Genomic DNA, 72089 nt, shown 5'->3' with positions numbered 1-72089 from the left:
CTATACATTTTCATACTCCAGTGAATCTCTCCAGGATTTCACATGGATTTTTTTCATATTTGCAGATAAATATGCTAGATTTTGCAGCGACAATTATGACATTTTGCATTGCAATATGCAATTGTTTTGTCCAATTTGTTGCAAAAATGCACTGACAAGGGAAAAAACTGTGTTGATGTGTCGCTTGATTGAACCATATTATGCAGTAAATGTGCGGTGATTGGTTGAAATTGCGAGCCCTCTTTTTGTACTGTGGTAATTGTCAGTTCTATGCGATAATATTGTGATGTGACTATTTTATGTAGAAATCGTTTGGTGATTGGTCACATTTGTAAGCCCTCACATAATATGCAGGGAATTGTTGATTTTGCAACCAAAACAATGCGGTGGCAGAGTCCTGGAGTAACCTCCCAGTAATCCCTGTGACTGCGTGTAGGTTAAGATTGGGTTGTAACAGAGTATCAGAGCAAGACGTTCCTACCTGTCAGCTAGTAATTGTTCTGTATGGTGACATGAGCAGAGTGGCCTGACTTCTCCCACTTATTACAGATGTCCGACTTAGATATGTTGAGCATCCTGCTATGATGTCTAACACCAAGCCGGAACACTCCGATGCCAACCCTCAGTTCCAGACTGGCACCCGGCCGGTGGCTGAGCCCGAGACCCCTGCTGTTCACAATAACAGTGGAGGCTGGCTCAGCTGGGTCTTTGGGAGTGGAAGAGCTAATAAGAAGGAGGTTCATCTACCTGAGGACAAAGACAGATCTGTAAGGAACTGGTTATTAACACTATATTCTATGTAGAGACAATTGAGTGGATTTAAAAAATAAAAATAAATTGTGGCTTGCTTCACATTGCTAATCTCTTCTTCCTCAGATTGTCTGGGATCCAACTCTGCACATATGGGTTAACAAAACTGAGCCCAAGGCTGAAGTACACACTTAAATTAAATTAAAAACAGTGAACAACCATTGTATTTCAACTGTGCTAATATTACCAACAATTTGGAAAATGTGTTGATGTGTTTTACAGAACAAGTGTGTACCACCACCTCCACCGATGGGGACATATGGATATCAGGGGAACACTGGCAGTGTCCCCAAAGGAGTGAATCCCTACTCTATGAAAGCAGGTGAATATTGCTTTAGAATACATGTGGTCTAACCAAGACTGTGTCAGCCAATCATAGATGTCCCTGGTGGTCTCCTCGCTAACACCTTTCCCACTGCCAGCAGGTCTATGGGGCAGCAGATACCCCACAATGCATTACAATGATGGGACCAACTCAAAGCCTCCAAGCCATGGGGCTGAACTGCTTCCTAGACAGCTCTCTGGCTTGCTCCCTCCTTCACACTTTGACCTCATGGCACCAATGGTTGTGCCACCTGACACTCTACACTACTGAGGTATGACTCTGGAAAATCCTTCCAAATTGTATCCATTCATCATTAACTGTGATTTGACTTTAACATAGCAAATGGCTGAAGTAGCAAGGATGTTAACTATTTTTCATTTTTGTCCAACAGGCCATTTTCCCAAATTGGATTTGCCATACATAGTTTTTTTCAGCATTAAAAATGTATTAAAATATGATATTTTAATTAAATATCTCCTTTGTGTCCTCATGTTCACATGAATTTGATGTGTTCTATCATCATTTACAATTCTTATTGCTTCTGCATTTACGTTACTTACTGTACAGACAAATAAATATTATATGCATATATTTTATTTTAGACATTACAAAAACATTTTTTCATGCTTTCTGGATTTCTTACATTTACTTACTGTACAGGAAAGTATATTTTATACACATATTTAAACAAAACAAAAACATTTATTTATGTATTCCGTAGACGGCGGCAGGGTAGCTCTAGTGGTTAGAGCGTTGGACTAGTAACCTGAATGTTGCAAGTTCAAACCCCTGAGTTGTTGGTACAAATCTGTCGTTCTGCCCCTGAACAGGCAGTTAACCCATCATTGAAAATAAAGAATTTGTTCTTAATTAACTGACTTGCCTTGTTAAATAAAGGTTAAAAAAAGACACAACAGTTTGCATCCCAATATGACACTTTAAATATTTCACAGAAGACTGAAATGTAACAAAACACCTATTGTGTTTATTGAGATGTACACTGAGATGCTCAGTTGGTCAATATTTCCCTCCAGTGATTCCCCAACATCTTGTCAACATGGGACCCAAAAATGGAGCAGATATCTTATACCAACCTATCTAAATAGACATGTATCCATAACAAGGCCTAGGAGGCCCCTATACTGTCCAAAAATCTCTCCAAAATGTCACATATTTTAAAGCATCTTTATTTTCATGCATATAACTTGGCCAAAAAAAATTGGGGGGGACCAAATTCACATTCTTTTGTGTAGACAATCATTTTTATGATTTCATGACTGTTTGATAGTAGGTCCCTGAATGGTCAAAAACCTCTTCAAATTGAAGTATGTTTGTAGCACAAAATATCTTACAGGAAGGCCCTCTCACTCTCTCATCATGTCACAAGCAGACAGGCTCCCAGAGGCAGGGCCATAAAAGGCCCCATCTTACTCAGCTGCCGCTGTCCTCTCCAACAGCCATCAGCACAGAACAGCATGAATCAAATCAAAGTATATTTGTCACATGCGCCGAATACCGCAGTGAAATGCTTACTTACAGGCTCTAACCAATAGTGCAAAAAAAAGGTATTAGGTGAACAATAGGTAGGTTAAGAAATAAAAACAACAGTAAGAAGACAGTGAAAAATACAGTAGTGAGGCTATAAAACTAGCAAGGCTACATACAGACACCGGTTAGTCAGGCTGATTGAGGTAGAATGTACATGTAAATATGGTTAAAGTGACTATGCATATATGATGAACAGAGAGTAGCAGCAGTGTAAAGAGGGGTTGGCAGGTGGTGGGATTTCTAATCCCTTGATATTATTGTAGGATCGGATTTTAATAGCTAACTTTTCGATGGCCATAATAAATAGATATGCCGATAGTGGACAACCTTCTTTTATGAGAAGTAGCCATTATTTACTATTGTCACATGTGCTCCCTCTCCGGCCTCTAGGTCACCAGGCTGTTCGTTATGGCGCACACCTGTCACCAGCGTTACACGCATTATGACACTCACCTGGACTCCATCACCTCCTTGATTACCTGCCCTTTATATGTCCCTCCCTTTGGTTTCTACCCCCATTAGTCATTGTTGCTGTTTCATGCCAGTGCGCTGTTTGTGTTCCTTGTTTTGTTCATTTATATATTAATTAAATGTATTAATTCCCTGAACTTGCTTCCCGACTCTCAGCATACAACTATTTTTCACCTAGGGTTACTATACATGATTTTAACCCATTTTATAAGAGATTGTCCAAAATTGAAATGTTCCAGGCATTAATATATAAACTCCAGTCGTACTTTATGAAAAGCCTTTTAAAAGTCAGCTATGAATAGCAGGCCTGGTTTCCCTGATTTTTCATAGTGTTCTATTGGTTGCAGTACTTGCTTTATATGATCTCCAATATATTGTCCATGTAAAAAACCTGTCTGATTAGAATGAATAATGTCCGACAACACCTTTTTAATTCTATGCGCTATACATTTTGCTAGCATTTTTGCATCACAACACTGAAGTTTAAGGGGCCTCCAATTTTTTTATGGACTGGATCTTTATATTTACCACTTTGTTTCAGTAATAATGAAGGAGTGGTTAAAACATGATAATAACGGTCCTCTGAGGATATCAAAAAAGGTTTATCAGAGTTATTGACCTCACAAGAAGTCAGATTCAAGTAACTTACATTGTGGTGCTGAAACTTGAAGCAGCAGCCACGGCACAATCAATCGGAAATGGACAGCTCATGGTGCTGAAAGTAGGCAAATTGGAGTAAACATCATTCATTTTAAACGTCTTCATTTTAATTAGGGATATGTGTTGGAGCCTATTTCTTCCTATTTAAGAAATAAGAGGCAGGCCTACCGGTTTGACTGATGAAATTAGGCTATAGGCTGCTATATCCATAGATATGTTAGTCAATTCCTCCACCCGCCATGCACTCTTTAAATAGCCCACCTCTGTGTCTGTTAAGACTTGAAGTTAGTGTGTATGAGAGGGTATGCCATAGGCCTACCTTTTCTTAAAGAAAAGGGCAAAAAGTACAGGCCTACCCACTATTAGTTTAATATTTTGAGGAAAATGAAACAGATGTGATTATATACAGTTATCTATAACAACGCTTTGGTCCGCGATACTTAATGCTAGAAACAAGATGTAAAATAGGAATAACTGGGAAAGACGTGACTCTGATGCATATGGGGATATTGTTGTTTCAAACAGGGACAGTTTCGTTGCAAATAACACACACTGTTTTGGCATTGTAGAAATATAATAAGATGAAAACATAGGACTATCTCTCTGTCTATACTGTCATTTCAGTCATTTGTGATTTATTTAAAACGTTTCTACTAATACTGTATGGTAACTCTATTGAAGTCCACTCTGTACAGCACACTAAAGGTGTATCTCTTTCTCTACAATTTAGGAGATTTTAAGATATTTTGTTGTTTGTGATGGTACTCTAGGTGCGAGGGACATCCTGTGCCACCAGTCAATTGATGGTGGATCACCTTCTGACCCCGTGCTCGCCAGGTGACCCGGGTGCCATAGAATTGACCTGGATGGATGTGCCTAGCGACAAGCTGCTGGAGCCCATCATCTGCATGGTGAGAAACACACATTCACGGCACAGACACACTCACATTCACTGCTCACAAACATACTGGAACATGCTGTTTCAACATACATATCCAGGCATTTCAAACTGACTCTCACATTTGTGTAATTTCTGAACCATGCTCATGATTTTGTTTGTCTTCTGTGTGTGTCCCTCTGCCCTCCAGTCTGACATGCTGTGCTCACTATCCACCACGCAACCCACAGTCAACATAGAGGTCTTGTTCAAGGTCAGGAAGTTCACAGAGGATTTAGAACAGGAGGGTTGAGAGGTCCTGGTTGGCAGGGGCTTTACTACTCCTTACTCAGTCTCTCCTATCAAGACCCAACTCCAGTCAAATAGTAGCTACAGTATTACAACAGTATTACAACACTACGAACCTGCATTGACAAGAATGATGGAGCATTTTAACTTACACACAATTGTTTTTTTTTTTGCATATCCCAACTCCCTCTGAGACACCCACAAGTGCCTTATTTTCTCACTTTGTCGGCTCCGGTATTTGAGCCAGCAATCTTTCGGTAACTGGCCCAATGATCTAAACTTGAGGCCCCTTAGTGGGTCTGCAGGGTGACTCCCCTAGTGGGTCTGGAACCCAGGTCAGCAGCACTACATTGCTGTGTGTCTGTATAGTTGAGGGTATATTGGTTTAGTAATACTCAATTCAGTTCTGTTTCCAGAGGGGATCTCAATGCTGTTACACGTAGCCACGATCACCAAGCTACCCTGACTTAATAAAACCTGAATTGAAAAAGAACAAGATGTGCTTGTCATTATTTTATTTTTTACTTGTATTATAGTATACCCACATTTCTGTCCACAACTTTTGAATCAGGTAGTAATTCAACAGATACATGTGCTGCCTTTCCAACTGATGTCAAGTTCCAACACAAATATTCATTTGAAAAAGCAATAGACTTTCACATTGTAGGTCTGTTGTTTAAACAATGTAATCATAATATATGACATTTAGCAGATGCTTTCATTCAAAGCGACTTACAGTCATTTGCACATACATTTTACGTATGGGTTTCCCCGGGAATCGAACCCACAACCCTGGTGGTGGGATCGGCATGCTCTACACAGGATCATCATTTATACTGTAATATGTGTTTATAACAGGGAGTGACATTGATAATAAGTCTATAGCAGTGTAATAAGTGTTTATAACAATGTACAGCACATCTACCAACACACCGATGCGTTTCAAGAGCCTACAGTATTTTGTTTCAGAATCCTCAGACCCCTGACAGGGAGTAGCATAGGGGATAGTGCCATCTAGTGGAATGGAAATTAAACTATTATGACAGATATTATTTAATAAAGAATATTGAAAACCTAAATTACTTTTCAGAGATCAGAGAAACTTAACAGAACGCATCTTGAAACAGAAAATATGCCACAATTTGTGAACGATGGACTTTTAATTTGAAGCTTTTTGCTCGATTTGGAACCGTTAATGTCGCTGATTTCATGAAGCTCTCCTGCGCATCAATTACTTCACGAAATCCCGCAACGTGAAAGCGCCAGAAATAAACATCGCGAGATTGTAAATATGTGTGAGAGTCAGAGATTTGAAAGCAGACGCTTTCATCCAAAACGATTTACAGTAATGCGTACATACATTTTTTCTTTTGGGTGGCCCAGGGAAATTAGACTTTTTCGAGCCTTTCGAAGCTATTTTTGTATGTCTTTCTTTGTAATACTGTATGTATTCAATCATTTCGATTTGATCACTTCCCAATGGGCACATAAATCAATTCAATGTTTATTCCACGTTGGTTCAACGTAATTTAATTGAAATTACATGGATATTGTGTCACAGTGAATTGTATAATCTGCAGTCAATTTCATTATGTTTTCATGTGCCATGATTCTGACATTTGACATATGATCCTCAAAGGATTAGGCTAAATAGTTTCAGTGGTGCAGTCGGTGTAATCTCAATTCAATACGATGTGCATTTACTGTACATATAGCCAATATAGCTATTAAACCCATGTTCAGTGACTTTAATCTGTGACGCAAGTGGACAATTATGTTTGTGACGTTCCATGGAACCCACCGTGTAGTTTAAAACTCGATTCTGATTGGCTTGCAGGTCATTCTACAGTGTAAATCATAAATGAAAACGTGCTTTTATATCAGTGTGACAGATTCACAATACCGTGTCTCAAACCGTACCGCGCTTTTATCTGCCTAACGGTATCTTCACGCACGACTGGTTAGGCCTTTTGGATAGCTTGTCCAAGGTAAGAATATGCGTCAAGCTATAGCCTACTTTTAATGTTTTAGTTTCCCGAACTCAAGTTACTCCAGTCAAGTGATTAATCGTAAATTTGTTGTTTTGACTGAGCAGTCCAATGACCAATGCTGTTTTTGGACTATGAGACCCTCGGCTATATACTATGATGAGCCAATAACACGCATAGTTTATGCATTAGGCATTGCACAAGTCAGTGTCTGGTCAGAATATAAAGTAGCTATTTCCGTTAACTCAAATTACTCAAGTTAAGTGATTAATCGTAAGAGTTAGTTGTTTTGACTGTCAAAAAAATAACTTTGATGGAATATTCCAAATTACAATGGCAATTATGCATCACAAATTCACATTACTTGTATTTCAATGATTCATCCAGGCCCAAGACATAAAGTCGCCTGAAAGCTGTGTAGCAATAATTCCAGCTTCTGACCAAGAATCATGGATACCTTTCATGTGAGTACTCACACACCAGATTTTTTTTTACATACCTCAGAAGGAAGATACCTCAATATCTGGAAGCACTGTCTCATGTACAACTGTTAATGCTATCTCTGAAATGTCTAACAAAATGTTGACTTGATCGTTTCATCAAGACCTTCTCATCACAAGTTGGAACTAGTGGTCAACATTGGGACAATGCCGCCCAAAATAACAGGGACCAACATTTTCATGGAGGTAAGCACTACACTTCTGATGGGTTCAAAGATTGTATTACATGATCTAAAAGTGAGAAAGTAAACCCCAGCTGTTTTTATTCTTTTCACAGGGAAGAACAATCCCCATTATGCCATGAATGTTTCATTGCTGAACAACCATAGATATTTTTCCTCTAATTTGGCTCCCGTTCCTCCAACAGTGAGCAAGACCTGTCAGCAGAGCTCACTGGAGCAGGGAGACATGCCGTCACCCTTTTGGCACCTGACAAAGTACACTTTTTTTCTTCTAAATAACACTATAGTAACATCTTCTGCACAAAGTTACATTCCTAATAAGATTGGTGTTAAGTGAGAAAGAATCCTAAAGATGGTCCAATGGGCATGGTCTGAAGCCTCTCGTCATCTCAGTATGTTGAACCACCTGATTTCTTGCAGGCTTGAGATTCAGATCCTGCTGAACGATGTTAAGCATTCGATTAACCACATGCAGGGGACGCTGAACACCATGCAGGGGCAGTGTATTGAGTTGCAGACTGCCATATCTAAGGTAGTGTCAGATGAGTCTCAGATACAGAAGAATAAGTCTATGATGGTATGGTGATAATGATTGAGATGGTGATTATAATAGTGATGACTAGCGGTACCCCACCCTACGGGCGGTAAATCATTGGATCTGATTAATTCAATTCAATGCAATTCAATCTTTGAGGACTGCAACCATAGAAATACAGTTTATTTACACTAATAATAAGCTATTGTCAACTTCCTGTCTATGCTTATCTTGCTCATTGCTCACTGTTACCCTGTGTGTGCAACTATTATTGATTTCTCACACAAAAATAATTTGGTTGCAAATGTACCTGGGGCCACGTAAATAATTGTTAGGCTACTCATTTTGAATGAGTGGCAACTTGTGTGACCATAGAAGTCTGTGTGCGACTGGGGACAGTAAAATAATTTGGTTACTGACCTGCCCTACATCATAGAAGGCCCTTCAAGTCGGAACTAGAAAATTCGGACATTTCTGACTCTCTGACTCGCTAACTCATTATGGAATGAGGATTTCAGGTTTCCCACTTGTGAAGTATCAGAATCAACCAGTAGGAAGCTCTACGCTAATAACTTACATTCATTTTAACTCTGAGGTTCCAAGTTTCCGAAAGCATGTGAATGCGTCAATAATTGCCATGGTAATTTTGAATGTTCAGTCAGTGAGCATTATGGGTAATTGTCCTACATACTTACATCAAATGCTTTATGATAGCATCATCTCCTGTAGTAACAGTACCTTTCCAAACACATTGCAATTGCAATTAAAATTAACAAAGATACAAAATATTGCTAAAGTGAAGAAAATCAGCTCAAAATTGTAGGAGGAAATGCCCCTGCAGCAGGGAGACTTACGGTATTATAATATATTGTAGATAACATTAATATAATTTGTGTATTTACAGTATCAGTACACATGCAAATGGAAGTATATGTTAGGGATTGATCTACACTGAGTGAACAAAACATTAACAACACCTTCCTATTGAGTTTCCCCCCTTTGGTGGTGGACCATTGTTGATACTCAGGGAAAACTGTTGAGCTGAAAAACCCAACAGCATTGCAGTTCTTGACCCAAACCGGTGCACCTGGCACATACTACCATACTCTGTTCAAAGGGACTTAAATCTTTGGTCTTGCCCATTCACCCTCTGAATGACACACATACACAATCCATGTCTCAATTGTCTAAAAATCATTCTTTAACCTGCCCCCCCCCCCCCCCTTCATCTACACTGAGAAGAAGATTTAACAATTCACATCAATTAGGGATTATAGCTTTCACCTGATTTGTCTATGTCACTGAAAGAGAAGGTGTTCTTAATGTTTAATACACTCAGTGTAATGATGTTATAGATTCTAAGTGGTTGATTTTTTAGGGAATTAATTTATGCTCTATTTATACCTGCAGATCATCACAGCAGCCGAAGTTGCTGTGCAGAGGGAGGAGATCCTCCGAGCATCAGGCCTCATCCCGTCACAGAGGGAGGAAATGCTCCGAGCATCAGGCCTCATCCTGTCACAGAGGGAGGGTATCCTCCAAACAGCCAGTGTCCCTGCACAGAGGGAGGGGATTCTCCCAGCAGCTAACATCACTGTGCAGAGGGAGGAGATCTTCCGAGCATCAGGCCTCATCCCTGAAGAGAGGGAGGACATCCGCCTCACAGCCAGTGTCCCTGCACAGAGGGAGGGGATTCTTCCTGCAGCTACTGTCACTGTGCGAAAGGAGAAGATCCTCCGAGCATCAGGCCTCATTTCTGCACAAAAGGAGTTGATCCACCTGATGGCCAGTGTCACTGCGCAGAGGAAGGGAATCGTCCCAATGGTCAGCGTCCCTGCGCACAGGGAGGGGATCGTCCCAAAGGCTAGTGTCCCTGCTGAGAGGTTGGAGATCCTCCGAGCATCAGGCCTCATCCCGCCACAGAGGGAGGGGAATGTCCGAACAGCCAGTGTCCCAGCACAGAGGGATGGGATTCTCTCAGCAGCCAGCATCACTGAACAGAGGGAGGGGATTCTTCCAGCAGCTTCTATCACTGTGCCGAAGAAGAAGATCCTCAGAGCATCAGGCCTCATTCCTGCACAAAAGGAGTTGATCCACCTGATGGCCAGTGTCACTGCGCAGAGGAAGGGAATCGTCCCAATGGTCAGCGTCCCTGCGCACAGGGAGGGGATCGTCCCAAAGGCCAGTGTCCCTGCTGAGAGGGAGGAGATCCTCCGAGCATCAGTCCTCATCCCGCCACTGAGGGAGGGTATCCTCCAAACAGCCAGTGTCCCTGCACAGAGGGAGGGGATCTTCCGAGCATCAGGCCTCATCCCGCCACTGAGGGAGGGTATCCTCCAAACAGCCAGTGTCCCTGCACAGAGGGAGGAGATCCTCCTCACAGCCAGTGTCCCTGTGAAGAATGAAAACATTCATCCACAACCACCTTCCATCATCCCCATGTTGGCACCACTGCGGAAATGGGATGGTGGAGCGTGTACTCCACCTGTGGATTTCTATTCCAAGAGAAGAGGTCACTTAACCTTACCTAATTAGTAAAGAAATTACTATTGTGAGAATAAGTTGTGATAGATCAAATGTATGGCTCGTGTGAGTGTATAGCTGTAATACTTTCATGCATTTTCTACATAAAAATGTTTAGCTCCATTGTACTTTTACATTTGAGTCATTTAGCAGACACTGTTATCCAGAGCGACTTACAGTAGTAGGTCTATACATTTTCATACTCCAGTGAATCTCTTCAGGATTTCACATGGATTTTTTTCATATTTGCGGATAAATATGCTAGATTTTGCAGCGACAATTATGACATTTTGCATTGCAATATGCAATTGTTTTGTCCAATTTGTTGCAAAAATGCACTGACAAGTGAAAAAATGTGTCGCTTGATTGAACCATATTATGCAGTAAATGTGCGGTGATTGGTTGAAATTGCGAGCCCTCTTTTTGTACTGTGGTAATTGTCAGTTCTATGCGATAATATTGTGATGTGACTATTTTATGCAGAAATAGTTTGGTGATTGGTCACATTTGTAAGCCCTCACATAATATGCAGGGAATTGTTCATTTTGCAACCAAAACAATGCGGTGGCAGAGTCCTGGAGTAACCTCCCAGTAATCCCTGTGACTGGGTGTAGGTTAAGATTGGGTTGTAAACAGAGTATCAGAGCAAGACGTTCCTACCTGTCAGCTAGTAATTGTTCTGTATGGTGACATGAGCAGAGTGGCCTGACTTCTCCCACTTATTACAGATGTCCGACTTAGATATGTTGAGCATCCTGCTATGATGTCCAACACCAAGCCGGAACACTCCGATGCCAACCCTCAGTTCCAGACTGGCACCCGGCCGGGGGCTGAGCCCGAGACCCCTGCTGTTCACAATAACAGTGGAGGCTGGCTCAGCTGGGTCTTTGGGAGTGGAAGAGCTAATAAGAAGGAGGTTCATCTACCTGAGGACAAAGACAGATCTGTAAGGAACTGGTTATTAACACTATATTCTATGTAGAGACAATTGAGTGGATTTAAAAAATAAAAATAAATTGTGGCTTGCTTCACATTGCTAATCTCTTCTTCCTCAGATTGTCTGGGATCCAACTCTGCACAGATGGGTTAACAAAACTGAGCCCAAGGCTGAAGTACACACTTAATTTAAATTCAATTAAAAACAGTGAACAACCATTGTATTTCAACTGTGCTAATATTACCAACAATTTGGAAAATGTGTTGATGTGTTTTACAGAACAAGTGTGTACCACCACCTCCACCGATGGGGACATATGGATATCAGGGGAACACTGGCAGTGTCCCCAAAGGAGTGAATCCCTACTCTATGAAAGCAGGTGAATATTGCTTTAGAATACATGTGGTTTAACCAAGACTGTCAGCCAATCATAGATGTCCCTGCTAACACCTTTCCCACTGCCAGCAGGTCTATGGGGCAGCAGATACCCCACAATGCATTACAATGATGGGACCAACTCAAAGCCTCCAAGCCATGGGGCTGGACTGCTTCCTAGACAGCTCTCTGGCTTGCTCCCTCCTTCACACTTTGACCTCATGGCACCAATGGTTGTGCCACCTGACACTCTACACTACTGAGGTATGACTCTGGAAAATCCTTCCAAATTGTATCCATTCATCATTAACTGTGATTTGACTTTCACATCGCAAATGGCTGAAGTAGCAAGGATGTTAACTATTTTTTCATTTTTGTCCAACAGGCCATTTTCCCAAATTGGATTTGCCATACATAGATTTTTTCAGCATTAAAAATATATTAAAAGATTATCTTTTAATTAAATATCTCCTTTGTGTCCTCATGTTCACATGAATTTGATGTGTTCTATCATCATTTACAATTCTTATTGCTTCTGCATTTACGTTACTTGCTGTACAGACAAATACATATTATATGCATATATTTTATTTTAGACATTACAAAAACATTTTTTCATGCTTTCTGGATTTCTTACATTTACTTACTCTACAGGAAAGTATATTTTATACACATATTTAAACAAAACAAAAACATGTTATTTATGTATTCCGTAGACGGCGGCAGGGTAGCCTAGTGGTTACAGCGTTGGACTAGTAACCTGAATGTTGCAAGTTCAAACCCCCGAGTTGTTGTTCTGTCGTTCTGCCCCTGAACAGGCAGTTAACCCATCATTGAAAAAAATAATTTGTTCTTAATTAACTGACTTGCCTTGTTAAATAAAGGTTAAAAAAAGACACAACAAAATATATTTAGATGCATTTTCAATTCCTAAATGTCAATATTTTTATTTTCTGTGCCACGTGTTTATGCCCATTTATGTACATCCTGTATACACCTCACACACATGGTCAGGGGCTTAAAAAAATAAGAAAACAGTAACAGAGTTTACATTTTTGAGTTTGCATCCCAATATGACACTTTAAATATTTCACAGAAGACTGAAATGTAACAAAACACCTATTGTGTTTATTGAGATGTACACTGAGATGCTCAGTTGGTCAATATTTCCCTCCAGTGATTCCCCAACATCTTGTCAACATGGGACCCAAAAATGGAGCAGATATCTTATACCAACCTATCTAAATAGACATGTATCCATAACAAGGCCTAGGAGGCCCCTATACTGTCCAAAAATCTCTCCAAAATGTCACATATTTTAAAGCATCTTTATTTTCATGCATATAACTTGGCAACATTTTTTTTTTTTTTTAACCAAATTTATATACTTTTGTGTAGACAATCATTTTTTATGATTTCATGACTGTTTGATAGTAGGTCCCTGAATGGTCAAAAACCTCAAAATATGAAGTACCATGTGTGTGAAATGTATGAATAATCTATGTAACAAAGTGTCTGGAAAAAACAAATGTAAAACAAAATTGTTTGTCCTCTGAAGAGAATGGGCCAATAAGACATCTTTAAATAAATGCAAAACATTATCATGCATTTAGATATCTTATACCTAAAAGTCAAAGTTTCAATTAATGGAATATGCTTGTTTTTGAAAAATATGATATGAGTGTGGCCTGTAGCCTAGTGGTGTGTTTTGTAATTGTAGGATACAGAAGACCAGTCAGAGCCCAGAGAAGCCGAACTGGGTTCTGACTAACAGTGGAGTCCAGCACTCCTTTCCTCCCCCCCGAGAAGCTGTCTGTAAGCCTGACAAACTGCAGGAAAACAATGGACATCAGGGATTGGATTTCTCAGAGTAAGGGCATGTTTTATTAGAGCTCTGTGCAATGTTCCCTCTACTTTTCTTCAGCACTGAGCAAAGGTCTGCTGAGTGCAAACTTGAACGCTGTGAAAACTCTGTGCAACTTCCAGTGTGTTTAATTGAAACACTGAGGCTGTATCTGCTTTGAGTTCGTTTCAGACAATGGTCAAGTAGGCTACTGTGGTAAACACAGTCCAGTTGAAAATGAACGGCACAGATGCGTATATGGGAATGGTTTATTTGCATATAGGTCTTCTGCAGCTCCGCTTATGCCACACCGGTGTGTGTCTCAATGCAATAGAATCCTATTCCGATGCGTTCTGCCTACAACAAAATCTTTTGCATCAAGTTTTGTTTCGGTATGTTGCATTGAAAGTGGCTAATATTGCGTTGATTCGATCACAATTCCCACAGTGAAGGGAAACGTTAACTAAGGGGTAAACTCTAGAAAGTTCTTCTCTGCACGGGCTGATATTTCTTCTGCGCTGCAGTCCCGGGAGCTACGCGCAGCTTAGAGGGAACATTGGCTTTAAGGATATTTTCAAATATGCAACATGCCACAATAGTCAGCCACAATTCTGGAATTACAAATGGATTCATAGCCATTTCATAAACCCAGGTTTTTGCTGAAATCCTGTGCAAGTGTTTGGTTGGTATGTGTGGCTGTTGTCTATTGTGTTACCCCAGTCTCTCATTTCTACAGAAGAAAGACCCAACCCTCACTCTGCCTCAGGAGAAGCCAAACATCAAAAAACCAAAGCCAAAATACCGATCAACTGCTCTCAATGTGGGAAGAAATTTGTATGTTTATCATTCCTGAAAAGACACGAGCTTGTACATACAGGAGAGAAGCCATACCCCTGCTCCCAGTGTGGGAAGAGATTCAGTGGTTTATCAGGCCTGCATGTACACAAGCGTATACATACAGGAGACAGCCCTTACCCCTGCTCTGACTGTGGAAAGAGTTTCAAAACAGCAACTGGATTAAAAATACACAACTGAGTTCATATGGGAGAAAAACCTTACCACTGCTCTGACTGCAATAAGAGCTTCTCTCAAGCAGGAAATATGGCAAAGCATCAGAGAGTACATACTGGAGAGAAACCATATTACTGTTCTGACTGTGGGCATAGATTTTCTTGATTAGCACATTTAACAAGACAACAGCAGATACATACTGGGGAGAAACATCATCACTGCACTGAATGTGGGAAAAATTTCAGAGCAATGAGTGCTCTTAAATCACATCAGATGTTACATACAGGAGAGAAGAGGTATGGCTGCTCTGACTGTGGGAAAAGGTGTGTTACCTCAGGAAGCCTAATCAGTCACATACACACTGGAGAAAAACCTTATCACTGTTCTTACTGTGACAAGAAATTTGCGCACCGCAATTCCTTAGCAGCACACAAGCGGTTGCACACAGGAGAAAATCCTTATCACTGTCCTGACTGTGGGAAATCATTCTCTCAGCTCAGTAACCTAAAAAGACACCAGCATGTACACAGGAGAAAAACCCCACTACTGCCCTGACTGTGGGAAGAAATGTTTCTCCATGAACACACCTGAGGATACACACTGGAGAGAAGCCATATCACTGCTCTGACTGGGGGAAGTGTTTCGCCCAAGCTTCAGGTTTAAGATCACATCAGAAAATACACACCGGAGAGAAGCCCTATCATTGCTCCGAGTGTGGGATGTGTTTTGCAACATTAAGTGTATTAGTAGTACACAAGCAAGTTCATACTGGAGAGAAACCATACCACTGCACTGAGTGTGGGTTGGGATTCTCTCAATTAGGAAATGTCAAACAACACGAGAAGGTGCATACTGGAGAGAAGCAATACTCCTGTCCTGCTGGCGGGAAACACTTCAACACGTCGCAATATCTTACTCTTCATCGTAGAGCACATACAGGAGAGAAGCCCTACCATTGCTCTGACTGTGGGAGGGGTTTCACATTCGCATCCAACTTGAAAGAGCATCAAGAAAACACACACAGTGTATGAGAGATCATGGCACTTAAACCATTAATGGAGTCAAGTGATCAAAATCCCAACCATGGATAGCCTTGACAAGAGCAGTAGAGTCCCAACTGTATGCTTGTATAATATACTTTATACTGGAGGTAAATGCGCCATATTCAAAGATCACATATGCAAAATAATTCATATTGGATACGTTCCCTGAAATATAAATATGCAGTATTGCAGATTCTGGTACTTCTGAAGATCAAGAGCCTAATAGTAAAGGCGTACTACATTTTAATGGTGCAGTAACACAACCAGGCATGTTTATGATTGTCAAACAAATCACTTAAGTAGGCTATACCTGGGCATGTTCGTCAACCAAACAATTATTCCTGTGTCTAAAACAGTGCACCCGCCCTTTGATGGAGGCAATTAACACAAGTGTAATGACAGACACACTTATAGCCAGAGTTGATTGATGTATCCCTCTGTCCCAGCCAGTCATTTGACTGTTTACCTCAAACCACACCGAACTGAAGCTATACCACCCATTTAAGTTCATTCGCTAATTTCTCATGCCGTAATGATAAATGGTGTATTAGCCTGTTTTCTTTCCATCTTTGTTTTAATTATGATAGGCTCATGTTTTACCAGTATGCCATAATGGCCCTTTTATGCCGGTAATCACCCGATTGAATCTGAATGGCACAACCGAAGGGTGATGATTGTAATAAAGATTGTTAACCATTTTCAATTTGGACGTCTGGTCTCTTCTTTCCCAGACTCTAACCATTTCCAGCCTTCCAATATCCTGTATGCACATTCAAGTATTTAAATGGACCTACGTCCAACACTGCTTTACATTTCAATATACCTCAACACTTGAAATAGTCCTGAGCCAACTACATCAAATATTAACTGTAGAGCCAAAATAAAGCCAATGTTCCCGCGTTTGCGGAGACTGCATTCACGGCAAACGCTGCACGTCGGCTCAATCTGAAATTACCGTAATTTTTTATTGCAGATCTTCTGCAATACGGATTTAATCCCCCCTTTAGAGTTGTCAGACCGGGACCTCTGTGAAACTAAACTGACTGGTCAGTGAGGAAGTGAGGAATCAGACACAAGGCTAGTTTATTTCAGTAGTGTTGGGTTTTATTCAGCCAAGTAGAGAAGACCTACAGCCCTAGGAGAACAGAACCTGTCCAACACACGCTCAGTGAATCACAGAAGACTCTGCAAAGTTGTGGGAAGGATCATCCCAGCTTTGTGTGTATGTAGTACCCAAACAACCATTTAACAAGCAGCAAGCACTACTTTGTTGATCATTCCTTAAACAGATCCTGCTAAACTATATTTGATTACAGCACACAATCGTTCAAAGGAGGAATTTCTGATCCTCTTGAAGTAAGGTAGGTTTCAGACAGTGCTTGGAAAGTATTGATCAGAGGAAGGACAGAAGCATCATAATGCAGTCAAGCTTTTTTGAGAGAAACAGGCACTCACAGGCATTAATCTACTGAGCCATGACAAACTGCACAACCGTTGGCGAGTTAAAGCGGGGGCACCATTATTTGACAAGGAAACTGTCTCTTTAAAAACTAGTCACAGACAAGCAGAAGGTCTTCATTATTGGGCCATGTTGCAAAGTTGCCGCTAGTCAAGTTTCACTTTGCAGCATGACCATCTAGTGATAAGTGCTGATGACATGGGGGTCAGGGGTCACACATTAGATGACAGAGAACTGGATGCCATGCTTGTTGAGACGCTCCACCAACTTAGTTTTGGCAAAGGTTGCTCCTGGGGTGTACACACCTCCCCTAAAGAGAGAGGAGGTTGAGATAACATGCATCAGATGTAATACAATAGCCGCACAAACACTACCCTGTGTGCGTGAACTCACTTCTTGGGGAGGGCTGTGGGCTCGTTCAGGATGGTGATAGCGGCCTGTACCATGGCGATGGGCGTGGCTACGTAGCCCACCTCTGAAACAGGGAGAGAAGCATTGTGTTAACCCCAGCAGCGGCAAATTACGTGGAGGAGGGGTTGGACTAGTGCGTTTGTGTATGTTCAAGTACCTGGTCCTTGGACTAGTGTGCGGATCTTAGCATTGGGTCGTCCCTGGCTGGGGTCCTGTCCCTCAGTGTAACCTTCTCCGTAGAAGGCAAACTTGAAGGACGAACCCTCCATCTAAGTGACACAGAAACACACCAATCACTGACTAGAAGGACCAACCATCCATCTGAGTGACACTCAAACACACCAATCACTGGCAATTTTGCAAACAAGAGATATTCATAAAACTGTACCTGCTTTCTTGTCGGTCCATCCTTGGAGAAGAAACCAAAGGAGAAAAACTCTGGATACTAAAGACAGAGAAGAGGGGAAAAAAAGAGGTAGTGAGAGAGGTTTGAGATTTTCATTGTGTGTGTGTGTGTGTATATATATCCATGTGTGTGTGTGTGTGTGTGTCCTTGTTCACCTTAATCAACAGGTCTCGTCCAAAGCTGAATTTGACCAGGAACCAGAACATTATCCCAGCGAATAGCATCTTGACAATGTTGGCCACACCTCCTACTCCTGCATACGCACCATACTGGACCTGGGGTCACACAAAAGGCCAAACAGGTCCATTTCTCAAATGGGTTTGGACATGAGAGCCACATCACACTAAATTTGCGGATTGCCCAGAGAGAGTGAGCGAGAAAGGGGGGCTGAAGCTCATTAGCTAGAATTTGAATTGCAAGGGGCCTGGGCATGGCATAGCCTAGGGAATTCATGGCTAATTGAGGTGAAACAGTCATTCTGCTCATAGATTATCCTCTTAAATGTAACTATATCATTTGAGACAACTAGTAATGCTGTATACTCCATGAATGGTTAAAATCTCACCTTTCAGGTAAACATAGTTAAATTGCTGAGGTGTAGTCACTTGAACATAAGCTCAAGTACACAGTACAAATATTTTACTGTACATGACGTATTTCCTATTGAACAAAAATGTATGAATAAGGCTTGAAATGACATGCATTCTAAATATAGTATTATCAAATTATAAAAGCACTAACTATAAGATGTAACCTTCCTCATAACTGTGAAATACATACTTGTATGTTCAGTGTTAGAAAAAATGTGCATATATTCGAAAGATTTCTCAATCAAAACATCTGCCCCCATCGCTATGAACGTCACAGAGCTGTAGCTTGGCTTCCTGAACTCGTTAGGAACTCGCATTTCATCTCATAATAATCTTGTCCATCTATGACAAACAAAGTGTTTAAAATCTATGGATTATTTTAGATGAATGACTACAAATCGATCTCAATGTGCTATAGTGATGAAACCACTCTCCCCTGCTGTGCTACAATGTAAGGATTGCAGGCATGTGCTTTGTCAGTAGCTGTGACGCAGGGCTCAGCAAGGAGTTGCTGGAGTCGGAAAAGGGAATGAAATGGTAGGAGGGACATCCCAGCTTCAAGTTGTTTCAGATTTCACATCCTACGTCACACAGGTGAAAAAAAATATACTACCGTGTCTGTGGGAACCAGGGCTATCGCTCAGCCGTAACTGGTTACAGAACCACGCAGGTCCCCTAAACAGAGGATTTTACACCTAAGATTAAAATGTATGACACAGAGCCCAAAGCGGGAGGTTTAAAAAAATACTGATGTTATTCGTACCAGAGCGTGTCTTTCTTTGACTTGAATGCCGTTGTAAACAACTGCCAACGTTCCAGGACATAGACATGTCTTACATGGGCAGAAAGCTTAAATTGTTACTCTAACTGCACTGTCCAATTTACAGTAGCTATTACAGAAAAATAATACCATGCTATTGTTTGAGGATAGTGCACAACAACACATTTATTACGGCAACTGGTTTGATATATTCAACTCTGAAGGTAAATAATGTCCTTACATTCAGTAATCTTGCTCTGATTTGTCATCCTGAGGGTCCCAGAGATAAAGTGTAGTTTTGTTTGAAAAAATAATATTGGAATATTCAAATGTAGGAACTGGGGTCTACAGCTTGACCCCACTGCTGTCTCTGGCTCCACAACCACACCGCCCGGCCATCTAGATATGTGAAGGTTAGTTAGTGTATTTTCTGTAGGGAAGCTAATGATCCATCATGTTTGACATTCCTGGGAGTGTGTAAACATACATTATTTTATTAGAATAGCATTTTTTGTATGTTCTCTATAGTTTTGTAGTTGACGATGTATCAATTGACCAATTCGGCACAATTATTCATTTCACATTTCCACAAACTTCAAAGTGTTTCCTTTCAAATGGTATCAAGAATATGCATGTCCTTGCTTCAGGTCCTGAACTGCAGGCAGTTAGACTTGGGAGTCATTTTAGACGGAAATTGAAACAAAGGGTCCGATCCTAAAGACGTTTTAACATAAATAAGGTTTACATCAACTAAATGTACTCAATTATCCCTTGTAATAACGTTTGGATCCAACACTATTACATTAAATACATACAAGTCATCACCCCATGCCCTAGCTGTGATGCACACACACACACCCAAGATTTATTAGGCCATATTCTATTTCTCAAGTTTAGACAGAGCCACATCCCACTAAAATTGCACTGTGCAAAATTGCACAAGAACACACACTGCTCTCTCGCTCTGTGTGTGTGTGTGTGTGTGTGTGTGTGTGTGTGTGTGTGTGTGTGTGTGTGTGTGTGAAAGAGACCTACAGGTGTTTCCTGGTGTTCCTCCAGCAGAAAGCGTTGAGTTCTCTTCACCACCGAGGGGTCGGTTCCCATGAACGGAACTACATACTGCTGAACCTCATTGCTGTAGAACAGGGCACTCCTACACACACACACAATGTAAAGTTAATATCAAATAAACACACGTGCAAGCGCAAACACACACAGCTCCCTGTACCTGCGTTTGATCTTTGAGCCCACCACAGGGAGAGGTTTGTGTCCAAACTTCTTCCTGAGGCTCCGCAGCTTCCCGCTGTCAGCTAAACCATAGATGGCCGACTTCCATGTCCCGTCATTGAGAGAACCACCCTGAAACGGAGACAGAGAGAGCATGAAGTACCAACAAACTTTTAAAAACAGATTCTTACAAGGATGAGGCAGGGATTACAATGATTTACTGTTGACAGGACAAATGAGGCTAGGGCAGTGTGTGGGTTTATGGGTAATGGAGTCTTACCTCAGGTCCTGTGCTGGCTGTCAGGAAGCTCTCTAGAGCTGTGAGTGTCCCTGTGATAAGAGAAAAACACAACTGTGACAAACACACACCCAAAGGAGAGCACAAACATACATAAACAGCTGAAGTAAACTAACCTCAGGGAGATGTATAGATTGTAAAATAGTTGTGAAGAGATTTGCAATGTACCGATTCCATGGCACATGGTTTATGAACAGGCACGCAAAATGACGGCAGATTCAAAACATTGAATTTTTCAATTTAAATTATGCAAAATTCTTGCAACCAAAGGTGGGAGGCTTGCAAGCCAAAGAACACCATCCCAACCGTGAAGCACGGGGGTGGCAGCATTATGTTGTGGGGGTGCTTTGCTGCAGGAGGGGCTGGTGCACTTCTCAAAATAGATGGCATCATGGGATGGAAAATTACATGGATATAGTGAAGCAACATCTCAAGACAACAGTCAGAAAGTTAAAGCTTGGTCGCAAATGGGTCTTCCAAATGTACAATGACCCCAAGCATACTTCCAAAGTTGTGGCAAAATGGCTTAAGGACAACAAAGTCAAGGTATTGGAGTAGCCATCACAAAGCCCTAACTTCAATCCCATAGAACATTTGTGGGCAGAACTGAAAAATCATGTGCGAGCAAGGAGGCCTACAAACCTGACTCAGTTACACCAGCTCTGTCAGGAGGAGTGGGCCAAAATTCACCCAACTTAGTGTGGGAAGATTGTGGAAGGCTACCTAAAAACGTTTGACCCAAGTTAAACAATTTAAAGGCAATGCTACCAAATACTAATTGAGTGTATTTAAACTTCTGACCAACTGGGAATGTGAAAGCTGAAATAAATCACTCTACTATTATTCTGACATTTCATATTCTTAAAATAAAGTGGTGATCGAACTGACCAAAGACAGGGAATTTTTACTAGGATTAAAATGTCAAGAATTGTGAAAAACTGTATGTAAAAGGTGCATGTAAACTTGGTATTAGCACAATGTAACTACAAGTCAATCACACTTCTGTGAAATCAAACTGTCCACTTAGGAAGCAACACTGATTGACAATACATTTCACATGCTGTTGTGCAAATGGAATAGACAACAATTAGCAAGACGCCCCCAATAAAGGAGTGGTTCTGCAGGTGGGGACCACAGACCACTTCTCAGTTCCTATGCTTCCTGGCTGATGTTTTGGTCACTTTTGAATGCTGGCAGTGCTTTCACTCTAGTGGTAGCATGAGATGGAGTCTACAACCCACACAAGTGGCTCAGGTAGTGCAGCTCATCCAGGATGACACATCAATGCGAGCTGTGGCAAGAAGGTTTGCTGTGTCTGTCAGCGTAGTGTCCAGAGCATGGAGGCGCTACCAGGAGACAGGCCAGTACATCAGGAGACGTGGAAGAAGCCATAGGAGGGCAACAACCTAGCAGCAGGACCGCTACCTCCGCCTTTGTGCAAGGAGGAGCAGGAGGAGCACTGCCAGAGCCGTGCAAAATGACCTCCAGCAGGCCACAAATGTGCATGTGTCTGCTCAAACGGTCAGAAACCGACGTCCACAGGTGGGGGTTGTGATTACAGCCCAACACGGTGCAGGACGTTTGGCATTTGCCAGAGAACACCAAGATTGGCAAATTCGCCACTGGCGCCCTGTGCTCTTCACAGATGAAAGCAGGTTCACACTGAGCACGTGACAGAGTCTGGAGATGCCGTGGAGAACGTTCTGCTGCCTGCAACATCCTCCAGCATGACCGGTTTGGCGGTGGGTCAGTCATGGTGTGGGGTGGCATTTCTTTGGGGGGCGGGGGGGGGGGGGGGCGCACAGCACTCCATGTGCTCGCCAGAGGTAGCCTGACTGCCATTAGGTACCAAGATGAGATCCTCAGACCCCTTGTGAGACCATATGCTGGTGCGGTTGGCCCTGGGTTCCTCCTAATGCAAGACAATGCTGGACCTCATGTGGCTGGAGTGTGTCAGCAGTTCCTGCAAGAGGAAGACATTGATGCTATGGACTGGCCCGCCCGTTCCCCAGACCTGAATCCAATTGAGCACATCTGGAACATCATGTCTCGCTCCATCCACATGCAGTTGCAAACCATAGTCTGGCTTTATGCCTGTTTTGGAGCAGTGGCTTCTTCCTTGCTGAGCGGCCTTTCAGGTTATGTCGATGTAGGACTCGTTTACTGTGGATATAGAAACTTTTGTACCCGTTTCCTCCAGCATCTTCACAAGGTCCTTTGCTGTTGTTCTGGGATTGATTTGCACTTTTCACACCAAAGTACTTTAATCTCTAGGAGACAGAACGCGGCTCCTTCCTGAGCGGTAAGACGGCTGCGTGGTCCAATGGTGTTTATATTTGCATACTATCGTTTGTACAGATAAACGTGGTACCTTCAGGCGTTTGTAAATTGCTCCCAAGGATGAACCAGACTTGTGGAGGTCTACAATTTTGATTTCTGAGGTCTTGGCTGATTTCTTTTGATTTTCCCATGATGTCAAGCAAAGAGGCACGGCGTTTGAAGGTAGGCCTTGAAATACACCTCTGACTCAAATTATGTCAATTAGCCTATCAGAAGCTTCTAAAGCCATTACACAACTTAGTGTATGTAAACTTCTGACCCACTGGAAATGTGATACAGTGAACTATAAGTGAAATAATCTGTCTGTAAACAATTGTTGGAAAAATGACTTGTGACATGCAAAGTAGATGTCCTAACCGACTTGCCAAAACTATAGTTTGTTAACAAGAAATTTGTGGAGTGGTTGAAAAACGAGTTTTATTGACTCCAACCTAAGTGTATGTAAACTTCCGACTTCAACTGTGTGTGTGTATAGATATATCTATATACACACACACACACACACACACACACACACACACACACAGTCAAAAGTTTGCAAACCTACTCATTCAAGGGTTTTTATTTTTACTATTTTCTACATTGTAGAATAATAGTGAAGAAATCAAAACCATGAAATAGCACATATGGAATCATGTAGTAACCAAAAAAAGAAACAAAATCAAATATATTGTTTTTTTTTTTAGATCTTTTGCCTTGACAGTTTTGCACACTGGCATTCTCTCAACCAGCTTCATGAGGAATACTTTTCCAACAGTCTTGAAGGAGTTACCACATATGCAGAGTACTTTTCGGCTGTTTTTCCTTCACTCTGTGGTCCAACTCATCCCAAATCATCTCAATTTGGTTGAGGTCAGGTGATTGTGGAGACCAGGTCATCCGATGCAGCACTCCATCACTCTCCTCTGTAAAATAGCCCTTACACAGCCTGGAGGTGGGTTTTGGGTCATTATCCTTCAGAAAAACAAATGATGGTCCCACTCAGTGCAAACCAGATGGGATGGCGTATCGCTGCAAAATGCTGTGGTAGCCATGGTGGTTAAGTGTCCCTTGAATTCTAAATAAATCACAGAGTGTCACCAGCAAAGCACCCCCACACCACCACCTCCATGCTTCACAGTGGGAACCACACATGCAGAGATCATCCGTTCACCTACTCTGCGTCTCACAAAGACACGGTGGTTGGAACCAAAAATCTAACAATTGGATGGATTTCTACTGGTCTAATGTCCATTGCTCGTGTTTCTTGGCCCAAGTAAGTTGCTTCTTCTTATTGGTGTCCTTTAGTAGTGGTTTCTTTGCAGCAAATCAACCACAAAGGCCTGGTTCATGCAGTCTCATCTGAACAGTTGATGTTGAGATGTGTCTGTTACTTGAACTCTGAAGCATTTATTTGGGCTGCAATTTCTAAAGCTGGTAACTCAATGAACTAATCCTCTGCAGCAGAGGTAACTCTGTGTCTTCCTTTCCTGTGGCAGGTCCTCATGAGAGCCAGTTTCATCATAGCTCTTGATGGTTTTTGCGACCGCACTTGAAGAAACTTTCAAATTTTCCAGATTGACTGACCTTCATGTCTTAAAGTAATGATGGACTGTTGTTTCTCTTTGCTTATTTGAGCTGTTCATGCCACAATATGGACTTCGTCTTTTACCAAATAGGGCTACTTCTGTTTACCACCCCTACCTTGTCACAACACAACTGATTAGCTCAAACGCATTAAGGAAAGACATTTCACAAATTAACTTTTAACAAGGCACACCTGTTAATTGAAATGCATTCCAGGTGACTACCTCATGAAGCTGGTTGAGACAATGCCAAGGGTGTGCAAAGCTGCCATCAAGGCAAAGGGTGGCTACTTTGAAGAATCTGAAATATATTGATATTTGTTTCACACTTTTTTGGTTGCTACATGATTCCTTATGTGTTATTTCGTAGTTTTGATGTCGTCACTATTATTCTACAATGTAGACAATAGTAAAACAAAGAAAAACCCTGGAATGAGTAGGTGTCCAAACCTTTGACTGGTCCTGTATACAAAAAACATATATATGGGGGATTGGAAATTATGCATATAATTACATTGATGGAAGCTACCATCTATCTGCAATATTAAAGCTAAAATATTTGTATAAAAACCCTCAGGGAGAGAACACACATACACACCTTTGAACTGGTCCCTGGTGTAGAGGACTCCCATGTCTGCAGGTATGGAGTCGAAGCCACAAGCCCCCACAATGTACACTCCTTTATCAGCTGCCTGACTGTCGTAGTTCAACTGCATACTCTCTAGGAACTACACAGACAAGTAATACAGAACAGCATGGCATCCAGCAGGCCTCCCATTACACCAAGTGGTGTGTGTGAGATATTGCTTCCAACTATCAAGTCCTGTCAGCTCTACAGGAGTGATGTAGTGTAGGGATCAGGGTCAATTAGGGCTTGATGCCTTGTGAGTGTGTTATGTTGTCCTCTTACCTGGGGTTCTCCACATATGTCAATGCAGTGTGCCCCATTTTCCACGCATGCCTTTACCACAGGCTCGCCCCAGAACCTGTACTACACACAAACACATATAAACAAAATCCCTTCACCAAGGCGCTTGTGTCACTACAGTATAATTTCTACTCCAATATCATTTATTTATACATTTTGTATGAAGGCCTTTAGAAGTCATTATGACTTCATGTCATAATGTCTGGTCACTGCTGGACCATGCCACTGTGTGTTGCACTCACAGCTATCGCTTTTCTCTGGACTGGCTAATCTAGCGTGAACCGAATACAGTTCTCGGTTCGGCTTTCCTTTCAAACCTCCCCTGAAACGCTCTGGTGCCCCCCGGGGAGGCGCACCTAGGGCTGTGGCGGTCATGACATTCTGTCAGCCGGTTATCGTCATGCAAGAGACTGCCAGTCTCATGGTAATTGACCATTAATTAACATGAACAAGTTTAACATCTCCAGGCATACAAGCCATTGATGTACGCCTTTGGAACATCTACATTTTAAAAAAGTAATACTTTAATTTACACTGACCAAAAATATGAATACAACATTTAAAGTGCTGAAATAAAAGATCCCAGAAATGTTCCATATACACAAAAAGCTTATTCCTCTTAAATTTTGTGCACAAATTTGTTTACATCCCTGTGGGTGAGTATTTTATCCTTTGTCAAGATAATCCATCCACCTGACAGGTGTGGAATATCAAGAAACATGATCATTACACAGGTGCACCTTGTGCTGGGCCCAATAAAAGGCCACTAAAAATGTGGCGTTTTTTCACGCAACACAATGCCACAGATGTCTCAAGTTGAGGCAGCATTCAATTGTCCACCAAAGCTGTTGCCAGAGAATTGAATGTTCATTTCTCTAACATAAGCTGCCTCCAGCATCGTTTTAGAGAATTTAGCCGTACGTCCAACCGGACTCACAACCTCAGACCATGTGTTACCAGGTCCTCCAAATTCGACTTCTTCACCTGCGGGATCATTTTAGGAGGGGGAAGGGGGGTGCTGAGGATTATTTCTGTTCTGTATTGAAGCCCTTTTGTTGAGAAAAACGATTTCTGATTGCCTGGCCTGACTCTACAGTGGGTGAGTCTACCAACCCACCCATGGCTGCACCATAGATTAGGGCATAATATATTTATTTAAATGGACTTATTTCCTTATATGAACTGTAACTCAGCAAAATCTTTTGAAATTGGTGTTTATACAAAAATATAAAAACGCAACATCACAGTAAATCCATTATTGATTTTAGTCATGTCTAAAGAAACATTTGGATATGAAGAAAATGTGAGTTGGCCTACTCTGTTATCTGGCTATTCTCCATGCCATAGGCTGGAAGGCTTGTTGATTAAGCTGACAAGATACGCTTTTAAGTCTCGTGGCATTATTTTATATTACAGGATTTTAAAGTAAGAAGAGGATAATTGAACTTTGCTGAATAAAATATGAATGATATTTTTCCCATTCCGGGCGAGTGAGCATGTTGAGTGTAAGTGACCATTTGAAACAGGTCTAATATGCTAGGTTTAGAGTTATTTGGAAACTTCAGTTGTGAATAATACACACCTTAGAATGCCTTAGAAATCAAAACATACATGGGCTGCATGGTGCCACTATAGGCTACTGATGATTTGAGAAAGTCGCAAAAAAGAGAGGCTGAGGTGATGATCAGACATGACAACAGTGCCCCCTACTGTTGAAGATGGGAATAGACACTTTGCACTTCACGCAGAGTTCTGTGGTGAAGCTGTGTATCACAATGACAGGGATTCTACCACACCCAGTCACACCTGACAGCCCTGTAATGGCTGTGTGGCTGTGTGTGTGTGTGTGTGTGTACACAAGGTGCACTGGTGATAGCCATCATCATCATTGCAGGTGTTTCACAAGCTGTGAGGTTATGGTCTTACTGATATCAGGCCACTATCTGCAGCCCCATGGCACAACAGGAGAGCAGAGTGGTGATCAGGTCTGATATCAAGACAGTCTTACATACGAACACAACGGTAGAGGCAGCACTGAAATACTGCTTACTTATGAGACTCATTGTGTCTTTGCAGTGCTTACACAGTGTGTATGTCTACAGTATTTACCAGATGTCTGTGGGTGTGTGTGACTGCTGTAGTGTATTGCATCTCCACAGTCAGCTCTGCTACCCAACCCAAGCCCGGCGTTTTTTCGTCAATAACTAACGTACTGGTAGGGCTCGGGTATCATTAAATTGATCACTAACATTTTGAAGCCGAGCCATTTGCACAGTGCGTCGGCAGGTAGCCTAATGTTTAAAGCATTGGGCCAGTAACCGAAAGGTTGTTGGATCGAATACCCGAGCTGACAACGTAAAAATCTGTCGTTCTGCCCCTGTTCCCCGGAAGGCCGTCATTGTAAGTAAGAATTTGTTCTTAATAACTGACTTGCCAAGGCAAATAAAGTTCAAATTAAATATATAAAAACAGTCATATCTGCTTCAACCTCGTCAAATATAAGACAGGAGAGATTATTTCACAGAAAATAAAAATGTTCCTTGAGTTTTGTCGGAGTTTAGTGACGAAAACTATTTAACAGTTCACTGCTCTCTAGGGTTGGGCAGTATCCAGATTACCATATCGTCCTTCTCTCATCCCGGGATTTACGGTATTACTGGCTTAGTACACAAGGGGGTGCCCAAAAAAAAAAACGCCCAAAAAAGCCCTTCGGGCATCCATTACCAGAACGCTAACAAAGATAGCACAAGTAATAGCAAATTTCCATGGAGGCTGCTAGCTAAATATGTGAACGAGAACAACAAAAAAAACTAATTGCATAGACAGGCAATCCAGCTCATAAAGTTATACATGTACAACTAGGTGCTACAGAATGTCATTTCTGGCGAGTTTGGATATTTACAAGCGAATGTGAACTAGAGAAATTGAGCAAATGAACAAAGTTGACACATGCTTTTGTCTGAAGGAAAAACAGTAATGGCTCTGGAGCAGCATGTGTACATGCTGCGTCTGTGTGGAGCCTGGAGTCGCTAGGGCAACGGGCCTGCCTGCTCTGCTCAGAAAAGATGGGGGAGGAGCAGACAGGCAAAGAACGAAGAGGAGAAAAAAAGGAAATCAAAAGATAACAGCTGTACAGATAACTCATCCAAAGGGCTTTGACTTCCTAAACACGGCAGAAAGCTAACACAATATGATGCACCATCACCTTATTAATTTCAGCCACTTAAGATGAACTACTATAGTAAATACATTTTTAAGAAATGATTTTACAAAACGCAGCAACATATCTAAAATGCTTTCTGTTGTAATTTCTGCTCTTCATCAGACTAATTGTGTGCTTAAGTTGCACTTCTCCACTCAGATGAGATATCATGAACAGGCATTCTAAACTCAGCAAAAAAAAAATCTAAAAAAATAAAAATCCCTTTTTCAGGACCCTGTCTTCCAAGGATAATTTGTAAAAATCCTAATAACTTCACAGATCTTCATTGTAAATGGTTTAAACTCTGTTTCCCATGTTTGTTTAATGAACCATAAACAATTAATAAACATGCACCTGTGGAACGGTCATTAAGACACTAACAGCTTACAGACGGTAGGCAATTAAGGTCACAGTTATGAAAACTTAGGACACTAAAGAGGCCTTTCTACTGACTCTGAAAAACACCAAAGAAAGATGCCCAGGGTCCCTGCTCATCTGCGTGAATGTGCTTTAGGCATGCTGCAAAGAGGCATGAGGACTGCAGATGTGGCCAGGGCCATAAATTGCAATGTCCGTACTGTGAGACGCCTAAGACAGCACTACAGGGAGACAGGACGGACAGCTGATCGCCCTTGCAGTGGCAGACCACGTGTAACGACACCTGCACAGGATCGGTACATCCGAACATCACACCTGCGGGACAGGTACAGGATGGCAACTGCCACCTAAGTTACACCAGGAACGTACAATCCATCCATCAGTGCTCAGACTGTCCTCAATAGGCTGAGAGAGGCTGGACTGAGGGCTTACATGCCTGTTGTAAGGCAGGTCCTCACCAGACATCACCGGCAACGACGTTGCCTATGGGCACAAACCCACCGTCGCTGGACCAGACAGGACTGGCAAAAAGTGCTCTTCACTGGGTAGTCGCGGTTGTCTCACCAGGGATGATGGTCGGATTCGCGTTTATCGTTGAAGGAATCAGCGTTACACTGTACTCTGGAGTGGGTTCGATTTGGAGGTGGAGGGTCCGTCATGGTCTGGGGCGGTGTGTTGCAGCATCATCGGACTGAGCTTGTTGTCATTACAGGCAATCTCAATGCTGTGGGTTACAGGGAAAACATCCTCCTCCCTCATGTGGTACCCTTCCTGCAGGCTCATCCTGACATGACCCTCCAGCATGACAATGCACCAGCCATACTGCTCGTTCTGTGCGTGATTTCCTGCAAGACAGGAATGTCAGTGTTCTGCCATGGCCAGTGAAGAGCCCGGATCTCAATCCCATTGAGCACATCTGGGACCTGTTGGATCGGAGGGCTAGGGCCATTCCCCCCCAGAAATGCCCAGGAACTTGCAGGTGCCTTGGTGGAAGAGTGGGGTAACATCTCACAGCAAGAACTGGCAAATCTGGTGCAGTCCATGAGAAGGAGATGCACTGCAGTACTTAATGCAGCTAGTGGCCACACCAGATACTGACTGTTATTTTTGATTTTGACCCACCCTTTGTTCAGGGAAACATTCAAGTCTGTGGAACTTGTTCAGTTTATGTCTCAGTTGTTGAATTTTATGTTCATACAAATATTTACAACATGTTATGTTTGCTGAAAATAAACACAGTTGACAGTGAGAGGACGTTTCTTTTTTTGCTGAGTTTATAAACAGACAGCACTCCCGACTTTTGTAGAGGGAGCCAGCCTACCTTTTTTCTGGTAAAATGCAAGATCAACTTTAAAAAGCTACAATATGTACATTTTTAGGCGACCTGACCAAATTCACATTAAAAAAAGTGAGTTTAAAAATAAATCTGGCATCCTCATTGGAAGCAAGTCTAAGAAACGGTAGATCTGTTCTATGTGAGCTATTTCTATGCTGCCCGTTCTTAAGTTTAGCTTTGGGTCTTTTACATTCAGTTTTGTACACCAGCTTAAAATACAACATTTGGTTATGGGAAATATATTTCACAGCTGTTTAGATGGTACAATGATTCTCTACACAATGATTGCTTTTTTTTGTCACAATCTGAAATTAGGCAAACTACTAGAATTTTAGCAACCAGGAAATGGCTGAGTGGTTTCTGCATATTGCATCTTTAAGCAAAACAATAGGAAATGTAGCTGGCTACATTGTTTCTATGCTAAGCATTAGAAATATGATGTCCATGTATTGTTTTTCAAAAAATACTTAGCTTTTTCATTGTAAGCTAATTTACCTGTGTGGCTGCCAGCTAAATAGCTTTGCACTTTGTCATCTGATGAAAATGAAGCTATTTTCTGCAGAATGTGTTTTCTGTGAAGGAAAATGCTATTGCACAAGTTGACTGCAGGGGTTTACTTAAAAAGCAGCTATTGAGCAGGGCAGTCAAGAGGAGCTGTTGCTATGGATACGTGTGCTAACTAGCTAGCGCCATGAGCATAGTGCATGCAGAGCGAGATGCCTGTAGCAGGGAGCGAGTGACTGACAGAGGAGCAGCTAATGGATTTACTAAAGAAGGAAGTTATTTCTGACTTCAGGCAGGGCTTTAAATTGGGAAGAAGCAATCGGGCCTAGGTAGGGTAGGGCCTGAATGTCACAGGCATGGGCAGGGCTCGGGTTTAAAATGCATGCCCGTGGAGGGCTCTACAGTCAGTACTTACTGGCTCCACACAGTTGAGAACAATGACAGCCTGTTTGCACATGGCAGACAGAGTCAGGCTCTTCCACATCAGCCACGATGACCTCCACCGCAGACTGACTAATCTAGTGTGACCCGAATACAGTTTGTTTTGGCTCTCCTTTCACACCTACCTTGAAACTCTGGTGCCCCTCTGGGGAGTCATGCCATATTTTGAAAACCTCTGATATAATGAATATGGTGAAACTTTCACCTAGTCGATCAGAGGGAAAGGTGGAGCTATTACCATATTGATTGCCCTGTGAAATCCTCTCAGGTCTGTGCATAGGGTCCAGGGGTCCATTTGGGATTGAGACCTGTCCGCTCTGAACAATACATTTCTATAGAAACGTTGTCTAACGTCGCACCCTCTTTATTTTATTTATTTATAAACGACACAAAACATACACATACAAACGACTACATCATAAAACATCACATCCTCTCAAGCCCGCACCACCATCGCCTTCATATAACTTTGTCACATGGCCTCAAACTGCATGATTTGGTTTCTCGCCGTCGCCCACGGGCTAACATTTTTTAGACAATAAAGGATTTGACCTTTCCATTGTGTGAAAGACGGAGGATTGGCTGATTTCCAGTTTGGGTATACATTTTTTGAAAGATACATCTACGAGAAGAGTATTGTCTAACCCATAGGATATCTCACTGCACCCTCATGTGCCATGTCTTGAAATAGACAAATTAAAAGTATATTTACATTACAATAGCTCTGACAATCATCTTTCCAACTTTGCCCATAACTTTAGAATTTTGTAGCATTCCCAGAAGGCATGAATTGTTGTCAGTAGTTTTACACTTCAGACATGACATTGTACTCTCCTGAACACACACCAGGAGACAGTTGAAAGTGTTTGGAGAAGGTAAGGAGTCGACAGAGAGAGGATGCAACTGCAGCCCGCAATTCAGGGCATTCCTGCATATGCAGGAAACCCTCCTTATACTTCTAATATTAAGCCATGACTCCAGTATATACAGTGGGGCAAAAAAGTATTTAGTCAGCCTCCAATTGTGCAAGTTCTCCCACTTAAAAACATGAGAGAGGCCTGTAATTTTCATCATAGGTACACTTCAACTATGACAGACAAAATGAGAAAAGAAAATCCAGAAAATCACATTGTAGGATTTTTAATGAATTTATTTGCAAATTACGGTGGAAAATAAGTATTTGGTTACCTTTTATTTATTTTTATTTTTTTTATTTTACCTTTATTTAACCAGGCAAGTCAGTTAAGAACAAATTCTTATTTTCAATGACGGCCTGGGAACAAACAAGCAAGATTTCTGGCTCTCACAGACCTGTAACAACTTCTTTAAGAGGCTCCTCTGTCCTCCACTCGTTACCTGTATTAATGGCACCTGTTTGAACTTGTTATCAGTATAAAAGACACCTGTCCACATCCTCAAACAGTCACACTCCAAACTCCACTATGGCCAAGACCAAAGAGCTGTCAAAGGACACCATAAACAAAATTGTAGACCTGCAACAGGCTGGGAAGACTCAATCTGCAATAGGTAAGCAGCTTTGTTTGAAGAAATCAACTGTGGGAGCAATTATTAGGAAATGGAAGACATACAAGACCACTGATAATCTCCCTCGATCTGGGGCTCCACGCAAGATCTCACCCCGTGGGGTCAAAATGATCACAAGACGGTGAGCAAAAATCCCAGAACCTAGTGAATGACCTGCAGAGAGCTGGGACCAAAGTAACAAAGCCTACCATCAGTAACACACTACGCCGCCAGGGACTCAAATCCTGCAGTGCCAGACGTGTCCCCCTGCTTAAGCCAGTACATGTCCAGGCCGGTCTGAAGTTTGCTAGAGAGCATTTGGAAGATCCAGAAGAAGATTGGGAGAATGTCATATGGTCAGATGAAACCAAAATATAACTTTTTGGTAAAAACTCAACTCGTCGTGTTTGGAGGACAAAGAATGCTGAGTTGCATCCAAAGAACACCATACCTACTGTGAAGCATGGGGGTGGAAACATCATGCTTTGGGGCTGTTTTTCTGCAAAGGGACCAGGACGACTGATCCGTGTAAAGGAAAGAATGAATGGGGCCATGTATCGTGAGATTTTGAGTGAAAACATCCTTCCATCAGCAAGGGCATTGAAAATGAAACCTGGCTGGGTCTTTCAGCATGACAATGATCCCAAACACACCGCCCGGGCAACGGAGGAGTGGCTTCGTAAGAAGCATTTCAAGGTCCTGGAGTGGCCTAGCCAGTCTCCAGATCTCAACCCCGTAGAAAATCTTTGGAGGGAGTTGAAAGTCCGTGTTGCCCAGCAACAGCCCCAAAACATCACTGCTCTAGAGGAGATCTGCATGGAGGAATGGGCCAAAATACCAGCAACAGTGTGTGAAAACCTTGTGAAGACTTACAGAAAACGTTTGACCTCTGTCATTGCCAACAAAGGGTATATAACAAAGTATTGAGATAAGTATTTGGTCAATAACAAAAGTTTATTTTCCACCATAATTTGCAAATAAATTCATTAAAAATCCAACAATATGATTTTCTGGATTTTTTTACTCATTTTGTCTGTCATAGTTGAAGTGTACCTATGATGAAAATTACAGGCCTCTCTTATCTTTTTAAGTGGGAGAACTTGCACAATTGGTGGCTGACTAAATACTTTTGCCCCACTGTACATGGGAGGCAAAGGGCGCTCCAGTACAGTAAATGGCGTAACATTGGATACCATAACATTGGATACCAACCCCATAAACCCCACAGAAGAAGAGGTGGGGGAGGCAATGGTAGATAGCTATATCTAGTACACACCAGTAGAGTGTCCTTCACTGTAATGGATGTGTGTGTGTATGTGTATGTGTACAAGGTGCACTGGTGATAGCCATCATCATCATTGCAGGTGTTTCACAATCTGTGAGGTTATGGCCTTACTGCTATCAGGCCACTATCTGCAGCCCCATGGCACAACAGGAGAGCAGAGTGGTGATCAGGTCTGATATCAAGACAGTCTTACATACGAACACAACGATAGAGGCAGCACTGAAATACTGCTTACTTATGACAGACTCATTGTGTCTTTGCAGTGCTTACACAGTGTGTGTGTCTACAGTATTTAAAATGTGTGTGTGTGTTGCATCTCTACAGTTAGTACTTACTGGCCCCACACAGTTGAGAACAATGACAGCCTGTTTGCACATGGCAGCCAGAGAGTCAGGCTCTCCCACATCAGCCACGATGACCTCCACTGCAGTCCTCAGCTCCGGCTTACCTAATAACATAGCAGAGGACTCAGTCATTTCACCTTTATATTATGAACAACTACTTACCAATACACCACACCTCATTATGTGTTTAACTAAATCACTGAGGACTTGTCAAGGACCAACACCACCACCAGTGGGCGCAACAGCGTCTCTACTTCTTAAGGCGGCTGAAGAAATTCAGCATTGCCACCCCGGGTCCTCTCCAAATACTACCACTGCACCATCGACACCGTCCTGACCGGTTGCGTCATGGCCTGGTACGGGAAAAGCTCCGACCGCAAGGCCCTCCAGCGGGTGGTGAAGATGGCCCAGTACATCACTGGGAACGTGCTCCCATCCATCCAGGACATCTACTGGGAACAGTGCCTGCAGAAGGCCTGCAGCATCATCAAGGACCCCACACACCCCAGCCACAAGCTGTTCACTCCCTTACCGTCAGGCAGACTGTATCAGAGCATGAGGTCTGATACCAACAGGCTCAGAGACAGTTACTATCTACAAGCCATCAGACTGCTGAACACGTTCACTGGACTGAGCACCTGCTCTGACTCCACACCTTAGCACACAAGCACTCACTCACACATGCACACATACAATTGCTGCTACCAGACTCTTATGATTGATTGCTAAATGCTTCCCCAAAACATGCAAATAAAAATTAATTGTGGCTTCCTGTATTATACTGTTGGATTCGACATTTTGAGCATTGAGATATTAAATAAATTATAGGAAAGAGGCATAGAATCAAAGGAGAAAGAGACCGGGCCTCTGTAGAAAGACAGATAGCTGTGGAATGTGTTGGGGGACGGGAGCAGAGCACCGTGTTGATACAGGGGAGACAGGTGGACATCTGTGGATTAGATGAAGGCGGGGCTGAGGTCAGGAGGTGAGGACAGATTCCCTTAAGGGAGTAATAAGGGTTTGGTATCCCTGTTACCCTCTTTCTTCATAAGATGTAAGGATTGGAGAGAAGGTGTGTCTTAAGTAGGATGTATGCAACTGTGATGGAGAGAAATGTTTTGGGTGTCTGAAAACAGCTGTACAGAACCTTTGGGAAGAATTCAACTTGGTTAAAGCTTCTCCCGTGTCCGTGAGATATTTACTCTGAAAAATAAGAACCTAACAATACTTATGCTAAAATGTTTATTCTATTCTAATGAGCCATTTACTTCATGTTCCTATTCTTATCTTGTATAATTTCTTACTGTTTCTGCATTGTCAGGAAGGAACCGGCCAGTCAGAATGTCGTTGGACGGTGTATACTATGTGTATCCCGTACATACGACTAATACAACTTGAAACTTTAACTAACTATGATGATACATGAACAACCTGGTTTAAAAAGCCCAGTGACCAAAAAGTTTGTCAGACCCCTGAACTGAATTCTGTATGTGTGTGTGTGTGTGATCTGTGTGCACATAGCCTATCCTTTAGCTTGGGGGGGAAACAGACATTGCTATCCGTGTTCCCCAAGCCTCCATGTCACTGTTGCCTTCAAATGTAGATCAGATAAAAGATAAAAGTACTAAAAGCTGCTATATTTGTATTCTGGTTCAATAAAGTACATTTGGGGAGCATCAACAAGACACCGTTTGTTCTCTTTTCTGTGCTGCTTTGTCGGGCCGGGACAATGCCTATATCGCAATATTTTTTCCATGGCAGAAATGAGAACACGAAGCAGACCAAACTCCTTTGTCCTTTAAAAACCTGCTGTATGTAAAATACTGTATTACAAGATAATGTTGCTTTCCAACATTCCTAAAGAAGTTATATTCCGCTTTGAGTCTTGTTTCCTTGCCACGACACCAATGAGAATAGCGATACTGCCATCGTCCCGGCCCCACAGTGCTTTGCATCAGCCTCCTGAATAAGTTAACATGTTATAATGCACATGGCACATTACCCCCTGTAGCTCATGACTAAACATGGACTGTTGTAAGTTAGGCACACGTTGAACTCTGTGCCGTAGCCATAACAGATAGGAAAACACTGCCCTATTGAAACCTCAATGATGGAGGCAAAACATGGGCCATAGAAGGATGAATGGCTATCAAATAAGTCATATTGTACACACATGACAAAGTACACTTCGTGTCTCTTGCATATCCCAAACAAGCTCTCTAACATACCTGCAAATGTATTATATTTAGAAGATATCGCCTAACCCATGACAATTGTGTCTGAAATGTCAACCTGGCCATGTGATGGGGGGCATGTAGACTGTCACTGTTGGGCAGGGTAACCATTGAGAGGCCAGGGGATGGGTTTGTATAGAGGCTATTGCGCTGCAGGGGCATGTTCAAACAGCTGTTGGTGAGGGCTATCCCAGGAGGGCAGAAGGAACAAAGCACAGCTCCATTCTCCCGGATGCCAACCCCAGCAGAACCTAGGCTATCCCTTTTCTGGCAAGCAAACCACTCTCCAATTTAAAATGAATACTGAATGTATTGAGTGCTGCAACTTTGTAGAGTGTGAGATATCTGGTCTGACAACATATTCCCAGCTACCACAACAACTACTATTGACAGACATTCCTTATGTCTGTGCAATTGAGATGTATACTTCTTTTTTTCTGCAAGCCTATGGCAGTAAGCGCAATGCAAGTGCAGAAGATCCTTGGTCAAAACACTTGGTTGTATGATAACTGATACAACACCGACACTGACCTTATTGTCCCTAGAATCTCTAAGCAAACAGCTGGAGGAAGGGCTTTCTCCTATAGAGCTCAATTCCTATGGAATGGTCTGCCTATCCTTGTGAGAGACGCAGACTCAGTCTCTTAAGTCCTTACTGAAAACTCATCTCTTCAATAGGTCCTATGATTGAGTGTGGTCTGGCCCAGGGGTGCGAAGGTGAACGGCAAGGCACAGGAACGACGAACTGCCCTTGCTGTCTCTGTCTGGCTGGCTCCCTTCTCTCCACTGGGATTATCTGCCTCTGACCCTATTACAGGGGCTGAGTCACTGTCTTACTAGTGCTCTTCCATGCCGTCCCTAGGAGGGGTGCGTCACTTAAGTGGGTTGAGTCACAGACGTGACCTTTCTTTTCCGGTTTTGCTTCCCCCACCCCTCGGGCGGAGGAGGAGATCTTCGTGGGCTATACTCAGCCTTGTCTCAGGGTAGTAAATTGGTGGTCAGTTGATATCCCTCCAGTGGTGTGAGGGCTGTGCTTTGGCAAAGTGGGTGGGGTTATATCCTGCTTGGTTGGCCCTGTCCGGGGGTATCGTCGGACAGGGCCACAGTGTCCCCCGACACACCCGTCTCAGTCTCCAGTATCTATGCTGCAATAGTCTATGTGCAGGGGGGCTAGGGTCAGTCTGTTATATATTGTGGAATTATCCTGTCTTATCTGGTGTCCTGTGTGAATTTAAGTATGCTCCCTCTAATTCTTTCTCCCTCCCCTCCCAGAGGACCAGAGCCCTAGGATCATGCCTCAGGACTACCTGGCCTGATGACTCCTGGCTGTCCCCAGTCCACCTGGTCATGCTGCTGCTTCAGTTTCAACTGTTCTGCCTGCGGCTAGGGAACCCTGACATGTTCACTGGACATGCTACCTTGTCCCAGACCTGCTGTTTTCCACTCTCTACTGCACCTGCTATCTTGACCTCTGAATGCTCGGCTATGAAAAGCCAAATTACATTTACTCCTGAGGTACTGCCCTGTTGCACCCACTACAACCACTGTGATTATTATTTGACCCTGCTGGTCATCTATGAACGTTTGAACACTTTGAAGAACAATCTGGCCTTAAATGGCCATGTACTCTTATAATCTACACCCAGCCCTGCCAGAAGAAGACTGGCCACCCCTCAGAGCCTGGTTCCTCTCTATGTTTCTTCTTAGGTTCCTGCCTTTCTAGGAAGTGTTTCCTAGCCAACGTGCTTCTACATCTGCATTGCTTGCTGTTTGGGGTTTTAGGCAGAGTCTCTGCATAGCACTTTGTGACATCTGCTGATGTAAAAAGGGCTTTATAAATACATTTGATTGATACGTACCAAGGGTTCCGGCGGCCTGCTCTAGAACTTTGTCCAGTTTCTGTCTGCTTCTCCCAGCCACAGCCCATTTCAGCGTCCCATTCGGCCCCTCCGATACGGTCCTGGCCACCTCTTCAACCACAAACTGCCCGGTGAAACCCGAAGCACCAAAAATAACAATGTGATAGGGTCTGCTAGAGGAGGTATCCACCTTCGCCATAGTTACAACTAGTTATACTCAGGGAAACGCAAAGACGCGAGAGGGTATGGGAATGAGCGAAATGCAAGGAGCGTGCTAATATAAATGACAGATAGCAAAGCTGTCACTTCCGTAGTCTGATGATGATGCTCGGTCGCAGGACTTTGACCGCACTGATAAAGATATGAAACCTAAACACCGCTGATGCAAATGGTCTGCATGCACAAACAAAGCGTTTAATTTACGTTGGTTTAAATACAGCTTTTTGTATTTGTTATCAACATGTTATTTGATGTCATTAACATATTAAATGACATAACCAATTGAAACACTGATATCTGAAATATAGGTGTGGTTGTAAACGTTTTGGTTTACAATTGGATGTCTATGCTGTCAATCTGTCTTTATTTTGAATCATCGCTTGATAGCACGGGGGTTCGATTAATCTCGCCCGGGCGCCCGTGTAGGCGTGTTTTGCTCCGGCTGAAAGTTGGATGCATTCCATTTGGAACCATGCTGCCTCCTGGGCTATAGTCAGGTGCGCCCTCTGTCAGACGGAGAAGTCGGCTCAAAAAATTAAGCAGGTGTAGTAATGAGGGACAGCTGCTTCTGTGGCACAGAAGATGACGTGCAGGTCTACATACCAGAAGGTTCAGGGTCGACTGACAAGCTAACAGCTCTCCCTGCCTGTTTCATTCGACCTACACTATGATCAGAGCCGGCTGCAGACAATGATCAGCTAGGTGGAAATCAGATTTTCAACATCTTGATGCTATATTTATAATTATATAACATATATTCAAGGAATTGTCCACCAAGTTTCTGTGCCAATGCACCACAACCAATTAACTAAACAGACTTCGGCACTTCAACATCATGGTTTGCTTTTTCAACACCACAATCTGCACAATTTGGATGCTGGAATTATATTTTGGATGAAAGTGAGCAAGTAGCCTAATCAGATAAAAACATTGTGACTGGTTGTGTTTAAGCCACATATACAAGGTATATATAATATATATATTAAAGGTAATACATTAAAAAAAGTTAAATTAACAAATATTTAGGCTATAGGCTATTGAAGAGTTATGGGTTCTAGGTGCACGAGGAATAGCCAGCCGCTTGGATCAGAGAGCAGGCAGAGTGCATTTTAAGCTTTCCTGAACATTCTTATGGGATGACATGGGAGAATGCTGATCCGCAACAGAAAGCACATCTCAGTATCAGAACTTAAAATGCAGCCAGACTGGCATGCTACTGTGCCTTTTCATACCTTATAAACTGTTCAGAGTAGACCTACAACTGATCCAAATGCAATGAATGGAATTAAATATTAAAATCACAGGGCTTTTGCATCCTTATTCAAAATACATTTTCACTGCAGTTTACAGCCTAGAGTAGAATTGTGTACTCTTAAAAACAGTAATGCAATTATTCATTGCAATGTGGAGTTGTAGGCTAGTCTAGGTAGGATATTTGTATTATCCCTAAACAAGATCAGTAGGGGAGCTTCACTGATGCCCAATGGCTCTCCACTTATATTGAAAATTGGTGCAGCTTTGAATGATTTTATGTGTGGTATGATTGCTAGTTAGCATATTGCAGATCTGGACAAATGATCCACCTACCACTATTGTCACTATGAAGAATGGTGGATAGAGGGCAGGATAGACAGTTAGACTGGTAGACTATATTGACCTGTGTGGTATAGTTACCGCACGGAAAAGCGTAGTGCATAACCACACCAGCCACGTTGCTTGCACGGGCATTGCAAAATAAATGTAGACATTTATGTTATTAAATCATTTCACCCGCACCGCTCGAGCACGAGCATCTGTGTAACCAAGCTCTAAAATAGAACTTGGTTTTATTTGAGAAGCTCGACGCGCTGAAAGTCCCGCCTCTCACATCTACTCATTGGTTTTCAGGAGCATACAAACCCCACATGGGTATTTGAAAGACGAATGAGGAGAGATTAATAGATAGCTGTGTTATAAGCAGTTTTAGGAAAATATGTTATTTCTTATATAAAAACGACTGTAATTTTACACATAGGCCTATAATAATAGATGATGCCTAAAGACTATATTAAATTCACAATAGTCTGATGACTGACAATATTATTCATTGCCTTGTGAATGAAGTCACTGCAGCACAGCATGGGTAATTAAAAGTGAAGGGAACAGAGTTTACCAAAAAATGCCCTTTTCTAATCATCCTTCATGCAGGTAAGCATAGCTGCGGGAAGTAGGGGTGCTGAGGGTGCTGTAGCACCCCCTGAAAAATCAGAAGAAAAAAACATATGTATATACATATACACAGTACCAGTCAAAAGTTTGGATCCACCTACTCATTCAAGGGTTTTCTTTATTTTTGTTACTATTTCCTACATTGTAGAATAATAGTGAATACATCAAAACTATGAAGTAACACATATGGACTCATGTTGTAACCAGAAAAGTGTTAAACAAATATTTGAGATTCTTCAAAGTAGCCACCCTTTGCCTTGATGACAGCTTTGCACACTCTTGGCATTCTCTCAACCAGCATTTCAATGCATTTCAAGTAACAGGTGTACCTTGTTAAAAGTTAATTTGTGGAAGTTCTTTCCTTCTAAATGTGTTTGAGCCAATCAGTTGTGTTGTGACAAGGTAGGGGTGGTATACAGAAGAAGCCCAATTCGGTAAAAGACTAAGTCCATATAATGGCAAGAACAGCTCAAATAAGCAAAGAGAAACGACAGTTAATCATTACTTTAAGACATATAGGTCAGTCAATGCGTAAATTTGAAGAACTTTGAAAGTTTCTTAAAGTGCGGTCGCAAAAACCATCAAGCGCTATGATGAAACTGGCTCTGATGAGGACCGCCACAGGAAAGGAAGACCCAGAGTTACCTCTGCTGCAGAGGATAAGTTCTTTAGAGTTGACTACACCTCAGACTGCAGCCCAAATAAATGCTTCACAGAGTTCAAGTAACAGACACATCTCAACATCAACTGTTCAGAGGAGACTGAGGAATCAGACCTTTGTGCTTGCATTGCTGAAAAGAAACCACTACTAAAGGACACCAATAATAAGAAGAGACTTGCTTGGGCCAAGAAACATGAGCAATGGACATTAGACCAGTGGAAATGTCCTTTGGTCTGATGAGTCCAAATTTGAGACCCAAAACACACCTACAGGGTATGTAAGGGCTATTTGACCAAGGAGAGTAATTGAGTGCTGCATCATATGACCTGGCCTCCACAATTACCGGACCTCAACCCAAATGAGATGGTTTGGGATGAGTTGGACCACAGAGTGAAGGAAAAGCAGCCAACAAGTGCTCAGCATACATGGGAACTCCTTCAAGACTGTTGGAAAAGTATTCCAGGTGAAGCTGGTTGAGAGAATGCCAAGCATGTGCAAAGCTGTCATCAAGGCAAAGGGTAGCTACTTGGAAGAATCTAAAATCTAAAATCTATTTTGATTTGTTTAACCTTTTTTTTGTTGCTACATGATTCCATATGTGTTATTTAATAGTTTTGATGTCTTCACTATTATTCTACAATGTAGCTAATAGTAAAAATAAAGAAAAATCCTTGAATGAGTAGGTGTGTCCAAACTTTTGACTGGTACTATATATATATATATATATATATATATATATATATATATATATACACACACAGTATTTTATTTGCACTACTTCATAACGCAAATCCTTTTATCTGCAACAAGCCAATTTGATAGAAAGATCTCTGGTGGGAAAATGTGAATATTGTTTTTATGCAGCTTTTTGAATATTCGCTTGAAAATCTGGCGTCAATTGGATGGAAACCTAGCTAATTACATAAACCGCTAGTTTCGAAATCAACAAGGGTCAAGAAATGCATGCTCAATCAATCTGGGAGTTATTTTACACTTGCCTGAGTTGAACCGGGTAAAAGCCTGTCCAGTCATCGGGTGAAAGTGGGGAAGGAGGAGCGCCCTTCTGAATCGAAAAGTAATCTGCGCCTCTCGTTCCTTTTGTCACAAGGCATCATGATGCATCTTCTAGAAACATACAACATCTCTTTTCCATGAAATAAATCTTTGCATTTTATAAATCGTTTTAATTGGGAAGGCAGATAAAGAGTTTGTATCAAAAGCAACCACTTTTGCATGGGAAAACAGAATACTACTTTATGCTTAATTATGTCACTTTTGTTTTGAGACGTCTGACAGAGCAGGGCACCTGGCTCATGGTCAATGTTATCCGGAATCCTTGGGACGTCCTTACCCTATTGAAGTTGAAATGTAAAATGGTTAAAGTAAGGGTTAGGTATAATATACACTGAACAAAAATATGAACGCAACATGCAAATTGTTGGTCCCATGTTTCATGAGCTGAATTAAAAGATCCCAGAAATGTTCCATATGCACAAAAATATTATTTTGCTCAAATTCTGTGCACAAATGTGTTTACATCCCTGTAAGATTGCATTTCTCCTTTGCCAAGATAATCCATGCACCTGACAGTTGTGGCATATCAAGAAACTGATTAAACAGCATGATCGTTATATAGGTGTACCTTGTGCTAAGGCCACTCTAGAGTGTGCAGTTTTGTCATGCAACACAATGCCACAGATGTCTCAAGTTTTGAGAGAGTGTGCAGTTGGCATGCTGATTGAAGGAATATTCACCAGAGCTGTTACCAGAGAATTGCATGTTCTTTTCTCTACCATAAGCCGCCTCCAACTCCGTTTTAGAGAACTTGGCATTTCATCCAATCAGCCTCACAACCGCAGATCGTGTTTATGCAGTGGTGATTTTAGCATGTAAATCTTGATGGGGCAAACAAAATAAGTGGGATGCATGCCAGAAAAACCACAACACAATACAACACTAAACAATACATTGATTGCATTATAACGGTGACAAACGGTGCCCACAAACTGTTAGGGCCTACATAAAGCTGTCCCAAAAGAAGTCCAACATATTATCACTGCTACACCTGGCTATCAGAGGAGCCTTGTCTGGCAGCAAAAAAGTTAATTCAGCCTCATTTACTGCCTTTTAAAAAATCATAGCTGATATGTCTGACTTGCTTAAACAAATATGATTTCTAATGAAAATTGAGATGTTCAAACTATGACATAAGCGGACGACAAGCGCATAAGAGGCAATCCGTAATTTAAATTAAGACATTAATGAGCGAGCTTGTCACGCCCTGGTCTAAGTATTTTGTGTTTTTCTTCATGTATTGGGTCAGGCCAGGGTGTGGCATGGGTTTTTGTATGTGGTGTGTATGTATGGGGATTGTAGCTAGTGGGGTGTTCTAGCTAAGTCTATGGCTGTCTGAAGTGGTTCTCAATCAGAGGCAGGTGTTTATTGTTGTCTCTGATTAGGAACCATATTTAGGCAGCCATATTCTTTGAGTTTGTCGTGGGTGATTGTCCTTAGTGTCTTGATGTCCTTATTCTGTGTTTGTTTACACAAGTATAGGCTGTTTCGGTTTTCGTTCATTACGTTCTTTTGTTTTGTAGTGTTTGTGTTAATTCGTGTTTACATTATTCATTAAACATGGATCGCAATCTACACGCTGCATTTTGGTCCGACTCTCCTTCTCACCAAGAAAACCGTTACAGAGCTAGGATTGATGTAGTTAATATAACTATTTTGTTTAGCACTTTTGAAATGTACCATCGACAGAATTCAGAACATGGGCCGTTCTGACAGTGTTCTCCCTGTACACCAAGTCAGAAGCATAGGATAAATAAAGGGGGCATAAACAATGAAAGCTCTAACAATATTCAATGGGAACATTTCTCTAAAACAGGTTATAGTTCCGAGTTAACAGCTGTTTTGAGCGTGGCACAAATCATGTTTCATTGACAGCATAGCCAATAATGAATGTTTATCATTTTATCTGTAGCCAATGACCTTGAGCCTTCTTAGATGGGCATTTCTAATGTAACTCTATGGCAGCACCCAAGGGGCTAGAATTCTCTAGCTCTACCCTTAGACTTGGCGGTGAAGTAGTGTCCCCATGAGTGACAGAACACTGAGCCAATCACGGTGCAACACTCCGTATTTTCTGCTGGTTTGCACCACAGAAAGCACTGAGTTAGGCTGCAACAACTGCATTTTGGAGCTGCCTTACTCAAGAAAACAAAAAATAGACCATGTTTGTATTAACTTAATGATATATATATATGTACATGGTTTATAACTGATATGTGACACATATTAATGCCAAAATAACAAGCAAAACAGGCAAGCCCAAAATAACATTTATTTAATTTATTTATTTTTGCTAAAAATGTGGACCTGCCCTGAATGGTTTGCTGATGTCAACATTGAACGTTGTGAACAGAGTGCCCCACGGTGGCAGTGGGATTATGGTTTGGGCAGGCATAAACTACAGACAATGAACACAATTGCCTTTTATCGATGGCAATTTCAATACAGAGATACTGTGATGAGATGCTGAGGCCCATTGTTGTGCCATTGACCTGCTGCCATCAATTTATGTCTCAGGATCTGTACCCAATTCCTGGATGCTGAAAATGTCTCAATTCTTCCTTGGCCTGCATACTCACCAGACATTTCACCCATTGATCATGTTTGAGATGATCTGGATCGACGTGTACGGCACCATGTTCCAGTTCCCGCCAACGTCGCACAGCCATTGAAGAGGAGTGGGACAACATTCCACAGGCCACAATCAACTCTATGCAGAGGGGATGTGTCGCGCTGCATAAGGCAAGTGGCGGTCACACGCCCTTACTTTTTTGTGACCAACAGATGCATATCTGTATTCCCAGCCATGTGAAATCTATAGATTAGGGCCTAATTTATTTATTTCAATTTCCTTATGTGAAGTGTTAATTAGTAAAATCTTTGAAATTGTCACATATTGCAAAAAAAAAAAAACACATCCCAAAAACATGATGGTGTACTTACTACATACAAATACTAAAAGAAAGGAACGAGGTGGGTAGATAACTAAGTGTGTAGCTAAGTATTTATAAACAACACATATAATCTCTTAAGTATTTAGTTCATTTTCGTTCTAATATCTATACAATAGGCCAGGGTTCGTCAACTAGCCCCATTTTCTTTTACTGAGCTAATAGTTGGCGGGCCAGAACATTATTAGTATATAATATTAGCACAATTAATTGGCCTACACTACAAATTCAAGAACATTTTTAACATCTGATTAATCCATAATAAATTCAGTGACAATAACATAATCATTTCGATCTGATTACGACCATAAAATCACAATGTCTCTATTCAATTATAATTTGTTATGCTGTTTAATATGGCATGTGGCCTATTTGAAGTGATGTTTGCTTCCGACATTCACCTTTTCATGTTAATTTTAATACTTTTCATTCAAATCCATATGATTTGGTTTCAATACATAAAAAACAATTGGTTAAATTGTGATATTACTGAATGGTGCAAATTTCCACATGAACAGGTGATGAGATAAATTACTCCCTTGGTCTTGCATGAGATGATACCCCTAACAGGGATTTTTCTGAGCCACATTTGTAGTTCCCATTTGGAATGAGTGTCAAGAGTGTCTGAGTGGGCTCAGGGGGTAGGTCAGATATCACCAAGCTATCTCCAATATTGCAACCACGCTTATAGACCACCAGTGGGGGTTCCTTGAAGACGTGTACGATTTTGTTTTGTCTGATTTCAGAATATGCCAGTGCTTTTTGAGTTTTTAGTAATTCCTCTCTTGGTTTTTGAGGTATTTTCATCATTGCAGCATCAAAAGTTTAGTCCTTGTAGCCTCTCATTTTGAATTGTTCTGTCATTTCTTTAGCTTTGCTGTCAAAAATCTGTCTGGTGGCCACAGATTTGTTTACCCTGCATAACTGGCTATAAGGTAGACCATTCTTGAGGGGAAGGGGATGCACATACTGTAGCAAGGTATTGTGGTCTGTGGGCTTTGTGTGTAAGTCTGTGTGTAATGCATCATTAGTATTTGATTTTTCTTTCATCAGTCTGCATGGTGAATTTGAGGTGTTCAGAGCTCCCGTTTAGTAGAGTTTGGAATTAATTTAGTTCCTGCTGACTTCCTTCCCAGAGCACAAAGACATCATCTATGTACATGTATCTCTTCCATAGGAGGATTTTAGAAAGTAGAGGACGTGTCTCTGTTTTGTAAAGGAGTGCTCCCTCAAATAGTTCCACACACAGGTTTGCATAGTTGTGGGAAAAGAGAGAGCCCATGGCTACACCCCAAATTTGAAGGGAAAAGTCTGACTCAAAGACAAAATAGTTATTGGATAATAGCAGTTCAGTAAAGTTGTAAGATGCAGTCATTGCATGGAGCAAGGGTAGAGTATCTTTGCTGAAGGAAGTATTGCAGCACCTGCAAGCCTCCAGTGTGTGGGATGTTAGTGTACAAGCTCTCCACATCAAAAGTGGCCAGCAGGGTGCCCTCTGGTATCCTTCCTAAGCCCTCTATCAATGAGATCATGTGACTAGTGTCTTTGACATAAGATGGGAGATTCTCAACCATCGGTTTAATGTGGTAATCCACAAACTTAGAAATGTTGATGTCACAGTCTTTTGCTGCTTCAATGGGTCTACCTGGGGGAGGAGACACTTGTTTGTGTAATTTAGTGACTGTACAGAAATTTGGTATCTTAGGAAATTTCACACTTATTTTTGGGTGATTTGTCCTGATTCCAAACAGCTTTCCACTGTGGATGAGATATTATGCTGGAATTCTAGTGTAAGGTCATAATTCAGTTTTTGATAGAAGTCACCTTTAGATAGTTGTTGGCGACATTCATTCACATAGTCACATTTGTTTTGTATCTAAATTCCTCCTCCTTTGTCACATATTTTTATGATAATCGAAAGAGCTGACTTTAAGTCCTTAAGAGCCATTCTCTCATCTCTACTCAGGTTATCATAGGATTTGTGTTTCTGTTTGTATTTCAGTAGGTCACCTACATCATTTTCAACAATCCTACAGAAGGTTTCTATGGATGCATTGCGTTTGGGGGGAGGTACGAATGAACTTTTTGCTCTAAATGTGGTTCTCTCGGAGTTCTCAGGAATCTCAGCTGGGTTAATGGCTCCATCTCCCCCTTGACTCATGGTACGACAGGTAAGTCTATTGATTAGTGTGGTAGACCTATGTATACATCTCACTGAGGATGGCATTTCAAGTGGAGTAAATTTCACTCTTATCAAAGAACTCATGCATTCGCAGATTCCGGAAAAACTTGAATAGATCTATCTGGACGTCAAAGTCATTAATAATGTATGCAGTGGGTACAAATGATAACTCCTTATTGAGAACGCTAAGGTGAGCGGATGTCAGGGTCTTACTTTATAAATTGAAGACATTTAGCTCCTGTTGGACTGGGAGCCCGTCCTGGATCTCAATTGTTAGGTGTCGCGGGATGGTAGTGGATTTCTCCTTCCCCTGACGTATGCGCCGGGGATTATGTGCTGGGGGTGTTGTCCCCGCACTCTGTTGTAGAAATAACTCACCGTTGGTAGAGAAGCCAGAGTTAGCGCTGTCTGTGGATAGTTGGTTTGACAGAGGAACTCTGCGTCTGTCATCGGCTTGTCTCTTCCGGTTTTGTGGTTTCTTGTGCTCAGGATCTCGCCAGAGGTATATTAGTCCGTTGTTCTTTTCTTCCAAATCACGTTTATACTTCTTGATTTTCATCTCCTTCAGGTCGGCCGTAATCTTAGTCTGAAGGTCAGCGTTACTCTTAATGACATCATCCAGTTTGATAGGGTCATTAAGCTTGTCTCGTGTTGCTTGCTGTGAATTTTCAACTGAGGTTGCGATCTCGGTAATATTATTTCTAAGTTGTCAGGTCTAATGAACATATGTTTAGTATAGCGCACCATCGTTCATAAAACTCTTCAGTGCGTTGGCCAAGTGAAGGCTCTTTTTTTCCAACGTAGTCCACGTGGGATAACTCCATTTCGAACGTACTCACTTAAAGTGGCGATGTGCAGGTGTGTTCTTCAATGAACAGTGTGGTGGTTAATTTCTGTATTACCAAATGAGGAGAGAGACAAACTTCACACACCAGAGTTATACTTAAACTACATCTTTAATAATAAGAGCTTTGCAATAGCAATAACTTTCAATGATGCACCATTTCTAATGAACCATTGAAAGTGACAACACAATGGCTACTGAGATCTTTTATAACAAAGATACACCCTCTCGCAACCTACATGACGAACAACAGATACATAGAATGGTCACAAGGTTAAGATATGTATGAAAGGTATCTATAATAGAAATCAGACAGTTATTGCTGTGTCAACAGTTTTCATTGTATGGACCAGTGTCTGGTCCTCCTACTCCAAACTGGAACCGTCTCACCCTGGTACGGTATAGCAAAAACATTACCTCATGTTATCTGGAATGCTCTTTAGGTTTTATCACCAAAAGACGTCGGAAATATCCTCTGTCAGTGCAATCTCACAGAGGCCTTACTCAGTAGAACACACACACAATAGTTAACAGAACACTTTATTCTGTCGAATAAAACAACCATTATAATGCAATACAAGCATTATAACATAATCTTGCAATTTCCACAACAACCGTCTTGGAATTCTTTAAAATGATTTTTACAAGTGCCTTCTGGCCGATCAAATGGAGACTCTGTTACTAAAATGTTGTCTCATTGCTGTTGGCTGTATTCAAAAAGGCTCCATTGGGCATTGTTTTAATTGAAATTATCCTGGACGAGCTTTTGTACTGAATACATTACGTTGTTACAGGTGTCAAGCTTATGGACATGTGGCAGCAGTGTGTAGGAGGGAGGTTCCTAGGTGTGAATAGTGTGCAGAAGGGCATGAGACAAATAAATGGTATGTGTTAACTGTAGGGGTGCCATGGAACTGGGGATCAGAAATGTCCCGTGCAAGAGAGGCAGGTTAAGGTTTCCAGGGTTACATGCTGACCAGACCAGACACATCGCGTGCGCGAGCGTACATTTAGAAATCCATGCTATTCAATTATTGTACCCACACTCCTCACGCTCGTCAACGAGCGTCTGCGATGCCAAGGGCTAAAGTAGGAGTCATTCCTATTTCTGACGCAGATCGCGCTGAAAGTCCTGCCTCTCCCATCTCCTCATTGGTTTATAGAAGCAGGTACCCAGGTGCCATTTCCTCATTGGTTATACCCACATGGGTGATTGAAAGACTAAATGTTTTGACGGTTGTCGAGGTAAAAGTGTAGATGCCAATCACCATATAAGTTCAAAGATGAAAAAGCCTGGAAGGAGGAGAGATGACTAGAAACGTTTTGGTTGGCCGTTTTATGTGTGGATTAATTGTTGGAGTAGAAGACCTTGTGCATTTCAGGTAAAACAACAACTCAATGTTTATATCCCAAGACAAATTAGCTAGCAACAGCAAGCTAGCTAAATATGACAAATTAGCTAGCAAGTGCACGCTAACTAGCTAAATTGCCATACATGTTTAATGCTTTTCGACCTGTCCCCAAATTAATGTAATTGGTTCAGAATTTGTTTTGATATTTTAACCTGCATGTTGTGATCGTGTTTGGTGTAGGGGGACAAAATACATTTATGCACGATAGCACACGATGGCTGGGTTCGGTGTTAGAGTAGTGCAGAAGTTGTCATATGCTGAGGCAGTGAAGACAGTAGAGGAAGATGGGTCATGGGAGAAGGATCCGGAAGAGGAGTGGTGTGAGTAGTAGATCTGTACCAGTACAGAGGGATAGGCCAACAAGTGATATATGTTTCAGAAAGGTTGGATTTTTAGCATTTATAGCAATGGTTATCAACTGTTCTGCAGGGATGGAACGTAAGTCACAGAAAATTGAGGTTCTGGTGGCAGCAGCAGAGAGGTATTTGGGTGTGCGAGACACCCTGTAACTCTCAGCAGAGAGACAGGGTGTGTTAAGTGGTGATGTCCCATCCTTTCAGGTTGTTGGCATGATGTAGGACTAAATAGATTTAAATAGTGGCGTAGGGTGGTGTTATTTTGGAGTTGTACTCCAGTCTAGTAGGTGGCAGTAATGCAACATATTGGATGCCAACTGCTGTTAAACATCATCGAAGAAGAAGACATGAAGGAGCGCTTATGGATTAGCAGGATTTCCAACCACTCAACTCCGCCCACATGCTCTGGTGGAAACTGAAGTTTTGTTTGAAACTGCTAGTGACTCGGGTGAAGCAAATAGTGCAGAAAGTGAGAATGAGTCGGTTACCGTGATGAAGAATAAGGGAAACAAGAGAAGTAAAGCTGTGGTGGAAAATAGGAAACCACGAGACCCGTGTTTGGTCAGAGTGAGTGTTTTGGATCAATGCTGCTTGGGAAATCCGTGTAATGAAGGAGAATACGGAATGTGTCGGAGTAAAGTGTTGATTCGGTGTTAGTCACAAATAGCGGTCTTATTTAAACAAAAAAAATTGTGTCTGCGGAGCAGAAGAAGCGTGTTTTAAGACTCAAAAAGATATCGGAGTGTAATGTTTCCTGTATTGATTTTCATAACAGGGCACCTCTCTAGGGGGTTATTTCTAGTGTGGTGGAAGAAATAAAGGCAGAGGATATTACTAAAGACATCGATGGAGTGGTTGGTGCATGTTGACTGACCTGTATGGTGGACGATGAACTTCATCCATGCTACTGTTCTTTGATGAAGAGTTTCTCCCTTCTCATATAAAGTTAGGATTCATGAGATGCCCTGTAAGAGCTTTTGTGCACAAACCCCTTCAGTGTCATAAATGTAAAAGATTTGGTAATGTGTCAAGCGTGTGCAGAAAGAAAGAGTATCATATGACAGATGAAGTGAAATGTTGCAACTGTGGAGGTGAACATGCGCCTGAATTCATGGAATGCCCTGTTAGTGTGAAGGACAATGAGGTGGCAAGGTTAAGGAGTGTCCAGCATGTCTCCCATCTGGAGGCGGTGAGAAGAATGGAAGGAATGAGCGGCGGGGAAGAAACACGGGTAGTACAGTACAGCACAAGTGGAGTAGAAGTCTAAGAAAATTGGAATTATTGTGAATGCAGCTGAACGTTTTTGGGGTCTTTGTGATTTCACAGCCGAGGCCTTGCAAGAAATCCTGTCGGTGAATGTTCCGACATCAGAAGCCCCTGAGCCTGTGTAGGGATGTATTTTGGAGTGGCCTGTGGTTGAACAAGTGGGATGGGTTTTGTTTGTTGAAGTGTTTCATTTTGTATGATCTTTCCCCTTATGGGGAAACGGGAGATTCCGGCAGCACCGGACAGGCGGGTGACTCCGGCAGCTCCGGAGTGAAGGGCGATTCCGGCAGCGCCGGCGAGACGGGCGATTCTGGCAGCTCCTGACTAGCTCTGGACAGACGGGAGACTCTGGCAGCTCAGGACAGACGGGAGACTGGCAGCTCAGGACAGACGGGAGACTCTGGCAGCTCAGGACAGACGGGAGACTCTGGCAGCTCAGGACAGACGTGAGACTGGCAGCTCAGAACAAATGGGAGACTCTGGCAGCTCAGGACAGACGGGAGACTGGCAGCTCAGGACAAACGGGAGACTCTGGCAGCTCAGGACAAACGGGAGACTCTGGCAGCTCCTGGCTGACGGACGGCTCTGGCAGCTCCTGGCTGACGAACGGCTCTGGTAGCTCCTGGCTGACGGACGGCTCTGGCAGCTCCTGGCTGACGGCCGGTTCTGGCAGCTCCTGACTGACGGGCGGCTCCTGACTGACGGACGGCTCTGGCAGCTCCTGACTGACGGGCGGCTCTGGCAGCTCAGGACAGACGGGCGGCTCTGGCAGCTCAGGACAGGCGGGCGGCTCTGGCAGCTCCTGGCTGACGGACGGCTCTGGCAGCTCCTGACTGACGGCTCTGGCAGCTCCTGACTGACAGACGGCTCTGGATTATCGACCCCTGCCTGCCTTGACCTGTCATTTGCCTGCCCCTGTCACAATAAACACTGTTACTTCAGTCTGCACTTGGATCTTACCTTGATAACGGATAGCGGCATAGACTGAGGTACAGTAGAATAGTATAGAATACAATATACACATATGAGATGAGTAATGCAAGATATGTAAACATTATTAAAGTGACTAGTGTTCCATTAAAGTGGCCAGTGAGTTCAAGTCTATGTATATAGGCAGCAGCCTCTAATGTGCTAGTGATGGCTATTTAACAGTCTGATGGCCTTGAGATAGAAGCTGTTTTTCAGTCTCTCAGTCCCAGATTTGATGAACCTGTACTGACCTCGCCTTCTGGATGATAGCAGGTTAAACAGGCAGTGGCTCGGGTGGTTGTTGTCCTTGATGATCTTTGTGACCTTCCTGTGAAATCGGTTGCTGTAGGTGTCCTGGAGGGCAGGTAGTTTGCCACCGGTGATGCGTTGGGCAGACCGCACCACCCTCTGGAGACCCCTGTGGTTGCTGGCGGTGCAGTTGCCGTACCAGGCTGTGATACAGCCCGACAGGATGCTCTCAATTGTGCACCTGTAAAAGTTTGTGGGCTTTAGGTAACAAGCCAGATTTCTTCAGCCTCCTGAGGTTGAAGAGGCACTGTTGCACCTTCTTCACCACACTGTCTGTGTGGGTGGACCATTTAAGTTTGTCAGTGATGTGTACGCCGAGGAATTTAAAGCTTTCCACCTTCTCCAATGCGGTCCTGTAGATGTGGAAAGGGGGGTGCTCCCTCTGCTGTTTCCTCAAGTCCACGATCATCTCCTTTGTTTTGTTGACATTGAGTGAGAGGTTATTTTCCTGGCACCACACTCCCAGAGCACTCTTTCCTGTAGGCTGTCTCATCGTTGTTGGTAATCAAGCTGACTACTGTTGTGTCGTCTGCAAACTTGATGATTGAGTTGGAGGTGTGCTTGACCACACAGTCATGAGTGAACAGGGAGTACAGGAGGGGGCTGAGCACACACCCTTGTAGGGCCCCAGTGTTGAGGATCAGCGAAGTGGAGGTGTTGTTTTCTACCTTCACCACCTGGGGGAGGCCCGTCAGGATGTCCAGGACCCAGTTGCACAGGGAGAGGTTCAGACCCAGGGCCTCGAGCGTAATGATAAGCTTGGAGGTTACTATGGTGTTGAATGCTGAGCTATAGTCATGACTGTGATTTGGTGTGCAACTCCGATGATGTTTCAAGGAAAAAGGAACTATTGACCGAAACCATTTATTCATGCAGTAAAGAAAGTGTTTTTCTCTGGAGAACACAAAAAAATATGAATATGAAATTTCACCTGCGAAATGCCCACACATCTCTGATGCTTGACCTCACCTTATTTGTACCTACACACCATGACTGCATGATGGCCCCAAACCACCTATAAAAAGCTATGCGAAACTCGTTTGGACAGCACAGACAGGGAAGCTCTGATTGGGAATCCCCAGGCAGTATTACCAAAGATTTTTTTTACAATTGAACGGTTCTCCTAGCAGCAGGATATTATGCTAGCAGTACGATCGCAGAATATTTTTTTGTTATAAGACTCCACCTGCAAAGACATGCTAAACTTTGTGAATATCTATTTTTTTTGCACTTGTGCAGTACAACTGTTTTTTTCACAGCATTGCAACCACTTTTGAAAAAGTTAATGGATAATTTGATGAATTACATTTTTTATGTTGTATTATTTATACCAGCATTTATTTTAAACATTACACAAGTAATGGTATGTTGAAAGCTATTGTGAAGGCTATGTTTAAAGATATAGATGTTTTATCAAATGCAAATGTATATTATCGTACTTATTCAATAGTCTGCTAAACTTAAATGGGTATCTTCTGCTGTGCAACTGGTTAAAAGCTGCAATATGTAAACTTTTTGAGCTACCTGAACAAATTCACATAGAAATAGGATTTATTGATCTGTCATTGAAAGCATGCCTAAGAAGCTGTAGATCGGTTGGTTCTAAGTACACCAACTTCAAACAGCTGAAAATACAATATTTTTGGTTATAGAAAATATATTTCACCGCGGTTTAGATGGTGCAATGACTCTCCACACTACACTTGCTTATTTTGTCACATAAACTGAAATTAGGCTAATTATTCGAATTTTAGCAGCCAGGAAAAGCTGGAGCGATTTTTGCACAGTGGATCTTAAATAAAATGTTCTGGTGACTCCTTACTCCACCCACTCCAATCACCGTCTCAGCTAAAGTGGGGTGGGAAATACTCAGTAGGGTCTCTACTAAGAAAATATGTTTAGTTTTGGAGGTGAACTGTGTCACGTGGCCTGCTGCTGGCTTTTCACTCTGCCCCCTCTATAGCGCCTAATGCAAAACACTGTAATAGACTGTGCTGTTCCCCGGGCGCCGAAGACGTGCATGTCGATTATGGCAGCCCCCCGCATCTGATTCAGAGGGGTTGGGTTAAATGCAGAAGACACATTTCAGTTGAAGGCATTCAGTTGTACAACTAACTAGGCATCCCCCTTTCCCTTACAATGGATGTATATGGGCTTACCTTTCTCATATGGGTGGGAAATATTCATTAGGGTCTCTACTAACCAAATATGTGTAGTTTTGGTTGGGGACTATGTCGTACATATCCAGCAACACAGCTGTAAATGGACTGGTACTATCCATGTTGCTGAAATCAACACACACTCAACAACAACAACAAAAACACAAAAGCCACACTTTTTTTGTTGTTGATCAAAACAAAAATCTCAATTATTTTTCAAGTTAAATGTAATGGATATTAACCAGTCTATTAGGACACAGTATAATCACACTTTCTGAACAGCAATGGATATCGGGCTTCTTATCTATCAAGGTTAGCAGTACACTGTCAAGGCTTATTATCTAGTTAATAATCAAGCTTTCAGAACAACAATGGAGGACATTCATTACAGGTTATAGGCCTCTATGTGTTGCTTTTCTATCAAGGTTAGCAGTATACTGTTGAGTTCTATTAAGCATGTTTTCAAACCCAATAATAGAGACGAGATTGGAAGACGATACATAATACAGAGACTTGCTGATTATCAAAAGGTCAATAAAGGCCATTTTCTGTTCAGTTTTAAATGTATTTGTTATTTTCTCTCTGATAACTGATACACAGTGAAACATACTCTCGCATGCCATTTTTACAAAGCGTTTTCACATGGCCCTCTAAGAAGGCTGCTTCAGAGAATAAGCACACATAAAAACACCACAACTACTACCGTCTGACTGTTTTCTAAAATGGATGAGAAAATTCATAGTTTAGTGTCACATCCACCACAAATCTTGCCAGATACTGCAATGCCAGGTATTTCTGAAGTGGAAGTTGTCTATCCTTTAATTTTCTTTCATATTGGCATAAGGAATCGATAAGTGTAAGATTTAATGTAATGCATTTAGTTCTACTAACTACAGTATATGTTGCACAGCTATAACTGTCCCATGTGACTTTAATTTCACAGGCGCTATCACATGATCAACACGCCACCAATTGTGCACCTGTACAGGCACATTTGGCATAACCCCTTTGCTGTCACAAAGCAGACTCTGTAAACCCTGACTCGCAAAAGACACAGGTGACATTAACACACATTTTTACCTAAGGTGTGACTTCAAAAGATAATTGTACCCGGCAATTAGTCGGTCATTGAACCACTTGTCCTCATTGCTTAATATTTTATAATCCTCCTTAGTAAGTGGAGATGGAAGAGTTTTCGACACAGATGAGTCAGTCTTTGTGCATTTGTCAGAGTACAGAAGAATTGTGTCTTTCTTAGGGTCCCCTGCGGGAAGGTTGAGCTAATGTAGGCTAATGTGATTAGCATGAGGTTGTAAGTAACAAGAAAGTAACAAAAAATATATATTTTTTGTAATGTTTGCAAATGTATTAAAAATAAAAAACTGAAATATACATTTCCATAAGTATTCATGACCCTTTCCTCAGTACTTTGTTGAAGCACCTTAGGCAGTGATTACAGCCTTGAGTCTTCTTGGGTATGACGCTACAAGCTTGGCACACCTGTATTTGGGGAGTTTCTCACATTCTTTTCTGCAGATCCTCACAAGCTCTGTCAGGTTGGATGGGGAGCGCCGCTGCACAGCTATTTTCAGGTCTCTCCAGAGATGTTCGATGGGGTTCAAGTCCGGGCTCTGGCTGGGCCACTCAATGACATTCAGAGACTTGTCCTAAAGCCACTCTTGCGTTGTCTTGGCGTTGTGCTTAGGGTCGTTGTCCTGTTGGAAGGTGAACCTTCGCCTCAGTCTGAGGTCCTGAGCAATCTGGAGCAGGTTTTCATCAAAGATCTCTCTGTACTTTGCTCCATTCATCTTTCCCTCGATCCTGACTAGTCTCCCAGTCCCTGCCGTTGAAAAACATCCCCACAGCATGATGCTGCCACCACCATGCTTCACCGTAGGGATGGTTCCAGGTTTCCTCCAAACGTGGTGCTTGGCATTCAGGCCAAAGAGTTCAATCTTTGTTTCATCAGACTAGAGAATCTTGTTTCTCATGGTCTGAAAGTCCTTTAGATGCCTTTTGGCAAACTCCAAGCGGGCTGTCCTGTGCCTTTTACATAGAACTGGCTTCTGTCTGGCTACTCTACCATAAAGGCATGATTAGTGGAGTGCTGCAGAGATGGTGGTCCTTCTGGAATGTTCTCCCATTTCCACAGAGGAACTCTGGAGCTCTGTCAGCGTTACCATCGGATTCTTGGTCACCTCCCTGACCAAGGCCCTTCTCCCCCAATTGCTCATGTCCAATCAATTTCATTTATCACAGAGTTACTCCAATCAAGTTGTAGAAACATGTCAAGAGTGATAGGATGCACCTGATCTCAATTTCAAGTATCATGGTAAAGCGTCTGAATACTTATGTACTTTATGTTTCTCTTGTAAGGTCAAAAATCACCACTGTAATGAGAAACCCTGTATCCCCATCTCGCTTTATCGATCTTCCAACAGCTGGCAATGAGAGGTTAAACTACAGATTGAGCTCAATAATCTGTCATTCTGAGATAAATGCCAAAAAAGGACTACTGGGCACAGATTACAGTGCATTCGGAAAGTATTCAGACCCCTTGACTTTTCCCACATTTTGTTATGTTACATGCCTTATTCTAAAATGGATTTTAAAAAATGTTTTCCTTATCAATCTACACATAATACCCCATAATGACAAAGCGAAAAGAAAAAAAAAACAGGTTTTCAGACATTTCTGCAAATTTATTACAAATAAAAACCAGAAATACCTTATTTACATGGTCCAATGAGTACTGCTGCATATTTACTGCATTTTCATGGTTAAGAGTGCTTTTTATGTTTGGAAGTGGAATACTAAACATTTAAGTTTATAATAAGACAAAGGCCAAATAATAACCACATGTTTTTTCTCACAAATGACAATTTGGAGAGATGGGCTATGATCCACGAATCAGTCCAAAACCCAAATCCAAGAGGCGATCCTTTGGAGAGATTGCGATCAGGGTGGATTTAAGAAAATAGTTGGAATACAATACTGTAAGTATCCCACGTACAGTCTATTACAGTGTATTGCATTATGCGGTACAGAGTGAAGGTGCCGCAGCAGGTCGTGCGACACAGTCCCCCTCCAAAACCAACCATATTTGGTAGAGACCCTACTGAGTATTTCCCATCCCGCTTTAACGTTAGCTGAGACAGGTTGAAAAGTTCTCTCTCTCCAGCCCAATGTTCTCAACATACCAGTGTCAACCAGTATTTTTTCATTATTGGTTTAAAAAAATAATAATTCAACCATATTTTTAAAATTCATTATCATAAACTACTTATTGCATGTTCTTGTTGGTACAATAAAAGTGACCATTGATTCAAATTCTGTATCAGTTGAATGCGTTATCCACATTGCAATGTTTTGAAATGTGGGCGTTTATTTTGAAGGTTTCCTCATTACCGTACGACAGTTACGTCATTTTGTTTGGATCGGTCTCAGGAAGAGAAATCTGCAACATCAGTCGGTCAATGTTCGGTTCAGCACCCTGCGTACTGGATACAAGACACGAAATTAATTACATCGTAAGTACCACCAGTTATTGCTGTGTACTAGAAGGCGACAACTTGCATCACAGCGCGCCGCAAAAGCCAGATGTAAAAGCGCTAACGTTAGCTTGACAGCCAGCCAGATGTGTAAATTAGCTAGGTGACAGCTAGATCAACATGATCCAACCGTGTGTTAAACTGTCATTCTGAGATAAATGCCAAAAAAGGACTACTGGGCACAGATTACAGTGCATTCGGAAAGTATTCAGACCCCTTGACTTTTCCCACATTTTGTTATGTTACATGCCTTATTCTAAAATGGATTTTAAAAAATGTTTTCCTTATCAATCTACACATAATACCCCATAATGACAAAGCGAAAAGAAAAAAAAAACAGGTTTTCAGACATTTCTGCAAATTTATTACAAATAAAAACCAGAAATACCTTATTTACATGGTCCAATGAGTACTGCTGCATATTTACTGCATTTTCATGGTTAAGAGTGCTTTTTATGTTTGGAAGTGGAATACTAAACATTTAAGTTTATAATAAGACAAAGGCCAAATAATAACCACATGTTTTTTCTCACAAATGACAATTTGGAGAGATGGGCTATGATCCACGAATCAGTCCAAAACCCAAATCCAAGAGGCGATCCTTTGGAGAGATTGCGATCAGGGTGGATTTAAGAAAATAGTTGGAATACAATACTGTAAGTATCCCACGTACAGTCTATTACAGTGTATTGCATTATGCGGTACAGAGTGAAGGTGCCGCAGCAGGTCGTGCGACACAGTCCCCCTCCAAAACCAACCATATTTGGTAGAGACCCTACTGAGTATTTCCCATCCCGCTTTAACGTTAGCTGAGACAGGTTGAAAAGTTCTCTCTCTCCAGCCCAATGTTCTCAACATACCAGTGTCAACCAGTATTTTTTCATTATTGGTTTAAAAAAATAATAATTCAACCATATTTTTAAAATTCATTATCATAAACTACTTATTGCATGTTCTTGTTGGTACAATAAAAGTGACCATTGATTCAAATTCTGTATCAGTTGAATGCGTTATCCACATTGCAATGTTTTGAAATGTGGGCGTTTATTTTGAAGGTTTCCTCATTACCGTACGACAGTTACGTCATTTTGTTTGGATCGGTCTCAGGAAGAGAAATCTGCAACATCAGTCGGTCAATGTTCGGTTCAGCACCCTGCGTACTGGATACAAGACACGAAATTAATTACATCGTAAGTACCACCAGTTATTGCTGTGTACTAGAAGGCGACAACTTGCATCACAGCGCGCCGCAAAAGCCAGATGTAAAAGCGCTAACGTTAGCTTGACAGCCAGCCAGATGTGTAAATTAGCTAGGTGACAGCTAGATCAACATGATCCAACCGTGTGTTAAACATTCATAGTACGCATGTATTCGGGTATCATTTAAAGAAATAAAATCATAATACATATCGATTTTGACAAAACACAGGACCTTGCTAGCCAGTAGGCACAGTAGCGTTAGCTTCAAGCAGCAAAACAGACAGTGGTAGGTAGGTAACGTTAGGCTAGCTGTTAACTTGCTATGCTAGCCAGTTTATCAAACCCATTGACAAGCCAGTGAAGAAAACGAATCACTGACACCACACGAGCTAAAAGCAGCTCCAGCGTATCGCATCGGCGTAACATTAGCTCGCATTTGCAGGAACAGTATTGTAACCTTAGTGACAACGCCAATTTTCCCAAAATGTGTTTATTATTATCTTATCTGACTGATTGGTAGCTAAGTGTCGTGCCCAGAGGTTCTGACTACAAAAAAACATCTGATTTAATGACCGTATGATGTTTGTCACCATCCTCATCTGGCAGCTAGGTACATACGTCACGTTATCAAAGTGATTGAATGTGTCAGAGGGAAGACCCTGACCACTGGGTGAGAACAGTGTAGTAGTTTCATTCGATGAGAGAAACACATATGTCACTATCTAATATCCTCCAGGTAGGCCCTCAGATACACATGTAGCAGCTGTAGAAATGACATGGAGGGGCTCTTATAAGATTCAGATGAGTCACCTGAACAGCCCTCTATTTCTCTGCTGCATAGTGTGTGTGTTGCTGTGTGCAGTTAGGCTAGTTTTTCTGGAACGTACTCCCTGTGTGTGAATTTGCCTAATTGTGAGTAACTGTGCATGTTGTTACTTGTGTGTTTTTGTCAGTTGAGTTGGCTCTGGATTGATAAATGTGTTTGTGTATGTTGCTGTTTTTTTAACCCATTCTTCTCTCACGTGAGATGGACTAAGCTACTGCCTGGTAGACCCGTGTGTGTATCCCCCCCCCCCCCCCCGTCTATGTACTTCATTATTTATGGTCACCCTGGAAGAGAACAAAGATAAAGACAAAGAGAGATGTGATGATGGAGACGGGGAGGGGAAAGGAAGACGGAGAGAGTGAAAAGGGAGAGGGCGAGCTCTGGATAGAAAGGGGGGTGGGGGGGGGGGGGGGGGGGGGGGGGCAAGAGTAACAGAGCGAGATTGCAAGTAGGGCTTAACAATAACAGTTGCCAAGTTCAGCTGGCATCAACATGCCCCCTCCACACACACACACATATATATATATAGAGGTAGGCGTTGCATAAACCACCACACCTGCCGTGCTGCTCTGTTAAATTCTCCATGTTCCATGTACTGTAATTCTCAGGGGAAACGTCCATTCTATGAAGTCTATTTCTATGGGCCTAACCCTACGGTGCTCTGAAGGGGGACCATAGGGATAAGTGCTCTCTTTTTGACCTAATAGTCACTAAGAGCTAACAGGAGTAATTAGCCTTCTGCTGGAGAGAACCAGGACAGCACTACTCCACGGAGGCACTTTTAGGCCTAAATAGAGGAGTGTGTGTGTGTTGTGTGTGTGTAAATATTCATGGTTTGACACTTGTAGGAATGGCGTTAGACTTGTTTTCTATTGCCTTACACTCTCTCTCTCTCTCTCTCTCTCTCTCTCTCTCTCTCTCTCTCTCTCTTTCTCTTTCTCTCTCTCTCTCTCTCGTCAGTAGGAGGGCTGTGTCTGGTAAGCGTGGCAGGGGGAGTTGCTGACCTTCATGCTGAGAGGTCACGGAGGAGAAGACCCATGGAAGATGGTAAGGAGGAGAGAGAGGAAGGGAAGAGGTAGGGGAGACCATTGGATGAGGGTGACTGGGAAGTAATAGAAGAGGGATCCCCGTCTCATTCAGAATTGAATTTAAAAGAACTCCTGCTGACATTCTAGTACATCCATGGCCCCTCCATACCTCAAATATCTTCTCGTATCCCATAGCCCCGCCCGCAACCTCAGATTGAGCAATAGCCTGCTCTTCCACACCCCCAGGACTAAGCTCCGCTCCATGGAAGATCTGTCTTTCTGCTCGACCCCCCCACCCCCCACCTAACCCCCCCACCCCCAATGCAATCCCAGACCACCTGAAGGCACCACAGACTCTGGGCTCCTTTAAAACGGGCCTTAAAACCTTCTCTTTAGGAAGGCCTTCTGTTAGTAATAGCTGTGTTATAGCCTTGTTGTCCTTGTTCCTTGTAGCGTCAGTTGTGTTCTTTGTGTCAGTTGCCCGGTCTTGTTGTGCCCTTATTCTGTCTACGACTTATTTTCATTCACTCACTGCAGCAAATTGAGATTGGCTTTCAATGAAAAGCCTGTTACAAATTCAATGTATTATTATTATTATTATTAGTGGAGGCAGGGGGAGAGAGAGGTGAAATATGTGCTACGTCCCAATTCTCCACATTTTTCCTGCCGGTCATTGATTTAAAAGCTTGGGATTAGTGTTGACCGGACAGAGTTTCTACCATTGTAAAAACCCATGCATGAAAGTGTGCAAATGCACATTCTGGAAGAAGGGTGAAGAATTGGGACTCAGCCATGGTGAAAGTATATCTGAATGGTAAGATGGAGCTAAACCCGTATTGCTTATACCATAATTCTCTCAGGTCGTCATGAGCGCCTACGGAGCAGATTAGAATCTCCTGCCGTGTGTAATGACAACAACAGAAGCTCTTGTCTAATCTCTCTTTATCTGCTCCCAGGTCAGTGTGAGAGGGAGGGGCCAGTGTTGTCTGAGGGTGGGGTTGACCTCCACCGCAACCAATCAGACCCCTCGGAACCAAATCAGAACCAAAACCAGAACCGGACGCAGACTCAACTAGAGGATGGTCAGAGGGTTGGACGAGACTTCATCCAACAGAACTCTTTAAACAACAATGTGGAGGAAGAGGAGGAGGAAGGTAGAACGGTGAAGGGAGAGGAAGACGGGGATGAGGATGATGTGATTGTGGAAGAAGAGGAGGAGGACAGCAGCGTGACTCATGGCCAATCCCCCGACACTCCTATGACTGACTGTTCCTTCTCAGACACAGGTAAGGTGACACACACACACACACACACACACTGAGACAGCTTGGTTTATAGATATCAAAATATATTTAGGGGTTTCTAGAAATATATCACCTTTATTTATTTTCAGTTATTTGGTTGGGTACCATTGATCAGGAGGAGGCAGAGCACCAGTCAATTCTATTCATTAAACTGTGTGTGCTTGTGGCCATGGTTGAAGGTCTGGGTTAGTTAATTGGCTGGACTTGCGTGCGTGCTAACCCTGTTAACCGGTCAGCGGATCAGATTTGTAGCATACAGACCGGGTCTCACCCAATTAATCACACCCGGTGATGTCCGAGCAACCACATCAGCTACAGTCAGAGAGGGGGAGAGGTAAAGGAGAAAGGGTACATCAAGGAGGGGAACAGAAGGAAAAGAAGAGGTGGAGAGATAGAAGAGATTAGTAGAAAGTCGGGGAGAAGAAAGGAGAGGAGGAGGGAAGACCGCGGGAAAATAAAGTGGTTGAGATGAGTTTGAGGATCTGAAGCTTAGTTATTTTTTACTGTCCATCTCATTGTCTTTTGTGTATGGTGTCTGAACTGTCCCAATACACACACTCTCGGAGCAAGACCTCGTTTGTGTATGGTGTCTGAACTGTCCCAATACACACACTTTCTGAGAAAGATCTCGTTTGTGTATGGTGTGTGAACTGTCCCAATACACACACTCTCTGAGCAAGACCTTGTTTGTGTATGGTGTCTGAACTGTCCCAATACACACACACTCTGGGCAAGACCTCGTTTGTGTATGGTGTCTGAACTGTCCCAATACACACACACTCTGGGCAAGACCTCGTTTGTGTATGGTGTCTGAACTGTCCCAATACACACACTCTCTGGGCAAGACCTCGTTTGTGTATGGTGTGTGAACTGTCCCAATACACACACTCTCTGAGCAAGACCTCGTTTGTGTATGGTGTCTGAACTGTCCCAATACACACACACTCTGGGCAAGACCTCGTTTGTGTATGGTGTCTGAACTGTCCCAATACACACACTCTCTGGGCAAGACCTCGTTTGTGTATGGTGTGTGAACTGTCCCAATACACACACTCTCTGAGCAAGACCTCGTTTGTGTGTGTGTCGGTTCAAGTGCTCAATGATGCATTATACTATGTATGTTATGTCCCCAGCTACCAAATGCATTTCCCACCATGGGATCATAAAGGATTTATTGACTTGTCAGGACGTGGAATTGCTCAAATGGGCCGTATGGCTTCCACAGCACAGAAACACAAATTGAAAGTACTTAGCGAGAGTGTGTGTAGTCGTTAATGCCAAGCTGAAGTAGGTAGAGGATTTGCTCAATCTCGCTTTTCACTGCTACTCTATCTGGTTTCAGACTTTTATAACAGTTTAACGTTAATGTTTGATGTGCAGTGCTCTCTCTTTTCTCTCTCTCACTCTGTAGGCAGTCCGGTAGCGCTCCGGCCCTCTGTGTCTCCAGAGACTACAGATCCCATCAGCTCCCAAGCAACAAGTCCAGACGAACCCTGCTACAGTGACCCTGCGGGCGAGACACACACCTCCACCACAGGACCCACTACCTCCAGTTCAGAACCTACCACCTCAAGCCCCACCTGCAGCACAGGACCTACCACCTCCACCACTGGCCCCACCTGCACCACAGAACCTACCACCTCCACCACAAGTCCCACCTGCACCACAGAACCTACCACCTCCACCACAAGCCCCACCTGCACCACAGGACCCACCATTTCCACCCCAGGCCCCACCACAGGCCCCACCTGCACCACAGGACCTACCACCTGCACCACAGGACCTACCACCTGCACCACAGGCCCCACCTGCACCACAGGACCCACCATTTCTACCAGAGGACCTACCACCTCCACTGCAGAGCCTATCCCTAGCCCTGCCCTCCTGGCTACCTTAAAGGAGTTAGGGGAACGGGGAGATCACTCCCACCTGCCTCAGTACCTCCATCAGGTGTGTGCCCCTCCCTCTCCATTCTATATATGGTATTTCTACCTGCCTGCGCTGTTCTCAAGTGAACGGTCCTCTGACAGCCAGGCGTGGTTCCCTCTACGTGTGGTGAGCTGTGATTCTGTTTACCAGACTGACTGAACACCACACACACACACACACACACACACACACACACACAGCCACACAGCCATTACAGGGCTGTCAGGTGTGACTGGGTGTGGTAGAATCCCTGTCATTGTGATACACAGCTTCACCACAGAACTCTGCATGAAGTGAAGTGCAAAGTGTCTATTCCCATCTCCACCAGTAGGGGGCACTGTTGTCATATCTGATCATCACCTCAGCCTCTCTGTCTACTCCCTACCTTCTTCAAACACATCCTGGGGCGTGTTCAGGAAGGTGCAACGTTACACAAAGTTCAGATAGAAACGTATTGTTCAGACCAGACAGGTCCTAATCCCAAATGGACCCTTGGACCCTATGCACAGATCTGAGAGGCTTTGCTGGGCAATCAATATGGTAATAGCTCCAACTTTCCCTCTGATAGGCTAGGTGAAAGTTTCACCATCCTGCAGGCTTTCAAAGTGATGCGCACCTCCCCAAAGGGGCGGGAGAGAGTTTCAGAGGACGCGTAAAAGGAAAGCCAAATCAAACTGTATTAGGGTTCTCTAAAAATGTGTAAATATTACAGTGCATTCTGGAAAAAAATTCAGACCCCTTGACTTTTTTCACATTTTGTTACATTACAGCCTTATTGTAAAATGTATTAAATTGTTTCACTCGTAACTCTACACACAACACCGCATAAAGACAAAGCAAAAGCAGGCTTAGAAATTTGTGCAAATAGAAAAACAAACAGAAATATCCAATTTCCATAAGTATTACTCAGTACTTTGTTGAAGCACCTTTGTCAGGGATTACTCGAGTCGTCTTGGGTATGACGCTACAAGCTTGGCACACCTGTATTTGGGGTGTTTCTCCCGTTCTTCTTTGCGGTTCCTCCCCCAGCTCTGTCAGGTTGGATGGGGAGGGTACACTCTTAAAATGGCACTTGTGGTGTTTAAAAAATAAAATAAAAATGCAATTCCAACCTGATTTTCCACCATGGCTTAGGATGGCAACTGGGCAACATCGTTTTTAAAGGGGCAACGGCGTCTTAAAAGGGCAATGACATACTTTGTATTAGAAACAAAAATGGATACCTGGATATTCTGAAAGCACTTTTATGGATTACATGCTTCTACTAAGTCAGTTGCTTGTTTAAGTCGTACAGAGCATGATTTAAGCCCAAATGTAGGAGTGGGAGACTAATGCCTACAATCAGGAAGCAGTGTCCAAAACTGAAAAAGTTGTTTTAACAGTTTCATTGCAACTATTTGTTTTACAACAGAATGGAATGAATGTCTCTTAAACAAATAATTTCATTCAGTGAGAGAGGTGGGGGCTTGGTTACCTTGATGTTCTCTGAAGGGAGACCCACTGTTTTAGACTTTGGAAAGGCTTGGCTTATACCAATCAAAAATTGTCAGACCTCCACAAGCACATGGGGTCTAGGGCGGGGATCATCAACTAGATTCAGCTCCGGCTGATTTTCTTTCTTGAGTGGATGGTCAGGGGGCTGGAACATAATTACAAATAATTTGTAGACCGCAAATTGGCCGCCCAATAAGCCCAAACGGATATAATATTTGACTAAAACCTAATTTCAAACCTTGCTTATGTTTGTTTACAACAGGGGTTCCCAAACCGTTGTGGCCCGCAACCCCATTTTATGGCAAACTTTTGCAACCCCCACCATGTGAAGAAAGAGATGTAATAATAAATAAATCAATATTGGGCTATTACAAATCAGTCTGACAGTCCTTTTGACAGTATTTCAATCTGAAGGAAGTATGGTTTGATGTGACTGAAATGCATCAGAAAGGTTTTGGGAAGTTCAGAAGCTCATCAGGCAAACATTTTGTATGCTCTTTTGTGTAGAAGAGAACATCATCACTAACCATGTTCCCATCCAACCATTTAATGCGGATGAATTATGAGACACATGGAAAAAAAAGTCAACGACCGGGCTGTTGGAGACATGAAATGCCCGAACAAATTTTATAAATGCCGACAGACAATTTGACCGTTCGACATTGGTGGGACCCATTTTGTGTTGGTAAAATTAATTCTGCGAGAAATGGCGATAGAAACTCCTTTATGTGCAAATATTGATATTATAACCATCAATCATATTGAAGTAAACTTGGAGTCACGCGATGATATGTTGTGTGGTCCTCCCACTACCACTCGGGAAAGCATGCAGTTTATTAGGCTACTGATGAAATAAGTTATGATGAACTTCACAGGGTGGTGAAAGTGCAAGGTGATGAGCTTGATGCTACTTTCCAGTAAATATTTAGCGTCTTATTCTGGTGACGTGAAGATTGATGCTTGGCTGCCGTTTGACAAATATAATGTAGGTAGCCTACCCACACCGTATCTGTCAGCGGTTGGCTAGAGCGCATGTTCCAAGACCAGAGTGGCCCGATTTGCTACATAACGCAACAGGTTTTGTGACAAAACAATCAGTAGAGTTGAAAACGCGACAGAAATCCATTTACTTGTATTTTTCATTCGGTGCATGGGAATTTAACAGTAAAGGTCATTTTTGTGTGCCCTACGTCATCATGCATAGCCTTTTATCCGTAAAAAGTCAGTTTGATGGAAACATCTTTGGTGGGAAAATTCGCATATTATTTTATGCAGATTTGAGAATATTTGCATGAAAATCATTTGCAAATTGGATGGAAACCTAGCTACTGATGGCCCCCCCCCCCCCAATCTGATTTAGTGCCTGGTCTTGTGTGTAGAAGAGGCATAAGTGTTCCTGAGAGTAGTAGCTTTCATTGAGGAGGTCATAATATTTTGTAGCTCAAACAGTTCAAAAGACAGTCACATGTGTAGGAGGAAAACCGAAACCACTCTGTTTATTACAACCTCATCTAGCAGCTACCAGGGGTTACTGACATAAACCTGCTTCTATCAACCAAGTGCCCTTTTATTCATTTCATTTGGCTTTCTCTCGCGACCCTCGACCCCGTTTTCAGGGTCGCGACACGCTGGTATACGATCACATCTCTCTCTCTATTATACCTTGGAATACTTTGGAACAGATTTCCAAAATTTAAATCACTTGGAGCTGATTTGCTGGTGTTTTTACAGCCTTTTATGTCCCCAAAACACATCAACTTGGCGAGCCGAATAAAATTACCCGCAGGACAAACTCGGACCGCGGGACACCAGTTGGGGAACCCTTGTCTAGGAGGTCATGTGGGATTGGGCCATGGTTATCTGTTGGGTAGAACAAGGAATCGTGTCAGCTCTATTCATTTTCTTTCTGAAACGCTCTGAATGTTTCACCTCACTGAACAAACCTCTAGAGTAACCAACTCGCATCTGTTCACCTCCCTAATCTGATTGGTCGCTAGCCAGATAGCGCTTAGCAACCCCGGGAGTTCTGACCAACCTGAGCCAGCCCTTGTAAGGATAGAATGAGAGTTTGTTATGTCTCCCCTGGTTGAGTTTTAAGGGGGAGCTCTCTAGGAAGAGATTACATTTGATACTGTTAAACTTCCTATAAAAACATTTAGCACACGAGTAAGTCTACTTTTCTCTTGTCTTAGGGGCAACATGAAGAAGTCTCTGCACACTTCCAGTCTGATGCTCATTTATTTAATTGTAACTGTGCTTTCGGTCAGTCGACCTCCGTCAGAGCATCTGTTTTTTAGGGGTAAAAAGAGCACATTTGCACTGCTGTAATGTGGTGAAACTTTTTAAACAGTTTAACTGTTTAGAGAAAGCCTTATAAATAGCCCAGTGCCTCGGGACAGCAAGGCAGCAGAATGGTTAAAGCCTATTTCCTTTCTCTCTCACTGCCTCCCTCATTCGCTCTCTATTTCTCCCTCTCTCTCTCTCCCTCCCTGTCGCTCTCTCTCTTAAACACCCACCACAAGCAAGCGAAGTGAGCAATTCATATTTATGTAAATGTAGGGGAGCTTGCAACAATGGAGAGCGAGAGAGAGCGATAGAGTCTGTGTGAAAGAGCGTGCGAGAGAGAGGCCAGTGGGTTATTACGGCGCTCCTGCTCTATCTTTCACTTACAAACGCTCCTATTCTCTCTCTCTCTCTCTCTCTCTCTCTTTCTGTCTCCGCTTCTCTCTGTCTCTCTCTCTCTCTCTGACAAACTTTCACACACGGGGCTGTTCTCTCTCTCTCTGTTCCTCCCTCTCTCTCTCTCTCTCTCTCTCTCTGTCTCTCTCTCTCTTTCTGTCTCCCCTTCTCTCTGTCTCTCTCTCTGACGAACTTTCACACAAGGGGCTGTTCTCTCTCTCTGTTCCTCTCTCTCTCTCTCTCTCTCTCTCTGTCTCCCCTTCTCTCTGTCTCTCTCTGATGAACTTTCACACACGGGGGGCTGTTCTCTCTCTCTCTGTTCCTCTCTCTCTCTCTCTCTCTCTCTCTCTCTCTCTCTCTCTCTCTCTCTCTCTCTCTCTGTCCCGTTTTTGTCCTCTTCAGTCAGCAGGAGAACGATAAAAAACAGTCGCAAGAGTCCGTTTGTTAAACAGGCTGCTGCTGCGTCAGGCCCGTTGTGGAGCTCGTCTTACCTCCCGCTAGCTACTGGGGGAACTTTGGAAACTACAAATGCAGCTGTGATCAAGGAGGAATTGAAAGACTCTCCATTTAGTTCCTGTGTTTTCCGCTGTGCTCGCGGGGACTAGCCGTGTTTCTCGTGCTTCTCCACTGTGTTTGTGTGTGTTTATCTTCTTCACTCTTCTTAAGTAGGGGTTTTTTGGGGTATCAGTGTTGCGAATCAGGTAAACGTCTCATGCTACCTGGGCATGTTCTGTCTGGGGGTCAAAGTTATACGAGACGTAGTTTTAAGTGTCATTCAGTATTAGGCCTGTAAGATGTTTTAACTATTGATGGTGGCATTTGTCTTTCTTGGCGGAATACACTCTTTAGTTGCTCTGGGTGACTAGAATGTAAATGAATGTTGTCCTTTAACCCTTTCCACTCTGCCTCCATCTCTTCAGGTAGCCGAGGCCTTTGTCCTCCAGGAAGATTGTATCCTTATTACTTTGTGTGTGTGTGTGTGTGTGAGAGAGGTACTGAATCAAATCAAATTTATTTATATAGCCCTTCGTACATCAGCTGATATCTCAAAGTGCTGTACAGAAACCCAGCCTAAAACCCCAAACAGCAAGCAATGCAGGTGTAGAAGCACGGTGGCTAGGAAAAACTCCCTAGAAAGGCCAAAACCTAGGAAGAAACCTAGAGAGGAACCAGGCTATGTGGGGTGGCCAGTCCTCTTCTGGCTGACCCAGACCAACCCAGACAGGATGACCACATCAGTGACTCAACCCACTCAGGTGACGCACCCCCTCCAGGGACGGCATGAGAGAGCCCCAGTAAAGCCAGTGACTCAGCCCCTGTAATAGGGTTAGAGGCAGAGAATCCCAGTGGAAAGAGGGGAACCGGCCAGGCAGAGACAGCAAGGGCGGTTCGTTGCTCCAGAGCCTTTCCGTTCACCCTCCCACTCCTGGGCCTGAACAGGTGTGTTATGTCCTCCTAAGTCTAGGAAGATTGTATCCTTATCAGTCAGCTCATGTCTCATGTCTTTCCAGTGAAATTACAGTGCTCTCCGGTTCATTCTAACTCTCAGGTGAAGACTGTGTTCTAGTTGAAAGATTCCACGACATTCCAGCTGCACTGTTTGGATTTGATCTTATCATTGTCCTCTTTGTTTTAGTCTTCATTCAGCCACGACCACTACAGTGTGTGTGTGTGTGTGTGGCTTGTTTCAGCAAAGCTGTGGGCTTTATACAGAGCGCCTCAGTGCCTGTTGAAAGAGAGGAGGACTCATGTTTATGGATGACGGTGGCTAACACAATCCCTCTGTAACACGTGGGATCTCTCCAGTACACTGCTCTGTGTGGGACCCATCCCGAGCCAGCTACAGTCCCTATACAGGAGAGTAGGTGCTTTAAACCCTGTGTGGACTTCTCCTTAATAGTAGAGAGTACTCCCGTTCACCCCCCTCCCCAGCTTTCACTGTGTCTGGGGCGCCAGGTAGCCTAGTGGTTGGACTAGTAACCGAAAGGTTGCTGGATCGAATCCCCGAGCTGACAAGGTTAAAAAACTGTCGTTCTGCCCCTGAACAAGGCAGTTTAACCCGCTGTTCCTAGGCCGTCATTGTAAATAAGAATTTGTTCTTAACTGACTTGCCTAGTGAAATAGAAAATAATAATTAAACAAATCAAACACTGACTGGATCACTGAAGGATGTAGGGGGGTGTGTGTGTTTTCTTAACCCTGCGTGGACCAGATGAGCGAGCAGTGTGGTGTGTTCAGCTAGAGAGAGACTACCACCAGCGACTACTAAACAACCTGACAGCACTGCAGGAACAGTGGGGTAACTCTCTCTCTCGCTCTGTCTCTCTCGCTCTGTCTCTCTCGCTCTGTCTCTCTCGCTCTGTCTCTCTCGCTCTGTCTCTCTCGCTCTGTCTCTCTCGCTCTGTCTCTCTCGCTCTGTCTCTCTCGCTCTGTCTCTCTC

At 42.7% G+C, this 72089-nt stretch overlaps 2 protein-coding genes across 2 annotated transcripts in view; one reads left to right on the top strand and one right to left on the bottom strand.

The window, feature by feature from the left end:
• Nucleotides 1-17019: 17019 nt before the first annotated feature.
• On the bottom strand, nt 17020-39372 carry LOC139383458 (saccharopine dehydrogenase-like oxidoreductase). Its single transcript, XM_071128005.1, has 12 exons — nt 39029-39372; nt 34927-35039; nt 25904-25984; nt 25592-25721; nt 21071-21120; nt 20792-20922; nt 20599-20716; nt 18369-18488; nt 18196-18252; nt 17965-18076; nt 17790-17871; nt 17020-17706 (listed from the first exon to the last, which is right to left on the bottom strand). The coding sequence occupies exons 1-12, from the start codon at nt 39225-39227 to the stop codon at nt 17616-17618; spliced, it is 1284 nt and encodes a 427-aa protein (XP_070984106.1). The 5' UTR covers nt 39228-39372; the 3' UTR covers nt 17020-17615.
• Nucleotides 39373-60325: 20953 nt separating this feature from the next.
• Nucleotides 60326-72089, top strand: part of LOC139383905 (consortin-like) — a 26191-nt gene continuing 14427 nt past the window's right edge. Inside the window, exons 1-6 of the mRNA XM_071128509.1 lie at nt 60326-60383; nt 62176-62262; nt 63200-63529; nt 64959-65497; nt 70570-70600; nt 71862-71948. Coding sequence (XP_070984610.1) covers nt 60326-60383; nt 62176-62262; nt 63200-63529; nt 64959-65497; nt 70570-70600; nt 71862-71948 — 1132 coding nt within the window. The remainder of the gene's footprint in view (nt 60384-62175; nt 62263-63199; nt 63530-64958; nt 65498-70569; nt 70601-71861; nt 71949-72089) is intronic.

This window comes from Oncorhynchus clarkii, chromosome 25 (genome assembly GCF_045791955.1).
Source record: "Oncorhynchus clarkii lewisi isolate Uvic-CL-2024 chromosome 25, UVic_Ocla_1.0, whole genome shotgun sequence".
Lineage (NCBI taxonomy): Eukaryota > Metazoa > Chordata > Actinopteri > Salmoniformes > Salmonidae > Oncorhynchus > Oncorhynchus clarkii.
The sequence above is the reverse complement of the archived record's forward strand: the minus strand, read 5'-3'. Positions and strand labels throughout refer to the sequence as shown.

What these genes read in the sequence shown, in the direction of transcription:
- LOC139383458 (XM_071128005.1), bottom strand. Translation starts at nt 39,227, where the DNA reads ATGGCGAAGGTGGATACCTCCTCTAGCAGACCCTATCACATTGTTATT. An exon ending in GGCTCAAAGATCAAACGCAG is followed by an intron (nt 20,717 to 20,791) that starts GTACAGGGAGCT and finishes GTGTGTGTGTAG; the next exon opens with GAGTGCCCTGTTCTACAGCA. An exon ending in ATGGACCGACAAGAAAGCAG is followed by an intron (nt 18,077 to 18,195) that starts GTACAGTTTTAT and finishes TGTGTCACTTAG; the next exon opens with ATGGAGGGTTCGTCCTTCAA.